The sequence below is a fragment of the Pinus tabuliformis genome, chromosome 3_1 (genome assembly GCF_031772625.1).
Source record: "Pinus tabuliformis cultivar Carrire ecotype Pingquan chromosome 3_1, CPIR1, whole genome shotgun sequence".
Lineage (NCBI taxonomy): Eukaryota > Viridiplantae > Streptophyta > Pinopsida > Pinales > Pinaceae > Pinus > Pinus tabuliformis.
This window is the reverse complement of record NC_142301.1, coordinates 319,993,439-320,065,527: the sequence shown is the minus strand read 5'-3', so window position 1 is coordinate 320,065,527 and position 72,089 is coordinate 319,993,439. Positions and strand designations below refer to the sequence as shown.

The following is a 72,089-nucleotide window of genomic DNA, read 5'->3' as shown; positions in this document are numbered from 1 at the left end:
CTTTGGTTTATGGTATCCTAGGGATACAGATCTTACACTTCATGCATATACAGATGCAGATTGGGCAGGAAGCGTGGATGACAGAAAAAGCACTAGTGGTGGTGCATTCTATATGGGTTCCAGATTAGTATCTTGGTTCAGCAAGAAACAAAGTTCAATTGCATTATCTACAGCTGAAGCAGAATATGTGGTTGTTGCATCTTGCTGCACACAACTCCTTTGGATGATGCAAACATTGCAAGACATTCAAATCACATGTACTCCACCCATCTCCATTCTATGTGATAATACAAGTGCAATCAGTATTTCAAAGAATCCAGTCATGCATTCCAAGACCAAGCACATACCTATCAAATATCATTTTCTCCATGAAAAAGTGCTTGAACAAAAGGTCAAATTGGAGTATGTTCCCTCCAAAGAACAGGTTGTTGATATATTCACTAAACCGCTGCCCAAAGAGACATTTGAATATCTCAAACAGAAGCTGGGAGTAGTTGATGCATCATCTTGCTGTTGAAACCTATTTGGTTCAAAGAAAAGTGGTTGTACATGAGTTTCATGAAGCATATCCACATGCATATGCTGGTTGCTGTGGATATAGTCACGTATATGCTGGTTTGAAGAAAAACAATGGGCCAAACTCAGGATGAAAAGAGTCTGATATGGGTCTGACGTAGACCATATGGCACAGGTTCAGGGGGAGCATATACTTCTAATAATGCATTGTTGGCATTATCTTAGAAGATCTTGGTACAATTTCATAGTTGTTTTTTATTCAGGTGGAACAGGTGCAGAGGGAGATCATGGTTGTTGATGGTGTTTGACAGATGTTGCTGATGATAGTTGCTGATAACTATCTTGTTTTAGATATTTTGTCTCTATGTCATGTATATCTTTTATTATCAAGGTCATGTAACGACCTATTTTGTTTCCCCACTATGCCTGGGATGGATGATGTAATGTTCTTGTTTTATCATGTATAAACTTTTGGTATATCCCCACTTGGTTGGGAGATGGATGTATGTATGAGTCTTTGGTGATAGGAAGGTCATTTATGATGTATAGAGTCATGTTCTTCTTGTAGAACATCATTTTGCAGACCTTGCTTACAGTCAAGGGGAGCATGAACAGCGCACTTTGACATATCAGAGAATTCAGCATGTACTCAGGGGGAGCATAACCCTTTGCCCTTGATGACAAAGGGGGAGAATGACTTGGGGTTTCCATCAAGTTCAAAGAGGGAGATTGTTGGCATTATGACACAGGTTTGGCGCTATGACACAGGTGTTGTCCTTGATGGCAACTCACTCAGATGACAGATCACAGTTCAGGATCACAGAATGAAGGAAAAAGAGGTATACGTAGTTTCCCCTTGACCAAACCGCGTATACACGCGGATTCGCAGACCAAAATGCGCGTATGTGTATACACGCACTTTCACACAAGAAAAAGTGTGTACATGTTGGAAAACTTGGTTTTGGTCTGTGGTATTTGGTCCTTGGTATTTTGATCCATGGTATTGGTCCAAGGTATCTTGTCTGAAGTGTTGACCCCAGGTATTTGGTCCAAGGTATTGATTCTAAGTAGTTTTGGACCATGGTATTGAGTAAGGCCTAAGACTATAAAAGGAGGAGGAGATCATTAGGCAAGAGCACTAAAGCATTGAATATCTAATGAAGAGCAAGATCTAGCATACTAGTCATTGGGTTATGGTGCATAGCTGGATCTGAATCAAGGAGGAACCTGAGCGCTTGAAGAAGGATAAGTTCTATTGATGGGTCAACATCTTTACGCTTGAAGAGAAGTATCTTTGTGTAGTTTTGATCTTTTGTAATTGGCGCATGTCGTAATCTGTAAATCTGATGATCTGGGTATAACTGATTTTTGAATAGTTGTAAAGGTTAAATCATCTTTTACAGATCTGTATGCAGGTTTAGTATAGGAAAGGCACATATGCACACTGGTTCGACATTTCAAAACAGCGTATACATAGTTTTGCCTTAATATAACAGCGTATGAATGCAGGTTCGACACATTTTAGTATTGTATGTCTCATAAAATATGTTTTAGCTACTTCTGTTTGTTGTTGCAGTGTTCTGGGTTTTGGCTTGGGTTCTGGTTACTATTACTGTGTTCTGGTTATAGCATTCAGAAAAGTGATTGTTTGATTCAGTTTTGGTTGGTGCAAAGGAGATTGGTTGATGCAGATATATTTGATGTTTGATTGATGTTATTGATGGATCCAGTCTGAAAATTTATGAAACATGGTCCCTGGAAGAAAAGAGAAGGTTGTAGCCTTCTGTAGGTCAGCACCTACATACTAGTAAACACATCAGCTAGTACAAGAGTTAGGAGGTTGTAGCTCCCTTCCAGGAGAAGCTGGAGAACGAGAGAAGGTTGTAGCCTTGTGCAAGTAGAAGCCTGCGTACTGGTATAAGATTGCACCAGTACAAAATTTGTAAAAAGAAGTTTCTTATTAAAGAAAGATAGAGACGATTGCAGTAGGTGGTTTTCACCCACATTGGGTTTCCACCTTATATCTTGTGTTCATGTGTGTGATTGTCTGTTCTGTTTACTACACCTAGTCACTGTTTATATGGTTCTGATACACAGATTAAAGATCAACTAACTAAATTATAAGTTTGCAAGGTATACGCTGGTTGCTCTAAACACAGTTGCGTATACACACAAGTTGCATTAACAGAAGTAGCATATATAAATCTATTTATGGAAATGAAATATTGTGAACTTGCCAATACTGATTCACCCCCCTCCCCCCTTCTCAGTATTATTTCCAACATGAAGTGTTGTTGATATGCTACTCATGTGAATCTCAGCAAGGGGGATCTTCTGATAGAGAGGTTAAGTAATGATTTCTTGATCTTGAGAGGCTCGAGTTTTGTTAAATAGTTTGTTTCAGAATAACAGTGCAGTGAGCATAATAAATCCCTGTGATAACACTTAAAGCTCTCCAATGCTTGTGATCTCGGCATCTCGGCAGTCCATGCAAATGTGAAAGGGTTTTGTTCAGATTTTGGCGAATTTGAAGGTCCAATGGTGATGAGGGGTGAAGTTTTGTTTTTCGTTTGACTAACACTCCCTTTAGCAGAGAGTGCCCAATGTTGAAAGAGGGCCAACGGCAATGTTGCCAAAGGGGAATTAAAGTTGCATTGCACTTTGATCCTGGAATTGAATTTGAATAGTCAAAGGGTAATGTTGGAATCAATTTTTTTAATGCAAAAAATGGGTCTTGTTTTATTTTGGGGCGCAAATGTGAAAAGGGGCTCCTACTTTAGAAAAGGTTTTTGATATATATTATTTCTACAAGGTTGAGCACTTATTTGCGAAAAGGGGCTTTATGCTTTTTTCAAGCCCTATTAAATGTTTTTAGCCTCCATTTAAATTTATTTGGAGCTGGTGAAAGTGCTCCTAAAAGGCATTGGGAGAAAATGACAAATCCACTTGCAGAGGCATCCTGAATGATGCAAATAAATTGGATGGAACAAACTATGTCAACTGGGAGTTCAAGCTGCAAACATTGTTAGAAGGTTATGGCGCTTGGACCATCACGAAGGGAGAAGAAGCGAAACCTGCTACAGGCTCAACAACTACATCAATTCAGGACTGGGAGAAGTGGGAGAATAAAGAAAAGGTATTATTAAGAATGTCTATGAAAGATAATGTAATTCCTTATATCCATGATTGTCAAACCTCCAATGTGAGTTGGAATGCATTGAAGGAGTTGTATAAAACTAAGAACACAAATCGAGTTTTGTTTTTGAAGAGTAAGCTCATGTCTATTAAGATGGAAGAGAATGAATTTATTAGTGCCTTTATTTCCAGAATTAAATATTTGAAAGATAGGCTAGGAGATAAAGGAGAAGCAGTACCCGCTATTGATCTTTTGACAATCACTTCAAATGGAATGTCAAAAGATTACCAAATGTCTGTTACAGGTCTTGTAGCAAGGAAGAAATTGCCAAACTTCGAGGAATTTACAGGTATCATGTTTCAAGAAGAAGAGAGGGGCAAGAACTTGAAGCCTTAGAATCCATATTTGGCACTTGTGGAAAAGAAGAAATTCTTCAAAGGGAAACAAGGAGCAGCAAACAAAGGATGAAGCTCATCTTAGAAAAGTCCATTTCTAAAATCAAATCAAGGTATGTCAACTAGAATAAAATGTTTTTACTATCGTAGAAGAGGGAATCTAGCAAGACTATTATAAGAAGAAAATTGAATAATCTATACGTAAACATGGAAGGCAGTCACGACACTTTGCAGGAAAAGCACTAAATTCTGATCTCAAAAATCACAAGCTATTTGTGTCTAATGTTATGTTGTCTACTTAAATGAATAAAGCTAATACGTGATCTGTGGACTCTGGAGATTTGATTCATATGATATGCAATAAGGACTGGTACGAAAACTTCACGAAAATTAACAATGGTAGAAACATCTACCTTGGATATGATCGTGCGTATAAGATCATGGGATATGGTGATATACCTGTGACTTTACCAAATGGCAGTATCAGGTGCATTGATAATGTTATGTGTGTTCCTGGGATCAAGAAACATTTCATCTTTGTGTCTACAATTACATATTAGAACCTAAAGGTTGAATTCTTCAAAACACATTGCATAGTGAAAGATTTGTTGGATCACTGTAAACTTGTTTCTTCAGGAGTCAAAGTTGGAGGCTTGTACAAGCTTGATGTTACCCATAAAATTCATCAAGCATTAACTTCTACAACTATGTCAACAAAAATTCTTTGGCATTAGAGGTATGGTCACATCAATTATCATGATTTATTGTTTCTACATAAACAAAGTATGGTCGAAGGTCTCCCTATGTTAAAGAATGAATATGTTGCTTGTGAAGGTTGTGCATTAGGTAAAATTCATGGAGATGAATTCCCCTCTAATTTTGATAGAAGAAGAAGAGACATTAGCAGAAATTTCAGCCTAAAAGTGGCCTCTTAAGGAAAAATAATAAAATATAGTTAAAATAATAAAATAAGAGTTATGAATTTTGGAGGAAAACTAAGAAAACTACTTTTTTTTTGGCTTATCTCATTATAGATTTATTCAAATTTCATGTATAGACACTTGTTGGATTCAGAACTAAGTTCTGCATCTAATGAGTACCCATTAGGCATACTTTTGAGAAGACCTGCATTGTTCAAAATTGAAGATACATTAAAAAAAGCGTGTTAAACACACTTTTTTAATGTATCTTCATTTTTTATCACATGTTTTTTTTAATGTATATTCATTTTGTATCGGTGTGGGTCTTCTCAAAAGTATCCATAATGGGTACTCGTTGGATGCATAATTTAATTCTTCATCCAACAAGTGTATACGTGTGAAATTTGAGTAAACCTATAAGGAGATAAGCCAAAAATACCATTAAAAAAGTAGTTTTTCTTATTTTCCCTCCAAAATATTTACATGTACCTCTTTTTAAATTTAAAGGATTTTGATTGGTTTACATATTATGACATGGAAATTACGTGAAATTTTCAGGGGCACTTTTAGGCTAAAATTTCATGTATGTGTATTAAAACTTGTGCATTCTGATGTTTGTGGACCCATGCAGACCAGATCCCTAGGAGGAGCTTATTATTTTATGTTGTTTATTGATGATTGCACAAGGTACACTTGGGTGTACTTCCTTAGGAAAAAGAGTGATGTTTTTGAGTATTTCAAAGAATTCAAAAAAATGGTAGAGAAGCAGACAGGGAAGTTTGTAAAGATCCTTTGTTCAAATAAAGGGGGAGAATATAGATTGGGGAATTTTGTCAAGTACTGGAAGGATCATGGAATAGTGCAGTAATTCACAATACCCTACACTCCACAACAAAACAATGTTGCAGAAAGGAAAAACAAGACATTGGTGGAGTGTGCATGGAGTATGATCAAAGGTAAGAATCTCTCAAATGATTTTTGGGCAAAAGCCATTAGTACTGTTATTTATTTAAAGAATAGAAGTCCAACAAGGTATCTTGATTTCAAGACCCCATTTGAAGCCTTGTATGGTTTTAAACCAGCAATTCATCATTTGAGGATATTTGGGTGTAAGGCATTTGCACATATTTCGAAGGAGAACAGAAAGAAACTTGATGTTAAAGGTATCAAATGTATTTTTGTAGGATATTGTTCAGAATTTAAAGCATATAAAATGTTTGATCCATCTACTCACAGAGTATTTGTGAGTAGAGATGTAATTTTCCATGAGCAGGCATATGCAGGCAACAAGCATAACAACTATGAAATATGACACATTCTTCCTGAAGTTGAAGACAATAAGGCAGAATCAAATACAAAAGACAGTGAGCAGCAAAATGTTGGGGAAGAATCCACCTATGTAGACATCACCAGCAGTCAAAACCTAATCAAAAGTGGAGAAGTACATTCAGAGAACAGAGGTGAAAATAGTGAAGCACAGAGGAGATCTACTCAACATATTCGACTACCTAAAAGGTACAAGGACTATGCTCTCCTGGCTAGTGTTTTGAACATCACAAAACCCATGATTTTAATGAAGCTATTAAATATGGAGAGTGGATAAAATCTATGGAGGAAGAATATGAATCTATAATTAAAAATAAAAAAGGAACCTAGGTCGTGGTATGAAAATATAGATTCTTTCTTTTTTAGCATGGTTTTATGAGAAGTCAAAGTGATTCAAATCTGTATACCAAACTTGATGCAAAGGGGTATGTGGCATTGATTTCATTGTATATTGATGACTTGATCATTACAGGAAATTCAGTCAAGTTAATTAATGAAATTAAGATGTAGATGTCACAAGTATTTGAGATGAAAGATCTTGGTGAGTTGCATTACTATTTAGGTCTTAAAGTTTGGTGATATGTTGGTCATAATTTTGTTTCACTGGGTAAGTATGTTAGAGAAGTGCTTAAAAAGTTTAAGATGGATCAGTGTAAAGTTTCTTTTGTTCCTATGCAATAGAATGTGAAGCTTCATTTTGATGATGGTTCAAAAGAGGTTGATGGTATATATACAGACAGCTAGTTGGAAGTCTAAATTATCTTACTACCACTAGACCTGACATTGCATATTCATTTAGTGTGTTGAGTCAATTTATGACCAGGCCTCTAGAAATCCATTGGAGATCAGCAAAAGAAGTAATCAAATATATTAAAGGTACAATTGATTTAGGTCTTAAATACACTGATTCATTTTATGTTACGCTAACACATTGCTTAGATTCAGATTGGGCCAGTAATCCAGATGATAGAATATCTACTAAAGGTTATGAATTCAATATTGGATTTAGGATTGTTTCATGGAGCAATAAGAAGCATCCTATTGTATCTTTGTCATCTACAAAGGTAGAGTATAAAGCTTGTGTGCAACGACTTGTGAAGCTTTTTGGTTGAGGTGAATTCTTCAAGATGTTGGACAAGAAAAAAAGAAGGCTACAGTGATCAAGTGTAACAACTAGAGCTCAATCAGGTTGGAAAATAATCCAATATTTCATGCAAGGACAAAGCATGTTGATGCCTAGTTTCATTTTATTAGAGAGAAGATACAGTCTAAGGAATTTTTTATTGAATATTGTAATACTTATGAAAACGTTGTTGAGATTTTCACAAAGCCCCTCGTGAAGAGAAAATTTGAATTATTTAGAGAGATGCTAGGTTTAGAAATCAATCCTTTCTCCATTAAGGGGGAAATTTGAAAATAATGGAGAAACAGATAGTTGTTTGGTTGTGTGTTATAATTATAAATTAGTTCCTGATTTTGGGGAATTAATTCTAACTATCCTAGTCCTATGCATCTTTATAAGGTTGTAATTGATTGTTGTTAATTCAACGAAGAATGCAACGTTATACACAGCCTCAGGGACTCCTCACTCGAGGACTGTCAATTTCATTCAATATATTTTCTTCCTATCTTTCTAGTAAAAAATGTCGTAAAAAGGGTTATTTCTTCTATAAGTTAGGCTACGCCTTATATATATATATATATATATATATATATATATATATATATATATATACATATACATATATATATTCTCCTATGAACACTATTGACAAAACTATGGACTATTAAAATCTAGAGCTCAAATAACGTCAAAGTAAATTAACTATTTTACTTCAATTTTGTTTTAATTATTAATTTTATTATTCTATTTTTACTTTTATATAATTTAAGCCAATCATAATGTTTATAAAGAAAGAAAGAAAGAAAATTATTTTAACATCCATAAGGCTAAAATTAGCCTATGGGACATATTGCTTTTTCATTTGGTTGATGTATTGGACCCTTTTCCTTGTGAAGTCTCACAATAAACACTTCTAGCTTCTCGAAAAACCCCTCGCTAAACAGATTATCCCAAGAGCTAGCTTCCAGAATATCTACACAACTTTCCCTGATGTCTTTGAAGGCCTCGCATTCTAAAATGAAATGCTTTTTTGTTTCCAATTTTTCGGAAGAACAAAAAATACATACTCTTTCCTCCCACACTTCTTTTGGCTTTTTCTAGTGCCCTGTTTCACAACGAAGTTGATGAGAATTAGTCCTTAACTGAGCAATAAAAGTTTTGGCTCTCTAAGAAATATTGGCCTCTATGTACGCTTTTTGTTGATGATTATGAGTGTGATTAAACACTTCAATATGATACTTTTTCTTTCTCCCTAGCTCTTTATCCCAAGTATGCTTGTGGAACATACCCATAATAAAGGCTTTTATCTCTTTACTATTTATGGGACACGCATTCAAGAAAATACCCAATTTACTAAACCATTTGTTATTTTGCTGCATCCAATTCTTTTTTCTTTTGCACAACATGTCATTAAAGACAACCCTAGGTCATCTTCCCTCTTCCATTTGCTCAATCTTTTTTAATACCTTAATAAGATTGTAATTTATTTTTATTATTTAATATAGTTTTAAATACATAAATAAATTAAATATTTTGAATTGTTTTTAGTTAAATTTATGATAAATTAATTAAAAAAATATTAAAAAAACTAAAATCCTACTCATCAAAACAATCTTATAGAAAAAAAAACAACTAAAAACCTATTGTTATTTTATTTTAACTTTTTCCTAATAGATTTATTTTTTATTACATTTTAAATTATTATACAAAATAACACATATAAAATTGGAGATAAATAAATCATATTACATTTTGTAATAAAATTATAAATAAGTAAAATGATAAAATAAACATATATTTCACTATAAATTAATAGATATTTATAAAAATAATTTAAAAAAAAATCTATTATAGTTTTATTTAGAAAATTGTTTTGTTTTTTTGTAATCTTATTTAATGCATTTACTACAATAGTTTATCAGCTAATAAGAGTGAGTTGACATAAGTGTACTCCAACAATTTCCTCACGCTGGGTTAATTTACTTCTTGAATGCTATCTCCAACTATGGTTAATGAAGAAATTATCTTCCTTGACGAAAAGCGATCACGAGGACGATGAATAGCAGAGGTGAGAGAGATTATTGGTATTTAAACTCACTCTTTCGGCATAACCTTGTAAATATTGTTTTTTTAAGTATTAGCTCAATGGCTTTTCATTATAAGTTAATCTCGAGATATACAAACACATGCATGGTATACTGGGTAAATGTGGATATGTTTTTTTATGAGTTAATATATACGTATTTTAAATATGGATCTAACATGAGCCGAGAGAGTTTCAATTTCTTCACGTGTAAATTTTTTTATGAGCCGACATTATTTAAATGTTTTGTATAGTTAATTTCTTTTAGATTTTTCATAATTTTTATTTTGGCGAACATGAGCAAAATTTCAATTCAATTTTGATGACGGAGAGTGTTACACATCATACTAGGTTGTAGAATAAGCCTCTCTACTCAATAATGTAATTTTTTTTAGTAGAAAATCCATAGATTTTTCCCTCTTAGAAAAGAAAAAACACGCTAATTTGGAGCTCCAATAGTGAACCAGTTCCAATGTAAACACAACGCCTCATTTAAATGGGATACTCAATACTTGATAGAAACCCTTGGGAAGCTAAAGCACTCAAACTCACATAGTATATCACCTTAGAGACACTTGATCCAGGCCTATTCGTTGTTATTGAGCCATGGGGTAGTTGTATTTCACTTTAGCAAGGTCACATCCTATTGGTTGTTATTGAGCCATGGGGTATTTGTATTAAAAGATATTCCATGTAACTTGTGCATTTAAATGGAAGTTTGTTCATGCTATTAACTAAATAGTCAATTTAAAGACTTTAATTACTAGGGTGTTAAGTAGCCATAAGGTAACATGATTATGCTACATTATTACCTGTTAGGGATGCTTTTGTGAATAGTCACATAAATATCATGTGTGGGTGCAAGCAATGCATACTAAAGAATTTATCATCAATAAAGAAGCTTTTTCTTCTCGATTTTGAAAAGTTATCAACTTAAAAGTTGAATAGGGCTTCCAACTTCTCCTTGGAATGATCCTTATGCCCATTGAAGGTCAAATCAAGAAGTTATGGTGTTATTAAGCCATGAAACCAATGGGTTTCATTGATCCTCAATTCGGTTCTTTTTTAATTTTTCAAGCATTCTTTTTAAATTATTTGAGCATAACCTTACAATTTTTATTTTTTGAGGATTAGCTCACCGCTTTCAATTATAGGCTAATTCAGAGTTCCAATAGTGAACAAGTTCCAATGTGAATTCTCCTTGTTCAAATGGTATCCTCAATGCTTGATAGAAACCCATGGGAAGGTAAAGCATTGAACATTCATGTGATGAGAGCTTGAACATTCATCTCAAACTCACATAGTGTACCACCCTAGAGACACTTGATCCAAGCCTAAATAGTCATCTCAAACTCACATGGTGTACCACCCTACAGACACTTGATCCAAGCCTAAATATTCATCTCAAACTCACATAGTGTACCAACCTAGAGACACTTGATCCAAGCCTATTGGTTGTTATTTAGTCCTGGCCTAGTAGTTGTGTTTCACTTTAGCAATATCATGTAGCTATCAAAGGATATTCCATGCGACTTGTGCATTTAAATGGAAGCTTGGTCATATTATTAACTAAATAGTCATTTTAAAGACTTTAATTACGAGGGTGTTAAGTAGCCATAAGGTACCATGATTATGCTACATTATTTCCAATTAGTGATGCTTTGTGGATATTCACCTAAATATCATGTGTGGATGCAAGTAGCGGCATAATAAAAAAAATCTCATCAATAAGGTAGTTTTGGCTTCTTAGCTTATGAAAACTTATCGACCTAAAAGTTGAATAGGGCTTCAACTTCTCCTTGAATGATCCTTGTGTCATGTATGCTCAACAATAGGCTAGTTTGCAATTCAAGGTCAAATCAAGTAGTTATGGTTTTATTAAGCCATGGAACGAATGGACTTCATTAATCCTCAATTCAATTCTCTTTAAATTATTCATGTATAGTTTGAGTTTTTGAGGGTTCCAAGCAAGTATGTAAGTATTTTTCATCATCAAAATACTTCAACAATTAAGTTTGATGCCTCATTTCAAATATTAAAAACCATGAAGTTGTATGATCTATAATGGATTCCCACAACTATTAACCATCCATAGAATCTTTACAATCATTAGAAAGAAAGAAAGATATTTTAACATCCACGAGGCTAAAATTAGCCAATGGGATAGATTTCTTCTTCATTTGCTTGATGTATTCGACCATTTTTCTTGTGAAGTCTCACAATAAATGCTTCTAGCTTCTCGACAAACCCCTCGCTAAATAGATTATCCCAAGAGGTAGCTGCCAAAATATCTACACGACTTTCCCTGTTGTCTTTGAAGGCCTCGCATTCTAAAATGAAATGATTTTTTGTTTCCACTTTTCCGGAAGAACAAAAAATACATACTCTTTCCTCCCACGCTTCTTTTGGATTTTTCCAGTGCCCTATTTCACAACGGAGTTGATGAGAATTAGTCCTTAACTGAGCAATAAAAATTTTAGCTCTCCAAGAAATATTGGCCTCTATGTATGCTTTTTGTTGATGATTATGAGTGGGATTAAACACTTCAATATAATACTTTTTCTTTCTCCCTAGCTCCTTATCCCAAGTACACTTGTGGAACTTATCCATAATAAAGGCTTTTATCTCTTTACTATTTATGGGACACGTGTTCAAGAAAATACCCCATTTACTAAACCATTTGTTATTTTGTTGCATCCAAGTCTTTTTTCTTTTGCACAATATGTCATTAAAGACAACCTTAGGCCATCTTCCCTCTTCCATTTGCTCAATTTTTTTTAAATACCTTATGAATCGTACCATAGCTATTGCTTCAATAGGAGCAGCGCCTGTTTCACTTAACAAGATAGCATAAGGAACTGCACTTTTAATTTTGAATTTGTTTGTAATCAAACACTTCTAATTTTTCTCATTTTGTTTCCACTGCATGTCAGATGTACTACTGGCCCACAATTCACAACCATAGAGAATCACCAGAATCACTAGAAGCCCAAAAAGAGTTTGAGTGGTTTTCAAGTCCCATAACTCTGCCTCTCTACATCTATTTTGAAAGGCATAAAATGCTTTCCAAGCCCCCAAAGTTCTTTTATTTCTACAACCATCCCATCTTAGATTTTTATTGAAGTCAATTCCAAGGTATTTGTAATCCGCAACTTCTTCTAGAATGTTGCCTTCAAAGAAGAACTTATTTTGGTTATGTTTTCTTTTTTGGAGAAAACCACGACTTTCATTTTTCTAATATTGACTTGCATCCCCACTCTTCTACAAAAATGCTCAAGGGATAGTAAGTGCTCTTGCAAACCAAGTGCAGATTTAGCAATCAAAATAAGGTCATCTACATACAAAAGAAGCCTTATAACAAACTTGCCCAAATAGATACGATCACCCCCTTGTGAATTTAACCAATCTTCAAGCTTGTCGATTTATAAACAAAAAATGGTAGGAGATAGTGGGCAACCTTGCTTGACCCCGATATCACTTCTAAAACTTTCAGAAATGTGTGTTGACATTCTAATTTTGACTTTGACCTCTTCATACAGCCTATGCACAACTACTCTCAAATGTTTAGGAACCCCAAGTTCCTCCATTCTGTTCCAAATCTTATCTCTAGGAGCCATGTCAAACACTTTTTTGAAATCAACAAAGCAGCAAAAGACTTCTTCCTTTATCTCCCAAAATTTTTCAATGATGTGCCTTAAAGTTATACAATAATCAACTGTGGAATGCTTAGGTCTAAAACTTGCTTGCCCTTTAGCACGCTTATCGTCTTCTTCTACCCACTTAGCATGATTCCAAATAACTTTACAAACAAAGGGTCTATCATTATGGTCTTATAATTGGAGAGATTATTGACGTCACCACTCTTGAAAAGAGGCATTGCCATACTCGTTGTCCAATCTATGGGGGAGCCATGTTGTATGATGTTGTTGAAAATTTTTGTAATGTGAGGTGCAAGCATCTTTTAGCCCCACTTTAGATACTCTGCTTGGAGTTCAACTAAGTATTTTTCTCTTCCAACACCCAAATTCTTGATACTCATCTCTACCTCTTGCACCATGAAGATTTCAATATTAGTGTTGACCAAGGGGGAAGGGTCAACCTTGGGATATTGCTCATAGAGTTTTCTTGCATAGTCAAACCATTTAGAAGCAGTAATACTATTTTCAGTTTGCATCTTTCTCAGTTGGAGCCCCTTCCAAAATAATTTGGGATTATTTTTCCCAAGGAAGATTAGTTCTTCACTCCTTGAAACCATGAAATCATCCTTTTTCTTTCTTAATATATGCTTGTAAGCTTTGAGCTTTATGTTATCCTTCTTTGACTCTTTCCACATTATCCTTGCCTTTTTGCATTCCTTGTCAAACCAAGCATTAACTGGAAAGAAATTTGTTTCGAAGTTCTTAATTTTTGATCTTTTGCACTCTACAAGTACGCTTTGAATTAAATGTGTTAATTCGTGACTATGAAGGCTGTGAATTGGGATTTTCTCCTCCTCGCAGAGCATATCTAGCGTCATTTTGAAGGTATTACAATTTTATGGAGTCAAAATAATTCTGCCCTTTGGGAAATTTTGTTGAACACGTTGAGTTTTTTACTCTAATTGATTTTTCCCATTCTAAGGGAAACTTAAATAAATTAGCTTGTGATCTTATTTTAAGTCCCAACGTCAATCCCCGATCAAAACCTCCTCCATTTTATCACACAAACCATGCAAGCAAATTACATAATCTACTACACTTGCTCCATTGTCAGTGATATTACTGGACTTTGCCCATCTATTCAAACCATTACAAATGACTAAATCGAAGGCCCCACATAAAGTAAGCAATTGTTCACCAAAGAAATTGTAGCCCTTTTCCTCTGAAATCATTTCCCGTTGATTATTACTCTCTTCTGTAAGTCAAATAGGGTTGCAGTCTTCTTTATAACAAAGAATGCTAGCTTGCTCACTTGCAGTCCTAGCATTGAAATCACCCACTATAAGGCTTCACCTAGCTGAGAATATGTTGCAATATCTGCCTTTAAGGCCGCAAAGAGATCTTTGTGGTCAAGCCCTCTACTTTTGCAGATTTTTGAAACTTGCGGCGCAAAATAGCATGCTGCAATTCTGATGTGATTTCCATTTTTTAACAGATTGAACATGATACTGTGGATAATCTGGATCATGCTACTCCAAGAAACAACCACAAAAACTTAAAATCTAACATATTTTAAACCAATTGAATTGTTTATTTGAGTCTTATTTTTCTAATTGAATGAGACAACCTTCTTTTTCCCTCACTAATACCATGATACGCCCGTGTCCTTTTCCATTCCCTGTTGTTTTGTTCCATGCTGCCATCTTCCAATATCCTTCAAAATGTGTTTTTATGAGGCAAATTATGTCTCTATCTTCCGCAATAGGCCCTAACTCAGGGTCTCGTCTCCATGGGTAACCTCTGCAGTTCCAACAAACTAATCTTAAGGAAACTTGGATATGACTTGATTCTTATTTATTTTTACATGAAAGACTCACAGTTGAGTCTTTCTCCCTGCTTTCCCATACTTACCTTGCTTCTTGATTTCCTGTTGAAGAGTTTGTTTCCTCTTCTTTATTACCATCTTGTTGCTCTGTTTTGAAAGGAGGTCCAAATCACGCTATCACATCTTTACCTTTATAAATCCATGCTCTCTTACCTTCGTCTCTTGCTTCCCTAACCTTTAACATTTCCTCCCTCCTTTCCTCTTGTTGTCGTATAGTTAAGTCTTCTTCTAGAAAAAAATGAGAACCCCTCAAGAGATGCTTCTTGATTAGAATGATATATTTATCACGCAAGCTAGGCATGATGAATTTTATGGGCCTCGTCCTCTCACCCTTAAACTTACCCACCCTCCATGCTTGGCATATTTGTCCTTTCCATATCAACTTGTCTTTCAAGAAATCCCTTGTAAGGTCAATAGTACATTCATTTTTTCTATAGGTTTTCACCCTTTTAATAATTATGTTTGCTTCTCTATTTTGTCTTTCCTTGCTTTCTCTATCTTGCATGTTGTCAACTTGAATGTTTATTTGTCCTTCCATATTAGCAGAATCGCTAATAACTTGAGCCCAAGTTTTGGAAACTTTTGTGGAATCTTTTTTCCTTTCGTCTCTTGTTTTCTCTTCATGGTTGTCTATTTGGGCAACCACTTTCCCTTTATCTTGGGATGGTTTCGCATTCACCACCTCTGTATTTTCCACTATAGATTTCTTTATGTTTTGCACATCCGCCTTCATGCGTTGCCATTTTTTCTTCCCTATGAGGAGAGCTCCCTGTAGGAATGCCACTTGTTCTTTCAAAACTTTATTTCTTTCTACGAAAGCCTTGTTCTCAACGGTTATTATATGAATTTTATGATCTCTTGCATGCTGTTTAGCGTTTAAAACCTCCAACCTCTATTTTGCATTTAACAAATTTTTTCAAATAAAGATCAGATGATCAGGTGAGAGGTGTGGATGTGGGACTATAGAAGGCAGAATCATCAATGACTTTTCCTCTGCACTTGTTGTTGCCACATACTTGCATAGGGGACTTGTTTAAGTGCTTTTTGTGAAGGGCCCGAGTACTTTCTTTTTTTTTGTAAGCTAGGATGGATCTCATTCTATTACTTGATCAACAGAACATTACATCGATACAAAAAACAGTTTCTGCCCGCCCTCTAGGGGAAACCGGGTCATAACACCACCTATAGTTTTTAAGAGCAGCCCAAAAATAGTAGGTCCACTGTCTGGTAGTCTTAGCTAGATAAACTATGCAATCTTGAAACTTACTAAAACTGTTACTAAAACTACTGTTCTGTACTACATACTTTTTCCTATTTTTAACATATACAAAGCTATAACCAAAAAAATTGTTACAGTTTCTAAACATATCTCAAATCAGTCATTGCCGCCATCGGGTTGCTGGTTCGCTGCTTCCGCTGGCCCTGGCTGGTCTCGATTCAGCATTTGCTGGATAGCATCCAACTTCTCATCCTGTTTTATCATTGCTATGCGAAGGAAGCGCAGTTCTCTGCGGATGTCTGGATCCCCCTTAGCCAGATTAACCATCTCTTTGGCCACTTGTTCCAACGCCTTGGCCATAAGCCCCTTCATCACCCAATAGATGTGAAGCGACTGCTTGAATAAAGATATACGCCCTCTGGTATGACCCGGGTCGTGGAGGAGAAAATCCCATTCTTCCATCTCCTCATCGGATTGCTCCTGAAGCGATTCCTCTTCAAGATGTTGCATGACCCTACGCACTGCCGGGTTAGAATTACGGAGGAAGGCCTGCTCAGCCCTCCGAACTCTGTGGTTAACCGTCTCCTTCTGCTTTCTGCTTTTCCCCTGGCCGCACCTGGAAGTCTCCCCTTCCTCCTTCCCTTTCCCCCTCTGACCTCTGGTTCTTTTTCCATCCCGGTCCTTTTCCTTATCAGGTGTTGAGCTACGCTTCCTCATCCCGTAGCGTCGGACCTTCGAATCCCGTAATTCAGACTGGTCCGCCTTCACCTGCTCTTTTCCTTCCTCAACCAAGTTCTTATGGTGGCGCCTACGTTCACTCACTGCGACCGGGATCGAGTCTTCATCCGAGTCCTCCTCAACCTCCCACACTTTGAAAGGGGGTTCCTCCTGCATAATGACTTTGCCTTTTCGGCTTCTGTTCTCCTCCCCTGCACTCTGTTGCTCCTCCACTTGTCTCAGTTTCTGTCTGGTTTCCATATTGTCCGAGGGTCTGACGCACCTCGTTCTCTGGTTGCCTGGGATTATCGTTGTTCTCTGATGCCGCTCGATGGGAACTTCCACACTTACCCAAATTAGGAGCGCACAAAATGCCTTCACTATCGGCCATCTTTGATTATATATCGAATTCCTTGCCTCGGAGAACCAATTTAGACCGGTTTTCGAATGCCGCCGGTAACTCTCCGGTGAACCCCTACTCTCTATCATCATATCGTTATTAATCCCCTCTGTTGTGAAGTCAGGCGAACCGCAACCATCACCTCTCATAGTTCGGACATTAATTATCTTGCCTTGTGTGTACTTTTGCCTCACCCCTCCTCCCGCCGCCGCTGTACTGTCACCGAAATCCTGATCCTTCATCCTGCAGCCTGAAATGATGATTTTATCAAATCTCAATTGAACCATGTTCTTGAGACGGGGTCTCCACTTCCCCCTGTTAGTCCAACTCACTGATCCGTGCATTGTCATTTGTGGCGTGATCATGATCAACCTTAATTAAGTCCGCCAACTCCTTCCATTCCCTGTTTCCCTCCACGGCTCTCCACTGACTATCTATTGTGTTACCACGTCCTCTGCAGCCCCAATTGGCTAGCCAATCCGCTGCCTGATTCCCTTTTCTACGAACATGACTGATGAGTCTGTAGTCGATGCGTTTGATCATGCCTGCAATTTCTTGAACAATGCCCGCAGTCCGCCAGCTTTTGGTGACTTTCTCCCATCCCTGCCCGTTATTGAGCCTCCTCAGCATGTCCACAGCAATCTTCGAGTCCCCTGTAATTTCCAGATTGGTATACCCATTCCTGATGGCAATTCGTAATCCTTGATGCAAGGCCCAAAACTCAGCCTCGTTATTGGTCATCTGTCCTCCCCAGTCTGCAAAAATCCACCTTACTTGGTTATTGTTGTCTCTGAAAATCCCCCCGAAGCCAGCTTCGCCCGGGTTTCCCTTCGAGGCCCCGTCGAAGTTTAGCTTAACAAAGTGATCTCTCGGGTATGTGAACTTATCTGGGCTTTGAATTCGCATATCATGGCTAGCCGAACATTTAAAGTGAACCATCTCCAATTTTAGATTTAGCTTGCTCAGAATATCTTGTTCTTCTGGGTTAGTCTTCCAGTCATCACTCTCCCATTTATCAACTAGGATAGTTTCCCGCATACTCTCGACCACCCGATCCCAAATTACCTCTGGATCTTTAGCAGAATTCTGAAAAACCCTTCTATTTCTCTCCTTCCAGACCATCCAGAGAATAAAGGGAGATATAAGATTCCATGCCCTCTGGACAACCTTACAGTGGAAGGTTTCCTTGTTCCACTGGAAAACCAATTCATTAAATTCTCTGATGTTGAATCCTGGTCTGTTGAACAGTCGTTTGGTAATCATCCAGAGCTTCTCTGTATAAGGACATCCGACCAACAAATGATCTCTGGTCTCGTCATCGTTGTTGCACAGGTAACATCGTGAAGGGCCCTTGAATCCCTTCTTCTGGATACGATCCCAGGTCAGAATTTTATTTTTTGAGGCTAACCAAACAAAAATGGACACCTTTGGCCACCAGTTATTTTCCCATATTGTTTTCCATTCCAAATTCCTGTCACCTCTGTTTTGCGAATCCATTAGATAATAAGCCTCTTTGGTTGTAAATGTCCCCTTCATAGAGTTCCCCCACCGGAGGATGTCTTTCCCATGTCGAACTCTGATTTTCCTTGATCCCATTTCTTTCCTGTAAAGTTCTTGGAGATCTGAGTTAAGCTCCCGATCCCATTCTGTCGGGTCCTCCCAGACTCTCCATCCCTCCGACAAGTCATTTACTTTCCAATAATCTTTTACACTAGTTCTGTTTCCTTCAATTCTGCCACGGACCTGGAGGAGGTTCTGAATACTGTTCAGTCTTTCTCGTTGTTGCCACCTATCTTCCCAGAAGTTGGCCTCTGTGCCCCCCCGGATTTCCCAGAAAGTATGTTTGTCAATCAGATCTCTGTTTTGAGAGGCTAATTCCCAAATAGTGGAGCCTTTGGGGATTTCCTGTTGCCTTAGGACATCGACCGGAGAGTTTGGCATTCTGTATTTAGTCCTCCATATGATTTTCCAGAGATCATTTCCGCCACTGAGCCATCTCCACCACAGCTTGGCTCCCAGGACCCTGTTAAGAACTTCCGGGTCCCTTAGACCCAATCCTCCTTTCTCTTTTCTTTCTGTTAGCTGACTCCACGAGACCAGGGCCCATTTTTTCTTTTGTTCAGATCCACTCCATATGAATTTCCTTATGATTTCCCTGATTTTAGCACAAACCCCTGCTGGGGCAGCCATAATCGATAATGGGTAGATAGGGATAGCCTGAAGGACCGATTTGGCAAGAACAACTCTGCCAGCAATATTTAGAACTCTGAAGGCCCAATTTGCAACCTTGTTGTTTAGTTTGTCCAGTACCCCTTGCCAGTTTTTCACCCTTTTAGAAGTGAAGTCTAGAATATTACCCAGATATTTAGTAGGTAATTCCCCCCTTTTGAATCCTAGTATTCTGATTAGATGGGACTTGACCTGATCCATTGTGTTGAAGATGAAGATACAAGATTTGTCCTTATTGATTTCTAACCCGGAGGCCTCTGTAAACAGATCCAGGATTCTCCTTAGATGTTGGACTTCTCTTACCGTTGGTTCTCCAAACAACATAATGTCGTCAACAAATTGTTGATGAGTCAGAGGCAGGTTGTTTCCCCAAATTTTCAATCCTTTGATTCTGTTTGCTGCTCTTTCTTGTTTGATGAATCGACCTAGTCCTTCAGCGGCTAGAATAAATAGAAATGGGGACAGGGGATCTCCCTGTCGAATCCCTCTAGAAGCATTGAAAGTTTTTGAGGGGCTTCCATTAACCAGGATAGAAAAGTGAGGAGAGGAGATCAGGTTGTGGATCCAGGCAATCCATCTTTGGTGAAAACCAAATCTCTCCAGGACAGTTTCCAGATACTTCCAGTTTAATCTATCATATGCTTTGGATAAATCTAATTTGATCATCATTCCTTTTTGCTTTTTAACTTTTAAGGAGTGGATGACCTCCTGAGTTACAACAAGACCATCAAGAATCTGCCTGCCTTCCACAAAACCTGTTTGTTCAGCCGAGATTAAAATGTCCAAAAGGGGTTTTAATCTCTTGGCAATCAGGGAAGTGATCATTTTGTAAATGACATTACAAAGTGCTATAGGTCTGAAGCCATTAGCCTCTTCTAGGTTGTCTCCCTTAGGAATGAGGGCATAAAAGGTAGAATTAAGAGCAGGCCATACCTTTTGATTTATCCTTGATTCTTCCACTAGATCCAGTATCTCTCGTCCCAAGAAATGCCAACTTGCCTGGTAGAAGTCCACTGTGAAGCCATCCGGCCCAGGAGCTGTCCCTTTCTTCATTGCCTTCACCACTTCCTCCAACTCTTCTAAGGTCACGGCCCTCATAAGCGCTTTGTTTTGGTCTTCAGTGACCAAGCTGGGAATAGCTGAGCAGATCTCCTGTATGGCTCTCGTTCTATCAATTTGAGGTTCTGTTAAAATCTCTTTGTGGTGATTCATCAGGTGTTGTGGGGAAAAGTATCCGATGCGGATGACACTAACCCTTCTAAAGGTGACAGTCTTTAGCAACAACTGAATGATAAAGTTTTCATGTTCCACTTTATGAAAGTACAGAGAGAATAGTAAGAAGGTCAACCAACCTGGTGTCTTGCGCTTAGTCGATCCTTGTCCTTCTCTCTTTGTATCCTGCTCCCAACTCTTTGCTCTCCTAGCCGATCCAGCTACATACAGATCCTGCACAAAACAAGAGAGCGAACTACAAGATACATGTACTCATAACTGAAGCATGGATTAGGGTGCATCAAATATACATGTAAACACAAAGCATCTATGTAAAACAAGTATATAGGAGAACATGCAAACTTTATTGATAGAAAGTAACAGGGTTCCAGAGGAAGTTACAACCAATGATGTTGGATCCAATCCAGCAGCACTTCCTCGGCAGCAAGAACTCTCCTCTTCACCTCTAGTAAAACAATCACCCAATAATCCTGGCGGTATACCAACAGCACCTCCTTGCTTATACAAAATTCCAGCCCTCTTTAGACCTCATAGAAGAGCTCTATATATAGGAGAGAAGAAGAGAGGATGAGTCAGCTTGAGACTGACATGAAGCTGCCTTGTGTCCTCTCCCTCTTCAGTTAATCTTCAGTTCTTGAATCCACTTGGAGATCCTTGCTTACACATGGTGATCAAGTACCTCTTACTCATCACAAGGCGAATCTGATGAACCAAGTGTTAGTTTGGAAGCTTCCTGGGCAGTTGACACCTTGCAGGATGACTGTGCCACTTGGCCAATCTCGCCCAGCGCAGATAGCCTTCATTACTTTTGACTTCCAGCGCAGGTACAGAGTGGGACAGTTGCATTACAGCGCAGAAGCTCAGTTAAGCAGCTGACATGATCCAAAATAAGCCTGTTTTGAAGTGTTTTCAGGTGGAGAACTGATTGGAAGTGCTGTTGTTTGATGACCTTGTTCTTTTAGGGGTAAGAACAACATGTTTAGGGACTGAGGATCCCTGTAATTATCGACATTTCATGCTCCATGCTGCGAGGCACAAAAATGTCTATAACAGTTGCCCCCTAAAGTATGAGGCCGTTTATCGGGTGAAATGCTTTATCTAGAGGGTCCGAAGTTCATTCCAGTGCTGAGGAGGCGCCCTGTAATACAATACAATACAATACATTATTTTTCATTCTATTTTCATGATCTAGCTGAGGCGGGCATTCCCATGCTCAGCTTTTATAAATACATTTTGGTACATATGACAGACGATCGTCTGAAGGTAGACTAATAATTTTCTGCTGAAATTATCATCCTTTGAATAGGATGATCATCTGCTGCAATGATGTACATGGCAAATGCTTTTATATTTCCTGAATATATATCGTAGCCCGGATGGATGAAACTAGATCCGGGGTCTTCAAACTCGTTCGATCTTCACTCTAAGTACAAGTCGATCCATGTGAGAATTGCGCTGAAGTCGAACATGGAAAGACATCGCTTGATTACCAGTCGATGATGAAAAACCGTTAACAAGCGCGAGAGGAATCACCGATAATGATAATGACCCTCAAGGTACTGCAGTACAATTCGCGTGGCGTGAATAAAGGACTTGGCGTCGAACGCCACGCAAAATCTTCTGGTCGAAGGTCATTGATGTATACCTGTCGCCGGAAGTGAGAAACTTGCCATTGAGGCATGCAAGCTTCAAAGTACTGATGGGGTTGTTCCTAGATCAACTTATTGGATAATGAGCTGAAGTCGACAAGAAGCGATCCGTCAAAGGAGGGCCTTAATGAATCCCACATCAATGACACGGAACGGAGCTAATGATTTTAGTGGAGGTGAAAACAAACTGTGACATATGATTCAGGGTGGCGATCATGAATGGATGAAGGATAATGTATGGCAGTGGATGGGACACGGTTGACACTTTCAGAATGACCCCTCTTGAACATATAACGACACTGATGCGATGGATCGGTAGCATTACCCCAAATGTGGATGGTTTGGCGAGGACCATGGCGATGAGACCGGTGAATGAAACAACCCAACCCGATGTGGTACGGAGGAAAAGTGTCATGTTCAAGAGTGACTTGCTACCTTTAAACTTTGATGTTCTCCCAATTTTTCCCCAGTCATTTCTGACCAGTACCTCTTTATTTTTGTCAAGCTTGAGGAGGATAACATATGCTTGTTCTATAACCTGCCCTTCGGGCAAGCCCATCGCTATGATTTAACGAGCCTAGCGATAGGGAAACTCGTTCTCGTCTAAAGACAAGTTTGTCGCTATTTAATCATTTTAACGAGTCTAACGACAAAGAAAACTCGGTCCTTTTCATTTTTAGAGAGTCTAAAAAGGTACAGAAAGTTAACTCCATAATTCCTTTTTCGTCAGCAAATCCCTTAAGTCCGAAAAAATATAAAACAATACAGAAGGGATGGCTGTTCGGTACTTTTAACGAGCCGAACAAGACAAGCGCTCGATCCTTTTGTGCAATAATCCCTCAGGTCCAAAAAGATTAAAATTTAGAGGAGGGATAGCGTTCCGGTCATTTAACGAGCTGGAAGGCCAAAACTCGGCAAACTTTTCATATTTTACGAGTCAGTGAAAAGAGCTGAAAGAAGACTCGTCTTTTGAGGAACGAGTGATAAACAGGGATAGCTACAGATTCCAGGTACAGGTTGGAATTTTCCAATCACGGCAGTGTCACAAGGATGGCTAGGTGAAATCACTCTTCGCAGCTGTTTCTCAAAAGAGGTAAACACACAAATGGAAGTGAATGATCGACCAAATGAACAGTGGAGGTGATGGATGAAAACACGATCAAGGTTCTTATGGCTGATGAATTTACGATCTCAAAAGGTCATTTACCGGTTCATTTTTTCCATGAGCTTGAACTCTGGGGGAAACTTTTGCTCACACTTTTCTATTTTTTAACGAGCTTAAATTCAGGCCTAAAACTGCTCGGATTTGCGTTTATTTTTTAACGAGCATGAACTATATGCTAAAACTGCTCGATATACCAGTCATTTGAAGAACGCCTCTCGTAAGGACCAATTTTTATAGAGCTTATGCCTTACCACAGCTGTGCTCACTTTTGGCAAATTTTACTTCTGCCCCACAGGCTTTCTTTCATGCAAGTTCGGAAACGGCTAATCTTAAAACCAGATAAATAACCGCCCCTAGCTTGCACTCCAGAAAGTTTGCATGCCCCTAGGTATAGGATAGAATTTCGAGGCTGCCCCTCCTCTCCCCTACTTCTGTTTTTCTTTGGGTGTTCTTACTTATTTGTCATCTTGCTAATCTAATGTTAACGATACTTGTCTTCTCGTTATTTTAAGGGGTCTTACGCAGTACTCAGACTTCCTGTCGGCCCACTTTGAACAAACAGCTATTTGTGACAATAGAAGAACACTACTCAAAGATAAAACATTGGTATTATTGAGGGAGGCTTGCCTCTTTCTTATTATCCGAAGAGTGGTTCTATTCGCTGCCGCAAATCCATCTCTTTCTTCGGCGGTGTCTATCATTGGGTTGTCCAAAGATGGTTACCCTCTGTTACAACAATACGGTCTCCTTCTTAGTTGACTGCCCCTGCTTATCCTTCAAAACATATGTTTCGATGGGCGAGGCTTGAATTTAAAGATGGTGACTACTTGTTACAATAAGGGAATTCCTACTTGGGCATTGCCCACTTTTTTAGACAAAGGTGAATGATTCCCAAACACATAACTTTAACAAAAGATCATTATTCCAGAACAACCCCACTTCCTTCGGACGGGGTACGGACTAGTCATGTTCTTCTGCGGAAATTCTTCCTTATACCCGGAGTTTCTTCTGCCCGAAGCAGACCAGGGTGCATGCCCCCTGGGTCCTAGTCTTTCTTTCCGAATTACTCGCGCTCATCGGGAAGGAGGACTAGGGGCGGAGGCGAATCTTGAGTGAACAGACCATTTAGGATTGGTATTTGACTATTTGCGATGCGAGATCCCGGAAATGAAAGTTGGTCTACGAGCTTGACCACCCTTCCTTCGTGCGGAAAACACATTACTCTAAAGAGTGAGGAGACTATCGCTCCCATGCAATAAATATAGTCGCGTCCAAGGAGTAGGTTATAATCCAAGGGTCCTTGAACTACCAACACGTTCATCCTGACGGTCTTCCCTTTCAATGTAACAGGTACATCGGGGAGGATCCCTAATGGTCGACTGGTTCCTTTATCAAAACCTGAGAGATTTCTCAACTCAGGTAAAAGCGCTGGGGAACCCAGTGCTTTCCAAGCAACAGAGGAAAGGATACTCACAGACGCTCCTTCATCAATGATAGTACCAGCCATAATCATTCTATAGATCTGGACAATGATTCTGAATGGAACACTGGCTGGTAACCGGGGTCTGCCTAGTTGATTCCAATCAAAGGATACAACCAGGTTGCTTGGTGGTGGGACCGAATATACGGCCGGATACGACTCTGATGATGTTCCTTCCTGCGATAAAGGAATGGGCGCATTGCCCTGATGCTCATCTGAGTCGGTGCTGATGAAAAGAACCTGGATGGTGTCATCCTTGTTCTCATCAGTGAGGGTGTCGCATGAAGATGACTCTTCGGCGACGGTGTCATTTGAAGACGGGTCTTCAATGACGGGGTCATTGGACGATAGAACCTCTGAAGGAAGAACCGGGCCGACTGCCGTATCGGCCTTTAGATTTTCGTCTGGTCTAGATTCGGTAGGTTCATTCTCAATGACCGACACTTCAGCTGACCACCTGAGTGGTTCAACTGGATTTTCAACTATCGAGGGATTAGGCGCGAGTTTTCGGCATCCAGGAGGAAGTTGCACCGGTGACACCGGGCGATCTTCCAAAACTCTCTTGGCCTCATCTAAGAATGGACATTTGTGGATGGCATGATGACCTTCACACAATAGACAGGGTGATCTTGGTCCCCTTCTTCGTCCTTCACTCTCGCTAGTTGACGGAATGCAATCAACTTGACAACCAGAGGTTGATGCTACCGGATTGTGCAACCTTGGGGACCAGTCCCTTAGTATCCGGGGAATACAAGGACAATCACGATGGAAGTGGATCCCTTTGCAAATGACACATGGCGTTTTAGGCCCGGTCGGTGCAGTGTGTGGGTTTTTGTCAGCTTTCTTCTGCTTGCCCCCAGTCGCCTTCGCCAGAGGCTCCTTCTGCTTCTTTTCTCTCTTCTTCTTTTCCTTCTTCTCCTTGGGAGGCTGACTTTTGCCAGCTCTACCTTGCGAAGATGAAGGATCAGAGGAAGTATCACAAGAAGTGGAAGGCTGGTGGGTAGTTCTAGATTGTTCTGACTGTTGATTCGAATGCTCAGGATTAGTGGCGATCTGGACTACATTAGTTGAAAAGAGCCATACAGGGAGGCCGATTGTCAATCCTGGAAGCGACAATGTAGCCATATGAGGCGCACCAACATCTCCCCAAGAGGAGAAGGGATTTGGATTTCCGCCAAGGTTACTTCCTTGGTTGGTAGGCTCCATACTTTTCAACTGAAAGATCAACGTGGGAATAACAGGTGATTATGTTCCGCTTTAAAATAAATTTTATTTACGACGCTTTTAGACACAAACTTGCTTTTTCATGTTTTAAGAGTCGAGAAAAAGCTAAAGATGACTCTAGTCGCCTTCGATGTATTAACGAGCCCGAAGTGACAAATGCTCGGTTGGACCTTTTCAGTTATAGAGTTTGAAAAGGGCCAAAAGAAACTGCTCTGGAGATCTAGGCAGAGGGTGTGCCAAACCTTTCGCGAAACCACAGAATACGTTTTACGGTACGGGTGGTCGATCTTCGTGAATGCTGTGTTCACTGCATCGCGATCAGTAGGGCGGCCGACATGGTTTCCTAAGGATAAAGGATAAAAGCCTATAGGGGTCTCCCAATATACGCAACGGTACGCGGGAGCTCAAGTCCGTGTTAGTGCCACCGACTCTCAGGAGGAATCACCCACCTTCGTAGAGATCGACAGTCACTATGTTTAACGACGCCGGAACACGTCTCTACCTAGACCTCTAGATGTTTGCGTTAAATTCCAAAGCGTTGTTATGTAAATTGAGTTTATTTTAATGTTGATCTTTCTTAACAGTTTGCCTTTCAGGTTCGCCACGAGATGTATATATACAACTTCCTATATGCAATCTAAGAATGAGAAGCAAATCTTTTCAATCTTTCAACTTTTGAAAACCTTAATCTACTTGAGGGAAAAGAAAGACACAACTTTTTCCACAGATCAAAGAACACACACTAAAATGCACATTTTCCTAAATCGTCAAGCACACAGTCAAATGCAAAATGCACAATGCATGTATTTCTTTTCGTTATCCTTAATGTTGATGCTAACAAAAGGAAACTGTTGTATGATTTTTGAATCAACTTTCAAGTAGAAATAAACAAGTTTGTCCACAATCAAAAAGACACCTTATGATAGACTTGTTTAAACACAGGAAAAGTATAGATTCAAACCATAAAAGTGAAAAGCAAACAAACTCAAACAGCCATGAACAGTAATAAAACTAGCTCATAAGATCACAAAGACACTTTTACAGTTCAGGATCTAAGAGGTCACAGCTATACTGGTTCGCTTTTCACAATGGGAAACTGTAACTGAAGTAAGAAATACTGAAAGAACATTCACAGTTTCATCACACAACTGAGGCGGAATAAAGTCAAGGAGAAGTGGTCTACAGCAAATACAATGACCAGCAAGCAATCAGCCAAAAACAAGTGCAAACAGGGCCAAGACACAATAGGAAGACTGAGCAAGACAAGGGCTAACTGGACCAGCGCAGGTTCTAGTCTGCCAATCTCACTCTCAGCGCAGTTCCCGAAGGGAGCACCTGCGCTGTAATGCAGACTGCCTGTGGATAGCCTGCACTGACTTACGAGAGTTACGTCTGCTAAGAATTCCGGGTCATAAAAAGCTCAAAAATGCACTGTATTTGCTGAAATAAAAAGCTATAGGTCAAGTACAGGCTAAGGGATGATCAAGAGGATAAAGATCTATCACAAAGAGTAAAGATTCATCTGTAGATTAGCTCTTTAAATCTTGAATTTGCTCAGCAAAGGAGCAAGAGTAGCAGTCCCTCTACTTCGCTTTTGATATAGTCAAAAGCTTTTCGATTTGGTACTCTTTTCTTCAAGAAATGAATAGCAAAATACTACAAACAACAACAAGATACTAGGCTCCCCAGTGGAGTCGCCAGTTTGTTGTGGGGAAAAGTATCCGATGCGGATGACACTAACCCTTCTAAAGGTGACAGTCTTTAGCAACAACTGAATGATAAAGTTTTCATGTTCCACTTTATGAAAGTACAGAGAGAATAGTAAGAAGGTCAACCAACCTGGTGTCTTGCGCTTAGTCGATCCTTGTCCTTCTCTCTTTGTATCCTGCTCCCAGCTCTTTGCTCTCCTAGCCGATCCAGCTACATACAGATCCTGCACAAAACAAGAGAGCGAACTACAAGATACATGTACTCATAACTGAAGCATGGATTAGGGTGCATCAAATATACATGTAAACACAAAGCATCTATGTAAAACAAGTATATAGGAGAACATGCAAACTTTATTGATAGAAAGTAACAGGGTTCCAGAGGAAGTTACAACCAATGATGTTGGATCCAATCCAGCAACACTTCCTCGGCAGCAAGAACTCTCCTCTTCACCTCTAGTAAAACAATCACCCAATAATCCTGGCGGTATACCAACAGCACCTCCTTGCTTATACAAAATTCCAGCCCTCTTTAGACCTCATAGAAGAGCTCTATATATAGGAGAGAAGAAGAGAGGATGAGTCAGCTTGAGACTGACATGACGCTGCCTTGTGTCCTCTCCCTCTTCAGTTAATCTTCAGTTCTTGAGTCCACTTGGAGATCCTTGCTTACACATGGTGATCAAGTACCTCTTACTCATCACAAGGCAAATCTGATGAACCAAGTGTCAGTTTGGAAGCTTCCTGGGCAGTTGACACCTTGCAGGATGACTGTGCCACTTGGCCAATCTCGCCCAGCGCAGATAGCCTTCATTACTTTTGACTTCCAGCGCAGGTACAGAGTGGGACAGTTGCATTACAGCGCAGAAGCTCAGTTAAGCAGCTGACATGATCCAAAATAAGCCTGTTTTGAAGTGTTTTCAGGTGGAGAACTGATTGGAAGTGCTGTTGTTTGATCACCTTGTTCTTTTAGGGGTAAGAACAACATGTTTAGGGACTGAGGATCCCTGTAATTATCGACATTTCATGCTCCATGCTGCGAGGCACAAAAATGTCTATAACATCAGGACTTGTTCAATCTCGTTCTGCTCTACCACTCTTTCCCCGTTCTTGTCTTTTATCGATAGGATCCTGTTTCCCTGCCTGTGCTTGATCATAGCCTGGTGGAAGAATTTAGTGTTTCTTTCCCCCTCCCTTAGCCACTTTATCCTAGATTTTTGGCGCCATAGGATCTCCTCTTGCTTTCGTCTCTCTTCCAATCTGCCAAGGATTACCCCCTCCCTGTTTATGCTTTCCTCTGTTCTTCCTTCCAAAATTATCTTCTGCTGGAGATCTGCCATTTCCCCTTCTAGTTTTTGTTTATCTTCCAGAATGTTGCCAAATTCCTCCTTGTTCCATTTTTTTATTTTGCCTTTCAGCTCTTTCAACTTTAGCTGGAATGTGTGCATTCTACATCTGCCCTGACTAGTACATTGTTTCCACCAGTCCTCTACTTTCTTGATGAACTCAGGGTCCCTTAACCAAAAAGCTTCAAATCTGAAAGGCCTTTTCCCCTGAATCCTCTTTATATCAACCTCTAATCGGATCGGCCAGTGGTCAGATCCCAGAGATGGAATGATCTTGGCCTCCACAAAAACATCTTTGTTCATGATGGCTTCAGAAACTAAGAATCTATCCAATCTAGATGCAATTTGGTTTTTTCCTCCCCTTCTGTTATTCCAAGTGTATGTCCCATTAATGGTCTGGATATCAACAAGCCTAAGTTCCTCTATCATATCGTTGAAGCTGTCCATGAAGTGATCCCTCCTCCTAATCCCTCCTTTTTTCTCTTCCAAGGATCTGATCAAGTTAAAGTCTCCACCAATGATCCAAGCAGCTTCAGGGTAAAGTCTACGGACTGATTTGAGACTGTTTATGAACTGCTCCTTTTTCCCAGGGGAAGGGGGGCCGTAGACCCCTGAAATAACCACCTGTTGTTTGGTTCCTACTATCCTACCCAGCCCAGTAAGGGTTCCGCTCATGCTGGACCAGTTATCTATGATGATTTCATTGGGGTTCCACAGGACTGCAATACCTCCTGCAGAACCGATTGCATCTTGCCCAATCACTTGATATTGTAATCTGCTTTTTTCTATTATTTGTTCAAGCTGTTGAACCGAAATCTTTGTTTCCTGTAAGATCATAATACTAGGTTTCTCTTTTTTCAACTTATCCTTCATATACCTTTGTTTACCTCTACTATTCAAACCCCTAATATTCCAACTGATAACTATCATTTAAAACTTTTTGTATGAGGGGAAGAATACCTCCGACAGAGGTATCACCTTACCTGAGTTTATCAATATTTCTCCCACCGTCTGGATAGTTTCACTCATTGTTTTCCGGCCTCTTTTTCTGCTGTTTTTGCCAGAGCTGCCCATTCCTTTATCTTCATTCCCCTGCTCACTTTCTATCATAGCTGGTTTATCCGGGGGCTCTCCTTTTTTCTCCTTGTATTTCTGAAATACTTCCTTATACAGTTGTTTTTGTTTTTCAGGTATGAACCTGCTATCCAGATACTTCCATTCCTGGAGTAACCTTCTCATGATTTTCTCCTCTTCTGCTTCATTTTCAGGCGGGTTTTCCACTTCCATCTGAGATTCCAGTTCTGTTTCTATTGACTTCTCCTCCGGTTTTTCTCTACTTGTTTTGCTTATATTTGTTTCTTTTTCTTTCTCCTCTCCAGCTATTTCCATGGGGGTGTTTTCCGGGTCCTCATCATCTTCCAGGTTTATTTCATATTCTTCATTTTCGCTCTGCAGTACCTTAAATTTGTTTTGATTTCTTGTTTGGCTGGGTTGCTTCTGAGGTTGGGTCTTTGGTCCCACTTTATTCTGCCTCTTTTTCCTTACTACCTGCTGAAAGCCTCTCTCCGGATCCTCCATTCTCTCAGTGGTTCTCTGTTGATCCGCTTGACTTTTCTTGGACTCTTCCTCTTTATTCAGAGGGCATTGCCTGTATAAGTGGCCATATTCATGGCATATGCGGCATCGGAAAGGGATATGTTCGTAATCAATTGGCTGCTTCCAGATTTCATCATGATACTCTACTTCGACATTTTCCGGGAGGGGGTCTGCCAGATTTATGTATACACAGATTCTCGCATAAGCATTATATTTACCTCGTTTCGTAGCCTCTGCAATTTTGACAAAGCTCCCAATCGTGTTGCCTATTCCCTCCAGAATTTCAGGGTCCCAGAACTCATCAGGAAGCCCAAACAGTCTGACCCAGACTGGTGCATCAAGCATTTTCTCCTTTTCAGGGTTGTATCTCTCTTCCCAATATTTCATGAACAGGCCTGCATTGTTCAAGAAATATGGTCCCTCCTCAAAGATCCTGTTCTTATCTTCCAGATTGGAGAAGATTGCTGTGAAAAAACCTTGGGCTCCAAGCTTGAGATCTACCTGTCCCCTAGGTCTCCATCTCTGATCAATCCATCTGTAGAGTTCCCGCTCAGAAGGCCAATACCCAACAAATCTACATATTAAGGCATGGTCTCGCATGTAACAGTTATAATCCTCCAATTTGTTGTTGGGAACAACATACCTTGGCTGTTTTTGAGCCCTAGGTAGACATTTTCCTCTCATTCTTTTCTGCCACAGGTTGCCCATTACTGGGGCATGACTTTCCTTCTCAGTGTGCTGCTCTCCTCCTGTGCTCGTCTCACCTATTACCACATTTTTGAAGGAGGGGATCTCTCCCCCCCCCCCTTGGCTCTCCCATGTCGCTCAGGGCGTTTTCAGGGGTTTAGAATCCCGTTTGCCGTTGATATCTCTTAAACCAACCCGTGCCTGCAATCTGGGGTTCACTGTCCCAGCGGATCTGAGAGCTCTTACCACCGTCTAAACCCTTCTGCAACCACTGTCAGCGTTGTCCGTTTGCGCCGAAGGGCCCGAGTACTTTCTCTTTGAGACCGTTTTTTCTTTGTTTACTCTCATTTTAGACTAGCTAGTCTTCTGGGACATTGTTTGGCATTGACTCAAACCCACTTCCCAGCTTTGGCGGATGAGACAATTTTCACTTTCCCTAGATCATTTGTTTGCAGAAGTTCTTAAATTTCTAGTCACATTATCACGTTTAAATGCATTTCTGGCTGATTCGATTTTCCCCGGATTGAAACAACGAATTTTAAAATTTTCCCTCATAATTGTAGTTACATGTAGTCTGAGATGCACCTTTTATTTCAAGCCATGTTGCCTCTCGTTGACATATATTGTTGTTTGCAAAAAACCAAAAGAAATTATTCAAGAAAATATGGATTTAAAAAACTTTCATAGTATTTCTTTAATCGACTTGAATGGTCAAATCTTGAATCTGCATCCTTTACATGTGGGCCTGTGTCCGTTACACAAAAATCGAAATGTCAGCAAGTCTTCGTCGAGTATCATCTGGTCACCACTGTTTTCATTCCACTAACAACAGCGGCCTTCAATGATGCTGAGAAAAATCTAAGCCTTGCACGTGGTTGAGAGCGTATGCTATCTACCACTCATTCCGGTTGGAGAGGAAGATTTCCTTCAAAATAATTCTGACAAACCAAGACCGGCGCAATGCCCTGTCGGCGGTGGCATTCACCGTCTGAATCAGTGAATGACGGAGAAGAAAAAAAGGAAGAGAATTAGAGTTGGAAATGGCGGTTTTTCAAATCCTCACGCCACAACAACCAGCTATAAAAGCCCTGACCCAGGGGTCCATCAGTTTCAGGACATTATACGCTTCTCTTACTCTTACTGCACCTGTTCTTTCTGTTCCTCCTGCCACTATATTCAGATCAGATGGTCGACGCAGCTCGTGTCGTGAGAAAGCTTCGGGATACCTTTTCCTCCGGCCGGACAAGAACTGGAAAGGGCCTCTCAACCCGCATATTTAATGACAATCAACTATTCGTTTAAGTTTTGAAAAATTACCATTAAGGACAAGAACTGGAAAGGGCCTCTCAACCAGCATATTTAATGACAATCAACTATTCGTTTAAGTGTTGAAAAATTACCATTAAAAATTAAAACATCCAAATCCTAAGATCTTTAAAATACACGGAAAGAAAATCACAGAACCGTTCTTTTAAAATTTGTAACAAATAATTACCACCTAAAAATAAAATATCGAAATCCTAAAATCTTTAAAATACGCGGAAAGAAAATCACACACGTGTTCAAACATTGTGTTCTATGTTTTTCTATATGTTTTTGTAGAAACAGTGACTGCCTACAAAGAGTCAAACAGATTCGGTATCAGGGAAAGCCGCCTAGGACCGGAGCATGTCCTGAACTTCGTCGAAATATCCTGGAATTTTACAGTGAGGAAAAAGGTTCTCTTTTCTGAATCTGTAATCGATAGAAAAATGTTATATATCATTAAATGAATATTAAAATTGAAATTTCATATAAGAATGGTTGGAGATAAATTAGCAATAAAAAATGACCTGATTAAAATTGGAATGTTGAAGACGATTCAATTACAAGTTCAATCAATGTCTTATGATTAGACCCACAGACGACCCGACTCTACAATTGGGTTAAGGATTGGGCGGAGTGAGTGATGAGCCTCTATTTATATGTCGCCCCCAAGCGCCATATATCCTCACAAAAGAAAAGGTCATGTGTGCCTCCACTGCCTTAAGCTTTTGTGTTTTCTTTCTTTTGGTTTGTTTTCTCCGTTGTGCTATACTATAATTATTAGCGGAAGGAACCAGAATATCTGATAGCTTCAGGTGCAGGTGAGCCTCTGTCGCTGTCATACGCTGGACTTCTAAACACAACCATCTCGCAGTAGGTGTGGACAAGAGTGATTTTCTTCTTATGGTTGTAAACTCCGGTGCTGGGATAATTATCTTGAAGGTCGCGAGATCGATTCCTCTTGGATTAATTATCTTGAAGGTCGCGAGATCGAATCCTCTTGGGCGGGAAGAAAACAAATATGGCAAACACAACCGCGCACAACTGTGTCAAATTGATGAAGACAACATCCAACGGAGTATGGCAGGGCGACAATCCCATGCATTTTGCGTTACCGTTGCTCATTGTTCAGATTTGTGTTGTGCTTTTCGTCACCAGAACGCTGGCTTTTCTCTTCAAGCCCCTGAGGCAGCCTCGCGTCATAGCTGAAATCATTGTAAGTTCTCTCCCAGCTAATGTTTTCAATTTTCCAATGTCTTTTGCTGAATTTTCTTTTCCCGAAATGGCATGAATTTTCTACAAGCTTAAACACTGTTAATTTTCAGTTTCGATTCAAACACTTGCGTTTAATCCTGTTATTTAACTTCGATGAGACATGGGTTTCTCCTTTTTACCTGGTGCGTTAAAAGGAATTTCTTCGTCAAAGAGATTTGAGAACAATGAAATCAGGGAGATCATGTGTTATGTGTTAATTAGCAATATAAACTATATACTACGGCCTCTCACATTTTTTAAGAGAATGTGGTCTAATTGTTAAAAGTTAGGGGGAGAGGTTTGATTCTCAATTAGAGGTTTGATTCTCAAAAGTATAGTGGTCCAATCCAGGGCGATTTCTTCCGTTAAAAAAATTACCTCTTCACAGGTTCTTAACAAGACTTTATAAAACCCATTAGCCAAAATCCTCGACTTGAAGTGATCTACATCTTGTTCTCTATAGCTACATTTCTAGCTTTAGCTTACAGTAAAATTACTATCACTTGTTTTCAATTTGTTCTGATAACCTGAAAGAGATCTTCCCTTCAATATCGCTCGGAGCGTCCTGGTTTTCTCTTATTTTTCTATTCAAATTTAGACTATTCTTTAATTTACTATTCCAAAGTCTTTCTATTCAAATTTAGATTACTCTTTAATTTACTATTCCAATGGCGGCTGAATGATTGGTTTCGTCAAAGGAATGCGTTAAATTTCTCGCCACTCATTTGGCCCGATGCACTTTAATTAGTCAGCCGTCCTAAATTTCTCCCCAAAATGGCATCACACGAGAAACTAGTTCGAAAACACGATCCGGAGCAATTGAGCGGCCAGTCAATGGTTTTAACTTTTGAAAATTCCGATTCTTTCGGCAAATAACTAAGGTACACCATTTTACTGGAACTTCAGTGTCATAGGCAAACAAGGAGAATTAACCGTTGCATAACAAAATATTGTAGATAGAATTACTCTTAAATTCCGAAGCTTTTCATTTGTTACTATATATCGGATTAACATCACCGATTCTGATTCCTGAATGTTTTTCCTCCATGCCGCTACAAGTTTGATTGACTTGAGAATTTCAAGTGTAAATTTTATGACTTCTCTGTCTTGGCTGTCCATACAGGGTGGAGTTCTTCTTGGGCCTTCTCTTCTAGGGCGCAGTGATGCCTACATGGATACGATTTTCCCAAAAAGTAGCACCCCTGTACTTGAAACTGTAGCAAATATTGGTCTTCTATTCTTTCTCTTTTTGGTTGGGCTGGAAATGGATTTCCAAGCGATTAAACGAACTGGAAGGAAGGCCTTAACAATTGCAGTGGCTGGAATTACTTTACCGTTTTTGGCCGGGATCGGGGTTGCTTATGTTCTCAGGGCATCAATTTCTAAGGATGTGGGCTATGGACAGTTCCTTGTTTTTATGGGTGTATCGTTGTCTATCACTGCATTCCCAGTGCTTGCTAGGATGCTTGCAGAGCTCAAGCTTCTAACCACCGATGTGGGGCAGATTGCCATGGCCGCAGCTGCTGTCAACGACGTGGTTGCTTGGGTTCTTCTGGCCCTTGCTGTAGCTCTTTCCGGGGCAAACAAAAGCCCTCTAGTATCAGTCTATGTTTTGCTATGTGGCTTAACATTTGTGGTATTCATGATGGTGGTGGTAAAGCCGGTAATGAGCTGGATTGCCCAGCGTTCACCTGAAAACGAACCAGTGAACGAAACATTCGTTTGCATTACTCTGGCGGGAGTCTTAGCAGCTGGATTCGCCACAGATGTAATTGGCATTCACTCAATCTTCGGAGCTTTTGTGTTTGGTTTGACGATTCCCAGAGACGGCCCATTAGCAGGAATTCTTACTGAAAAGATTGAGGACTTTGTATCGAGCTTGCTGCTCCCACTGTATTTTGCGTCCAGTGGTTTGAAGACTAATGTAACAGCGATCCATGGAAGCACGAGTTGGGGTCTGCTAATTTTGGTTATCGTGACTGCTTGTGCTGGCAAGATTCTGGGCACGTTTTTTGTTGCGATTGCCCACAAAGTGCCTTGTCGAGAAGCTATGACCCTGGGATTCTTGATGAATACCAAAGGATTGGTGGAGTTGATAGTCCTCAACATTGGGAAGGATCTGAAGGTAAAACCCAAATTACATACAAATCTTAAATTCATTTTGAAAGAATTGATTTGGATAGCCTGTTTAACTTGATTGGGATGTTCGGCTTTCTTTTTCAGGTTCTGAATGACCAAGTTTTTGCTATCTTGGTTCTGATGGCTCTGTTCACAACATTCATTACAACCCCTTTGGTAATGGCCATATACAAACCAGCAAGGAAGGCGACCCCATACAAGCACAGAAAGATACAGAGAGAGGGGCCAGAGGACGAGCTCAGAATCATGGCCTGTCTGCACGGTACGAGGACCATACCGGCGATGATAAACTTGATAGAGGCCTCCAGAGGGATTCAAAAGTCTGCGCTGCGCCTTTACATCATGCACCTAGTGGAGCTGTCGGAGAGGCCTTCTGCCATCATGATGGTTTACAAGGCCATGAAAAACGGGCTCCCCTTCTGGAACCGCAACCGTTCTCAACAAGACCAGATAGTGGTTGCGTTCAAGGCGTATCGGCAATTGAGCAAGGTAACGGTCAAGCCCATGGTTGCCATCTCTCCGATCCAGGACATGCACGAGGACATCTGCAACATTGCGGATCAGAAGCGGATTGCCATGATCATACTCCCCTTCCACAAATACCAGCGAGTCGACGGCGTCCTGGAATCTGTGAGCCCGGGATTCGGGAATGTGAACCAGAGGGTATTGAAGCACGCACCATGCTCGGTGGGCATCCTGGTGGACAGGGGCCGACTGGGGTGTCAGTCCCAGCTTGGGCCTGCGGACATAGATCACCACGTTGCGGTGCTCTTCTTTGGAGGCCCTGATGATCGAGAGGCTCTGGTGTTAGGAAGAAGAATGGCGGAGCACCCTGGCATTAAGCTGACGGTAATAAGGTTCGTGAGACCCACCGAATTCGAACACAGCGCCATTAACCTCACTCCGCTGCCGCCCAACGAGAACGAGAGGCACCCACGAGTGTACAAGTTTTCGACTGCAGAAATGAATAGAGAGCAGGAAAAGAGACTGGACGAGGAAGCCTTGAAATTGAGATTAAATAACAACGTGTCGAATACCATGGAATCCCCTGGGCGCAATGGCGTGGACGGCAATGCAATTAGCAAGTTGATCGGGTATGAAGAGCGGGAGACTAGTAACGCGGTGGAGTCGGTGTTGGCAATCGCGAAGAGCAAAAGATATCACATGTTTATGGTGGGGAGGGGTCGTTTTCCACCCCCTCTGGTGGCAGACTTGGCGGATCGTCCTGCGGAGTGTCCGGAATTGGGTCCCATTGGGGATCTCCTTGCGTCTTCCGCCGTCCCAGTCTCCGCATCAGTGTTGGTGATTCAGCAACACGATGTGATTCATAAGAATGAGGTGCCCTTCACCAAAACAGGGGAGTCAACTTCCTTGAGCATATCATTGGCCCCGTCTATCGACCTCGGTAGCAGCCACTCCACGACAGCTTGAACGAGAAGTTGTGATGATAGTTGAGACGGTTAGTTTAAGGGATTTATGCCCGGTCCGTAAGTATCACGGTGGCAGATCTGGCCTAGACAGGAGGGCTGTAGGGGTTTCGCTTTTACTAGCTCCCTCTCTCTCTCCATGTCTACATATTTTCATCATACCCTGCTTGGTGCCCCATGGGGTAGCCTGAAAGACTACCTCTATATTTTTATCCTTTATTTACCCCTTGTGGAGGTCTCAGGGCTTGTAAGCAAAGGTCCGGGTTGGGCTGGCCCTTTTGGAAGGCCTTTATTTAGGGAAGATTTATATTTTTCAGAACCTTACTTATCATCCGGGTAAGATGGCCTTCATTTAGGAAGAGTTCTCTTATCAGAACCTGACTTATGATCCGGGTGAGATGACCTTCCTTGAGTAAGAGTTATTTTGTTCTTTTAGAAGAGTTCATATTTTACCTAAGATCCGGTAAGAAGGCCATAATTAAGGAAGAGTTTTTAATGTGGGGAAAATTAATATCCGGGTGACTTTTGATCATAGTGCTTTTTTCTCATATATATATATATATATATCAGTGTATATCAACACCATGATATAAATTAAATTTTTGATAAATAGGTGTAACTAATTGTTTAGATTTATTTTAATTCAGGATATATATATATATATATATATATATATATATATATATATATATATATATATATATATATATATAGTGATATAAATTAAATTTTTGATAAATATGTGTAACTAATTGTTTAGATTTATTTTAATTCAGGATTTATATATATATATATATATATCAGTGTATATCAACACAGTGATATAAATTAAATTTTTGATAAATATTTGTAACTAATTGTTTAGATTTATTTTAATTCAGGATTTATCAAGTCTCCGAGGGATCAATTTTCTGGAGATGCAATTTTTTTTTTTAAGTGTAAAATTTGAGCAAAAATTTGCACTTGAAAAGATTTGATCTTTTTATAGGGTGATCTATCCACAATTAAGATGGATGTAAACTCGTTTAATTATTAATAATTAATAATATAATAATTATTTTTATCATTTTATTATATATTATTTTTATTTTTAATTTAAATTTTATTGGTATGTAATTTCACTAAATCGAAATGTTTTAATTAATAATTAAAATTGATAATTTTATTTTTATTTTTTTAATTATGTGATTTGATCAAAATAAATTGTTTAAATAACATAACATAATAGGACATTATAACATCTCTTTCATACTTGGCTGGAGAATGTCTCTCAACGATTAAAAACGAATATATATATATATATATATATATATATATATATATATTGAAATGAGAGATGGTTTTTGCACTTGTTGTGTTGATGAGTCATGGTATGGTACATGGTATTGTAAAAAGGTTTATTGACAAGTTAATAATATCCACTATAAAGTGAGGTTGGTTACTCATGATTAAAAATCTTTTTATGTTGTAAGTATTTAGTTTTTATGTATTTATTAATAAAATTTAAATATGGTTATAAAAATATAATTATAATTTATATGGTTAAATAGATCTTAATTTATATCTTATATATTTCAATATGAAAGAGGGTTTAGATATATCTCAAAATAATTATAATCTTTTTGTTTTATATTTGATTAAAAATATATATTAAATTAAATTCAAATAAAATATTTATAAAATATTTTGATTGTGAAATGAGAGATGGGTTTTTGGCATGTGGTATTGATGAGCCATGATATTGGCTTATGGTATTATAACAAATCCAAGTTAATAATATCTATGATAAAATGGACGTAAATGCCCATGGTTAACAATATTGTTATATTGTAAATTATAGTAAGTATTAAAGTTTTTATGTTTTTATCAATAAAATTTAAATATAGTTACATAATCATTATTTTAATCTATAATGTAAAATGGATCATAACTTATATCTACTACTTATATGTTTTAATGTGATATGTATATTATGATTTTTTTTATTTAAAAAATTGTTGGTAAATTTATTAATAAAAACAAAATTACAATATAACATATTGAATTTTATTATTTTTATTATTTTTATATTTTTACCAATGCTACATCTCTATATTATATTTAAATTTTTCACTGTTATTTAATTAAGCTGATAGTTTACAAATGTTTTATGTCTTATAAAATGCACATATTAATATAAATTCAACATATTAAGCTTACATATAAAAATGTTCACAATATTTCTTACATTACACCTACACATCTCCTATATACTATGTTGGCATTGTGGCTAATGTGTTGTCCTTGATGACAAACTAATTGATAAAGATGTACTTGAGGTCAGCATTGCGATAATATGATCTCATGCAGTTTCGTACAGATACTACAGAGCACATGGACAGAGGAATGACAACTCAATGCCAGTTGGATGATAAAAGTAAAAGTTTAAGAAAGTATATGTGGTTCGTGTGAAGAAGGCTTGGGTACATACACAAGTCCTATGAATGAAAGTCGTGTACACAATCCGAACCATGGAATTCTGGATACCGGGGGTCATTACCATGGTATTGGTCCATAATAATTGTAGTGAAAATGGTTATTTGATCTTATCAAAGAATACTAATGACATCACCAAGGGATTTACCTAAGGTACTTGTTGGAAATGTGTTGTCATTGATGGCAAACGAAAAGCCGATTGATGGCGAAGGTAATGACAAAGACTGGTAAAGGCAACTGCATTGGTTGTCATTCGTGGCCAAGGTAAATATTAAAAGAGGTAGTATAGACAAAAGCAAAAGGTAATGGTAAAGGTGGCATAAGAAAAATCAAAGACAATGTCAAAGGTGGCAAATGCAAAGCATGGCAAGCATTGGTGGCAAAGGTATGGTGTAGAGTCTTCGGAGCCAGTTTTGGACTAGCAGACCATCTTAGGTGCAAGTGGAACCCACAGAGATGGAAAGAGCTCGAAAAAATATTTTTCGGTGATATGCAGAAGTCTGAAAATGGCCTCTTGGATCATGCAATAGATTTGGTCAAAGATCTATGGCCGCAAGTCAAACATTGCAGAGTTTAGAAGTGTTTGGGTGAGCACTTGGCGTGTAGCCAAGTTTGGCACTTTACTAAAATCCAGCGCCAAGACTAGCGGAGACTTTAAGCGAGAGCTCTGAGCTTAAGTGGAGACCACAACAACAATGGAGAAGTTTTTTATTGGCCAGAGGTGGAGCTCGCTTGACACGTTGTGTAACACCCCGAGGTTGTGGAAAAGTTTGGCAAGAGCGCACGACGGGAGGAGCACGGGCGAGCTGAACAAAACGGACAACCGAATGAAGAAAATGTGAGGTCGATGTGAAAATGCGACTAAGTGTTGAGGAGCGGTTGGTTTATAGTGTGAGGCGGTCCCGGGTGGGGGCGCCCAAGCCAACGGGCTGACAGTTGAAATAGTGAAACAACAAGCCGAATGGAGGGTCAGCTGGGCGAGCCGACATGGTGGCAAACATGGTGGTGAAGTGTATAAGTGGATGGAATTGGAGAGCCATTCCATCATCGAAGTTCGAAGAAGCAATACAACCACAGAAGTGAAGTACGAGTTGAGAAGGTATTTTGAAGGTTAAGGTGAAGGTGAAGGCAGGCACGGGCCGAAGTACCCAGCTTGAATGGATAAGTGTGGGAACCGAAGTGCAGGTTAAGGGCGTGGTTGGGCGAGCCAAGGCGCAGGTCAGGCAGCACGGGCGGGCGCACAAGGAATGACGAGTTTTGTTGAACGGATAATTTGGTGGAACGACGATTCAGTCGAATGGTGGACGGGCGGTGCGGTGCACGGCGGTTGGGCAAGTCGACGAGACGAGTTCATGTGTGGGTGCCCAATGGAAGGAACATCGGGTAAGGCGAATGGTGGACGGTGAATGGTGTAACCGGCGAGGGTGAGTTGGGCGTGCGAAGGCGTGTCGACGAACGAGTCGAGTGCGCCTGGCACGACGACACGGTCGACTCGTGGGCAGTTAGCGGTGAACGAGGGTGAGTTGGTGAATGCACCCGGTGAATGGTGAACGAAGGGCGAGTTGGTGAACGCACCCAGGTGAATGAAGGGCGAGTTGGTGAAATGCACCCGGGTCAAAACGATGAGTTATGAATGGTTGGTGGTTGCGACACGAGACGAGAAATCATGCGACAGGTGAAGGCGTGAGCAAACGGACGAGCCGTGCACAAGGTGAATGAGCTGAACGACAGTTCAGGCGACTTTGCCCGGTGGTTGGGCAAGGCTGCACGATAGGTGCAAGAAGGTTGAATTTGTATAAGTGTAAAGGTGAAATTTGGGGTTTCCCTTGAATGTAAGCTTATATGTAAATTCTGATTATTAACATTATTGATATGGGCAAACTCATATTGTAGGGAGTTGCCCCTCCCTTGATAATCCTCCGTGCACTTGACTGATAATGATGTTAATATGATTAATAGTATGATGAAAGTTTTCGTTGTGTTAATGAAAGATATGCTTAGTTGTTGAAAAATAAACAAGTATTGAAAGTAGGCATAGTCCACGATCGTTAGTATTGTTAAAAAGAAAAGGGTCAGTGGTGCCGCACCTCCTATAGTGAGGTTGGAAGAGTACCGCCAGTGTAGGAGCGTGACACGTTGGCTCGATTGTCATACCCTAGGGGATTCGCCCTGAAAGATTTATGGTGTGCCCAAGTCTCAGTGATCGTGTAGACGTGGCAAGCAACGCACAGGTCTTAGCGACTTGGCATATGCGGAAGGCACAACAACAATGGATGAGCACAATGATTGGCCCAGAGGAACCTAGCATTACAGCTTAGCCCAATAGGAGTTCACTCCAAAATTGTTCACACCTACAGTTCCGGGGTGTGCTGCATCAGACCCCATTATTAATGGAAAATGGGCTAGCCACGTGTTTGTGATGTAAAAGACTCTAGAACAATCTATATTGTAACTCTAGTTAAGAGTTGATGTAGTCAAAATTCACCACTAATAGGCTATCAGGTTGTGTTATAATCAAACACCTAAGAGGAAGAGACATTCCATTCTTTCGAGAGCATTTTGTTCCATGATGAGCAAAGATAGTAAGGAGAGATAAGAGGTAGAGCACACAAAGAGGATATATGCACTATAGTAGTCCACTGACCACAAACATTACTTCTTTGTAACTACAACCATATATCTAGAGAGAGAAAGAGAGCAAAGCGGCCTCACCTTCCAGTTGTGTTTTCTCCCGAAACGGTTTCGTAGGGCATATTTTGTGTTTTATGTGTCTGAGATCTTATTTTGTCATTCTCTATTTTTTTGCATAATTTCCATTCGCATGCATGGGCTAATCAGTAAAATCTACAAATCTAGAAATTAAATAAAATTGTAATAGCGTCGGATTTTTAATATAATATTGCCAGATGAAATTATCCAATAGAATATCCACCAAAATTTACTGATCACTTTTTTAACTTTTAACTCTTGGACGCATCCCTATCCTAAGTTCTAGTGTTACTTTTCCTTATTTCATAATTATTTGTTTAAGATTGATAAATCTTATTATTACTATTATTTAAACAGGTGAAAATCCTATAACAACTATCATTAATTATTATGTGTGAATGCATATTAAAGCATCATTATTAATCGAAAAAAATTAAGCCCCCTGAAATTACTAATTAATGATCATAACGACTTAGAATTTCAATTTCCTAGTATTTTTATCAATTTATTTTCAATTTTTTAAATTTCTCTTTGACATTAAAAAATTATTTCACCATATCAATTACTTTAATTATATGAAAAATTAAGTTATTAATTTTTTAACAACTTTTAATTAATTTATCTTTAATTATATGACAAATTAAGTTATTAATTTTTTCCCAACTTTTAATTAATTTATCTTAGTTAAACAACGATGAATAATTTTCCCCTTCATTTCTTTACACTTTGTTAAAATTATGAGACACTTTTCATTCCATTCTTTCTTATTTATATTTCTACTTAATTTAATTAAAAAATAGTTTAATTCAGTTTGTCTCAAATATTATTTTAACTTCCTTCCATTCCACTTTTACAATTACTTTAATTTTAAGTCTTTTAATTAAAATTATAAAATGTTTCTAAGGAGTTGTCTAAAAGTATCTAACTATTTTAATAATCAATTTAGATCTATTTTAACTCAAAATCTACTAACAGTGGAGAGAGATCAAATCTTTTTTATTGTTAAAGAGGTTTATTTAATCACTTTGGGTTCTTCGTAGATAGGAAATTAAGATAGATCTAGGCTAGTTTAATTTCCCCGCTATATTCCACATGAATACCATAGATTCTCATATGATGAGACAATACCATTAAAATATTTTTATTTTAATGTTATTTTTTATTAATTTTATTTTATATTGACTTAGTAAAAATGTTTTCACATTGAATTTTTTATTTTATTTTATTTTAATGAATAAGTTTATTTAAAAAAAAAAGTATATTAAAGAATATTATATTAATTTTAAAATAAAAATATTACAGTTTAAAATATTATATTCAAAATCTAGAGTCCAAAAATTTTCGATGGTAAATTGACTATTTTATTTTAATCTTATATTAATTTATAATTTAATTTAATTTAATTTTATATATATATATATATATATATATATATATATATATATATAAAATTAATGTGACTAAATCAAAATGTTAAATATGATAGGACAAGACATTACAACATCTTTAATATATTCCGCTAAAAAATTATAAATTTCAATATATTTAAATAAAACATTTTATAATGAGGAATGTTACGACTTAAGGGATTAAAGAAATTACTTGCAAGACATAGGTCCACTAAAATTCTAACCATCATGTAGCGTATGTTTTAAAAGGAAAAGCTTAAATGTTTTACTGATTATATATTTTTTAGTCTTATTATTTAAATTTGATTATTTAAATTACATATTTAATTAATATCAATTATTTTTCCATTTAATAAATAAATTAATTTCAATTTAAAATCAATTTAGATTCATTTTAATCTCATATATGTATATATAGGTTAAACTTTCAAACATTTTAACCCAGATCTTAAAATAGATATAACTATATAGATATTCTCTTATAAATACTATTGACAAAACTAGAAATTATCAAAATCTAGAGTTCAAATGTTATTAAAATAAATTAACTATTTTATTTCAATTATATTTTAATTTTTTTTCCATACTAAACTAAAAAGTGTCTCTCAACCAACATATTTAATAACAAATCAACCATTCGTTTTACCACCAAAAATTACAATACCCAAATCCTAAGATCTTTAGAATATACGGAAGAAAATGACACAACTATTCTTTTGAATTTTGTAACAAATAGCTACCACCGAAAAATAAAATATCGAAATCCTAAAATCTTTAAAATACGCGGAAAGAAAACCACACACGTGTTCAAATAATGTGTTCCATGTTTTTGCAGAAACAGCGTCTTTTTACAAAGAGTCAACCAGATTCGGGTTCAAGGAAAGCCGCCTGGGGCCGGATCATGTCCTGAACTTCCGTCGAAATATCCTGGAATTTTACGGTGAGGAAAAAGATTCTCTTTTCCGAATTTCAAATTTCATAATATTTTTGGAAAGGTTATGTAGTTTTGATATAAATTAGCAGTCAAAGATGACCCGATTAAGATTGGAATGTTCAGACGATTCACTTGCAAATTTAATCATTGTCTTATGGTTAGACCCACAGACGAACCGAATCTACAATTGGGTTAAGGATTAGCGGGAGTGAGTGATCAGCCTAGATTTATATCTCGCCCTGAGCGCCATATACCTCACAAAAGAAAAGGTATGTGTTGCCTCCACTGCCTTAAGCTTTTGCGTTTTCTTTCTTTTTGGTTTGTTTTTTCCGTTGAGCTGTACTATAATTATTACCCGAAGGAGCCAGAGCATCGGACAATTTCAGGTGCAGGTAATCCTCTGTCGTCGTCAAACGCTAGCCTTCTAAACAGAACCATCTAGTAGTAGCCCAGTAGGTGTGGATGAGAGTGATTTTCTTTCTTATGGTTGTAAACTCCGTGCTGGGATAAGTCGAGAGATCGAATCCTCTTGGGATAATTATCTTGAAGGTCGCGAGATAGAATTCTCGGTGGGAACAGAAAACAATTATGGAAGGTGCAGTGATCAGAATGGCAAGCACAACCGCTCACAACTGTGTCAAATTGATGAAGGCAACATCAACGGGAGTATGGCAGGGGACAATCTCATGAATTTTGTGTTAGAATAATAATCACTCTTACGGTTTTTTAGTCATCAGGGAGTTAATAGTCTGCGATAGTGGGTAAATTTAAGTAAAATGTAAATGGAAGTTGGTGGAATCTCTGTTGACTCTCTCGCTGGGTTTCTAGTCTGCGATAGTGGGTAAATTTAAGTAAAATGTAAATGGAAGTTGGTAGAATCTTTGTACACTCTCTCGCTGGGTTTTTATATAAATTAGCTTAGAATGAAATAAGCAAGCTCTCTAGAGTCTTCATTTCTATCATGGTATAGAGCTCAATTGAGCTGTGAGAAGAGGCCGAGTAGTGTCTGAGTGAGGCCCTGTCATACGCCCATCTACAAGTTGGTAAATATTTTTTTTACTTAATGTTAACCTTTGTATTAAATCTAAGGTGCGTGAATAGGATCACTGGTTATTCATATTAATTTTGGAGTTGTCTATAATGCGACTTTTTGGAGATTCCGGTGACGGAATCCGGCGGAAAAAATTGAGGTTAAATCTTGATTTGTTGCAGTTAAAATGGTTTTTTAACTGCATATTTGGATTCAGCACCCTGGAAAACCCTGGGACACTTTGATTGTGCAGAAACTAGCTATCAAACTTGCGATTCCAATAAATTGCTGCCGGATTTTGACCGGAAAAACCCACCGGAAAGGCTTCCAAAAAGTCGCATTATAGACAACTGCATTAATTTTCCTGGGTCTCATTATTTCAACCTGAAAAGTCGACGGTAACGTATTCTCCTTTTACGTTATTGGGAAAGATTTTCGGGGGCTTACTGCTGGCACTACCAGCCCTTAACACTTGGCTTCGGAATTTAATTCGGCTGGCTCTATCACGTGAAGGGGTGAGGTCCGGGTATCCCTGGAATTCGCGCCCTTGATCCTACCACCCTCATTGATGGCTTGGATGATCCGCTACCCATCCAAGGGCTGTGCTGTAACAAATGGCTTCTCCTTGGTTTATTCGGGGGCGCGAGGTAACCAAAACAATTTCCTAGTATCCTGCAGCAGCTCCGACTTGCCTGCGATGAACCCATCCATACTCCTTTGCTCTATGTGGATGCCGCGGGTCCTTCATCCTGCCGAGCACCAACCTGGAACCTGCCTTGGTTATTGTAGCCTGGTCTTCTGGTAAGTGTTGCGCCATGTAGTAATTTTTTTTTTAAAAATGGTTCGTTTTCTTATCTTGCCTCTTACAGGGTTTCATTTGAATTATTGCTTAATCATCTAATGGGTTTTCTTATTTGGCTTGTTCCATGGTCGAGAATGGTGCTGTCAACCTCCAGCATCTGCTCATTGGGTCTGGTCGATGCTATTTGGCCTCTCGAGTTCCTCCGGCTCCTAAATCCCCTAACAGGTATGTTCCTATCAGCGACACTCTTGTTATGGTCAATTGCAACCCTGGTTGCTAGTACTCTTTCCTCGAATGGTAAACAAAAGGGTTTCTCTTTTGATTTTTTTGGAAAAGGCCAAGCGGCCCAAGACCTTACGTCTACTCTTCGATGTTTGATACAGAGAGATGGCGAATTCTTATGCCATACCAGAGTGCCCTGCACCCTCTTGGCTCCAGGAAAACTTGTCCTCGGTGTAGCCATGCCAAACCGAGGCCCTGGATATTTTGGTGTTTATAAACATTGATGTGCCTTCGGGCTACTCTTGAATTGTTATGTAATTAATTTTTATTTATGGACACAACACAGGGTATAACCCTGGTGGATACCTCTCATTGGGTTATAGTTTGTTATTACAGTGCACCGTTGTTTATTTCCATTTGCCGAGTTTAAGTTATAGCCTTCGCGGCCATTCTGTATGCTATTTCCAAATGTGTTGGCTTATCCTCTTCTGTGCAGTGCGTCATCTGTTGTAACGTTTTCTTTAGCTTTGCTCTCTAGGGTTTTCGGAATTATGGTGGTTTATCTGTGGATATCTCATTATAGTTTTTTGTTAATGCATAGTTTTGTACATTGAAGCACCATTGTAATATTTTCACATGTTAAATTTTTCCTTGTCGCATTATGTATAAGCCACCCCCCCTGCATGGAAGTTGGATGTCTGTTTCGCTAACCTGTGATGCATGAGGGCATTCACCTTTGGAACTAGTCCTAGCATTTGGCTGGCCTACCATGTGAATAGTTTTACGATTTTGTATTATTATTTTTTCCTAAACCTAATATCACTTCTCAGAGATCTAGTTAATGGTTATTGTAGCGGCAGCTTGAATATCTACCGTCGTATGGTTGGTTAAATGCAAGTTCATTCTTTTGTTATATATATACATGGATATATCTTTACTTTTCTTTCAATTACAGTTATGGATACCTGCGAATGGAAAGAAAGACAAGGGTTCTGTATTTATTTTAAAATAAATGAAACACTTACGAATACTAACTCTGCCACTTCAATTGTTTTCCTGAGACTCTTGTAGATAGTGGTCCTACCAACCGCACATTAAGTCCCTATACTCTGTTCCTTAAAGCTTACTACGTTCTCATGCATCTAAACGTGCTTAGGAGGTAGTCTTTAAAACATCCAACAACTGCCTACTATGTAAGTTTTCTTTTTTGCCCATTTTCAGGGTCGGCCTCTTTCCTTTCAGATTCTGCTGTAAGTTCTTGAATTTCCCACTTTATATTTATGTATATTTTATTGTCAGTCCCTATAGACTTTGCCCACAGTTATCACTTAATTTTATTATAAGAGAAAACAAAACTCTTCACATCCACTATCTCGTGCCACAGTGAGAATAATTCTTGAGGAAGAAAATTATATCACCTTACGGTTACTGTAAGAGGAAACCCTCCATACCCTCCTACAATAAAAATGTATTTCAAAAATAGAAATTTACCAGCTATTCTATTCCAAGGGATTCTTTTACATACCTGGAATTGCTGACTGTTAGGATCTTTCTGATAGTCACCCAAACCTAGGTTTGCTTCACTTCAACGGTCCGTCCATGAGATTCGTCTTTCGAGACCAAAATCTCCCCCCTTGCTTCTTGCTAGACCGCAATCTTCTGCAAGTTTCTCGTATAGCGAGCAGGGCTATCTGGTTATCACCAGACTTAGCCACTTTTCTTTCCTTATTGGATTCTTTTCTTTTTCTCTGCCCGTCCCTACAGCGCAGATTTTTCCTCCTTCCTCCCTTCTTTTCTCTGGAAACATTTCCAGTTAGGGGAGGTAGTTAGGGTTGTTTGCACAACGACCATCTATCCACCTCAAGAGGACAACTTCCTCCTTGAAAATTACCTCCTTTAAAGAAACAAGCCTTACCTCTCATAATGAAAACAAATTATATTTAAATTTTAAACAGATAATAATAACAGGTTCAGTTTATTTTTACTACAGTAAATCAAATATTTACATTTTATCTTGAGGCATTACATCTTCCACCCCTGAGATTGGACATCGTCCCGATGTCTTTCAGCTATGAACAACCCTGGATAAGTCCTTTTCATAAGTTCTTCATCTTCCCAAGTGGCCTCATCAGGCCCAAAGTGCTGCCACTGCACTTTAACTTGGGTAATATCCCGCTTCCGCAGCGTTACTTCTCTCCGGTCGAGGATGCTCAGCGGTTTGACCCGGATTTCTCCTTCCGGTTCTACCTACAACATGTAACATCCTAAGTCAGTTTTCTTTTACGAAATTCATTTAATTCTATCTACTGGGCTATTCCTTACCAGTATATCTTGCCAGCTGATTACATGTTTAGGATCGTAAACATATTTTTTTAATACGGAAACATGAAAAACGTTGTGGACCCGTATATGACTTGGCAAGGCGAGCTGGTATGCTACCGGCCCGATTCTAGCCAAGATCTGAAAAGGTCCACAGAATCGGGGTGCTAGCTTAGCGCACCCACTCCATTGTAATGTGCTCTTTTTTGCTCGGATTCTCACGTACACATGATCACCGACTTGATACTCTTTAAACCCCTTCTTCCGATCAGCGAAGTTCTTATGCTTGTCCTGAGCTGCCTTTAGATTAGCATGTATCTTTTTAACTAGTTCCTCCATTTCCTTAAGCATTTCAGGTCCTAGCATCAGCCTGTCTTCTGGTCCACCCCAACTTGAGAGGGTGCGGCACTTCCGCCTGTATAATACTTCAAATGGGCTCATCTGCCACGATGTATGATAGCCATTATTGTACGCAAAATCAACCAATTGTAGATAATCCTCCCACTTATGTGGTTGTTGCATCACATAAGCTCTTAAAATGTCTTCCAACCCCTGGTTCACTCGTTCAGTTTTCCTGTCAGTTTGATGGTGGTAAGCTGTGATAAAGTTCAACTGAGTCCCCAACTCTTCGAACAATGTTTTCCAAAAGACCGATGTAAATTTTACATCATGGTCTGAGATTATTGTCTTTGGTAGCCCATGCAATCTGAATATATTTTGCATGAAAATATGGGCGACCTACATAGCATTGTAAGTAGATTGTACCGGTATAAAATGTGCTGACTTACTTAACTTGTCCACCACCACCATGATGGAGTCATTATTCTTCCTTGACTTAGGCAAACCTGTTATGAAGTCCATAGAAATGGTTTTCCACTTCCATTCCGAGATGGGTAATGGTTGTAATAAACCCATAGGATGTTGGTATTCTGTTTTGATTTGCTGACATTCTAGACATCGTGCCAAATAACCAGCCACATCTTTCTTCATACCCTGCCAATAATATTCTTTTCGAAGTGTAGTGATCATCTTTTGATATCCTGGGTGTCCAGCGTAATGACTCTTATGATACTCATCCAATATCAGATTTTTAATGTTGTTCTAATTGGGCACGTTTAGCGTTCCTTTATAATACAGCATTCTAGCAGCATCCAAAGCATAATCCGGTTGTTTTTCTTTGTTGGTTGGTTGCTGCACTTGTTGTTTTATTTGCTGATAAACAACATCTTGTTCGATTGCCTTTTTAATCATTTCCCCGAAGGGGCTTTTCCCTTCACTGCAAGAAATCTCATATAAGCATTGCAATTTCCGACTCAAAGTGTCTGCCACCCGATTCTCCTTTCCTTTTAAATGCTTGATCTCAAAATAAAAACCACTTAGAAAACCACCCACTGTGCTTGCCTTGCATTTAGAGTGGGCTGGCTGAAGTAATCTGTCAAACTGTGGTGATCTGTCAATAACAGAAATTTTCTTCCCATAAGGTAATGTTGCCACATTTTCAGGGTGTGAATCACAGCTGCCAACTCTAGATCGTAAACAGAATATTTCTGCTCATGCTCCTTTAATTTTCTTGATTCGTAAGCTATTACCTTCCCTTCTTGCATCAACACACCTCCTACTCCTTCTTTACTTGCATCCGTTCACACCACATAATCTTTGTTGGGATCAGCTATGCTTAAAATAAGTGCGGTGGTGAGCAAGTATTTAAGTTGCTCGAAACTTCTTTGACACTCGGGGTCCACTTAAAGGCTCTTCCCCTTTTCAGTAAGGAAGTGATGGGATAAGCGACTTTCGAAAATCCTTCCACAAACCGTCTATAATAGCTTGCTAACCCCATGAAGGATCGAATGTCTACCACATCTTTGGGCACCGGTCGTTCCATTATGGTCCTTATTTTTTCGAGATCCACGGCAATTCCTTCCTTAGTGATTATATGCCCCAAATATTGTATTTGATCCTTGAAGAAATCGCATTTGCTGAACTTGGCATATAGTTTGTGCTCCCGAAGGGTTTGCAATACTAACCTGAGGTGTTCCCGATGCTCCTCCATAGTTCAAGAATAAACCAGTATATCATCAATAAATATCAGCACAAACTTATCGAAATATTGATGGAATACGCTATTCATCAAACACTTAAAAGTTGCGGGGGCATTGGTCAATCCAAAGGGTAACACCACAAACTCATAATGGTCGTATCTTGTTCTAAAAGCTGTCTTAGCTATGTCTTCCTCCTTAATTCTGATCTGGTGATACCTTGATCGCAGGTTGATCTTTGAGAAAACCGTTGCCCCTTTTACTTGGTCAAATAGTTCATCAATGCGGGGTAGAGGATACTTATTTTTGACCGTCAGTTTTGTTGTTGGGAAAAGTATCTATTCAGAACGCCCCTATCCCACTCTAAGGTGTGACAGTGCCTTAGCAACAAACAAGGAAAACTACTTGAGTATTCTTCTTTATGAGATGTAAACGAAGAGGAAGGATAAACTAACCTGTGTCTTGCGCTAGTTTGTTGATCCAACCGCTCCTCTCTTCAATAGCTCCCAACTTTCTGCTCCCTTACCGGCCCAGCTTCACCAAATTCCTGCAAGATCACAGAAGAGAGAAACTACACGAAGATATAGATTCACATTCATAAAAAGCTTAGGATCAGATTAAGCTAAACATGCAAATATAACAAAACATCATTGATACACAGCATGTAGGAGAAACTCAAATAATTTTATTGATATGATAAGAAAGTCCAAGAGGAGATACAACCAAGTGAGTCCCGATCCAGCATCTACCTCCCAGCAAAGGAATCCCTTCCTCACCTCCAACAAAGCATAAATCACCCAATGTACTAATCTCAATCTCAAACCAACAGCAATTCTCTGCAAAGTACCAAATTCCAGCCTCTGGATCTCTGGGATGAGGGATCCATATATAGATGTAAGCAGAGAGGATGAGTCAGCTTATGTTTTGACTTGTGGCTTCTCTCTGTCAATTCTTGCTTCCACTTGGAGACTGAGAGCCTCTTACTCATCACTGGTCGAATTCAGTGAGGCAAGTGTCATTGGAGAAGATTCTGGAAGCTTCCATTGTCTCTCCACCTCGTTGAATGACTCTGCCACTTGTCATTTCCCGCTCAACGCACCTGGGTAGTGCATTCAAGTGCGTTGCAATGCACCTAGCCAGTGCATTTGGGTGCTTTGCAACACAGACAGCTCGTGGAGCTTCTGAATTGATCTTGATTTGACTAGTTCTGAGTAGTTTCTGGTGGAGAACTTCTGGGAGAAGCTGTCATTGGTTGACCTTGTTCCTTTAGGGGTAGGAACAACACTTTTAGGGACTTTGGATCCCTTGGATTATGGACATTTCATGCTTATAGCTGTAAGGCACAAAAATGTCTATAACAGTTGCCCCTAAAGTATGAGGCCGTTTATCCGGTGAAATGATTTATTAGGAGGATCCGAAGTTCTTTCAATGCTGGGAGGAGACCTGTAATAAGATACAATACAATACATTATTTTCATACTATTTTCATGATCTAGCTGAGGCGGGCATTCCCATGCTCAGCTTTATAAATTCATTTTTATGTACATAGGACAAACAATCGTCTGATGGTAGACTGATGATTCTGATGAAATCATCATCCTTTTGGTAGGATGATTATTTGTTCTGCAATGCTGTACATGTCAATGTATTTATTTTTCCTGAATATATATCGCAGCCCGGATGGATGAAACTAGATCCGGGGTCTTCAATCTCGTCCGATCTTCACTCTGAGTACAAGTCGATCCATGTGAGAAATGTTTTGAAGTCGAACATGGAAAGACATCGCTTGATTACCAGTCAATGATGTAAACTGTTAACAAGCGCGAGAGGAATCACCGATAATGATAATGACCCTCAAGGTACTGCAGTACAATTCACGTGGTGTGAATAAAGGACTTGGCGTCGAACACCACGCAAAATCTTTCGGTCGAAGGTCATTGATGTATACCTGTCGCCGGAAGTGAGAAACTTGCCATTGAGGCATGCAAGCTTCAAAGTACTGAAGGGGGTGTTCCTATATCAACTTCTTAGATAATGAGCTGATGTCGACAAGAAGCGATCCGTCAAAGGAGGGCCTTAATGAATCCCACATCAATGACACGGAACGGAGAAAATGATTTTGATGGAGGTGAAAACGATCTGATGATATATGGTTCAGGATGGCAGTCATGAAAGAATGAAGTATAATGTATGGCAGTGGATGGGACACGGGTGACTTCTCTGGATGACTTCTCTTGAACATATCGGCGACACTTATATGATGGATTGGTAGCATTTACCCCAAAGGTGGATGGTATGGCGAGACCATGGTGATGTGACCGGTGAATGAAACAACCCAACCAGACTCTGACACGGAGTGGAAGTGTCATGTTCAAGAGCGACTTGCTACCAGTAAAGGTTCTTTGAGTTTCTTCCCAATTTTCCCCAGTCATTGCTGACCAGTACCTCTTTATTTTTGTCAAGCTTGAGGAGGATAACATATGCTTGTTCTATAATTTGCCCTTCGGGCAAACCCATCGCTATGTTTTAATGAGCCTAGCGATAGTGAAACTCGTTCTCGTCTAAAGACAAGTTTGTCGCTATTAATGTTTTTAACGAGTTTAACGACAAAGATAACTCGGCCCTTTTCCTTTTTAGGGAGTCTGAAAAGGAACGTAAAGGTAACTCCGGAAGTCCTTTTTCGTCATCTAATCCCTTAAATCCGAAAAAGTATAAAACAATACAGAAGGGATGAAATTTCGATAGTTTTAACGAGCCGAACAAAACAAGCGCTCGATCTTTTTGTGCAATAATCCCTCAGGTCCAAAAAGATTAAAATCTAGAGGAGGGATAGCACTTCCGGTCGCTTTAACGAGCTGGAAGGCCAAAACTCGGCAATCTTTTCCTATTTTACGAGTCAGATGAAAAGAGCTTAAAGAAGACTCGTCTTTTGAGGAACGAGTGATAAAATGGGTAGCAGCTGATTCCAGGTAAGGGTTGGAATTTTCCAATCACGGCAGTGTCACAAGGATGGCTAGTGAAATCACTCTTCGCAGCTGTTCCTCAAAATGGGTAAACAATCAAATGGAGGTGAATGATCGGCCAATGAAAAAGTGGAGGTGACGGTGCAAACACGACCAAGGCTTTAATGGCTGATAATGTTACATTCACGGTGGTTCTTTACTGGAGGATAGTTCATTTTTTAACGAGCTTAAACGCGGGTTGAAACACTTGCTCGATCTTATGTTTATTTTTTAACGAGCATGAACTATGTGCTAAAACTGCTCGATGCGGGTTTATTTTTTAACGAGCTTGAACCCTGCAGTAATACTGCTCGTGATAAGTTTGCATGCCCCCAGCATAATAACGCAAATCGAGGTGCATGCCCCCCAAGCTTCATTGCATTCAACTCGGTGGTTGGAATGAAGGTTTACCTTTGAGATTTGGAAAGGGGATTTGTTTCATTTTTTAATGAGGTTGACATAGTAAAAGAACCATCCTCAAGACTCCTTGTTTCATTTTTTAACGAGGTCGACACGAGATAAGAACCGTCCTCGGAGTCCAAATCCATTAGATATAGAAGGTTTCATATTCCACTGTGGCCACTTCCGCCAGATTACTCGGAGGCGGTAGGGCAAAAGTACCCATTAAGGCAGGGTCTTTTAGGAGTTACTCCGATATTTTGGAGCGAATGATTGCTTCCATGGATCATTGGAATGCTTCCAGTAACTTGAGAACCATTGGGGAGGAAGTTTTGCTGATCGACGATTGTAATCCCTCCTTGAAAGGGAAATGCAATCTTTCTAAAATAGGTCGACACAACAGCTGCCATGGCATAAATCCATGGTCTTCCTAGTAGGATGTTGTAATCAAGATTCCCATCGATGACTTCAACATCTATTTCTACTGTTTTCCCTCCTAGTTCAACTTTCAAGTTATTTAGGATACCATATGGGGTATATGTCCTTCCGTCGAATGCTTTTAATGTCGTCGAAGATTGCGACAAGGTTGGAGATCCTAAAGTTTTCCAGCAACTCATCGACATAATGCATGTAGATGCCCCCTCATCAATAATTGTTCGATGAACAGTTTTGTTGAGGGCTTTCACTTGAACAAGGAAAGCTAGTTGAGCTGGTAACTGAGGATCGTATCCTTTGTGGTCGAAGGATACAAGATTGGAATCCTTTGGATCAATCCCACCAATGGTCGATAATAAAGCCTGCCTTTGGGATGGGCAATTTTGTAGTACTTCAAGAGTCGACATAGCGGATGGCGATTGGGCCAAATCTTCCACTATGTTATAATGCTGCGCCGCTCTAGCGCGGGGATAAAATGTCGACTTGTGTACTACTCCTTTCGGCGGTTTTATTTTCAATTCAGGAATGGTGGGTGGTACAACTTTTGTCGAACTACTTGGTTGATCTTTATCCTTGTTGTTCGACAGCTGCGGATTCCCGTAATCTTTGTTCCTTGTCAAAATCAAAGCATAATTTTGCTGTTTCGAAATCGACAACATTAGCACTTGAGACGGGGAAGCATTTCCACTATCAACCAGATTTGTTCCTGGATTTGGAAACGGATCAGTTAACACAGCTGAGGTTTTCGAACTCTTAAAGAATTTCTTAAGTTCAGCTTTGTATGGACATTCCCTTGTCCAATGATCCTCATCACATATCTGACACCCTGAAGGGGGTTTCCTATTTCCAGGAGGGTTTGAAGAAGGTTTTTCAGGAGATGACTCATCCTGTTTCTTCTTCTTCCCTTTGCCTTGTTTCTTCTTGCTTCCTGGTTGTTTGGTTTCTTTGCCCTTATCTGTTGATACGGCATTTACTTCCGAAGCAAGAATTTCGTCTTTTGCATTTTGATCTGAAATCTTACGGGTTTTCTTGGACGTAGCCTTTGTCGATTTCGCGTTTGTCGTGCCAATCATGCCATCGCCGGTGTGAGAGTCATTGTTTGATTTAGGAGGAGGAGGAATTGAGAATTCCGGTCTAGGGGCGTCAGGTATTTTGTCGTAGAGCGTGCCAGACTGAGTATAGACCAAGTCCAGATATTGCGCATGAGCGATGACTCGCTCTTCTGTTACGACTCCCCCTTTGCCACATCTTCCGTGATTGTGGGAAGTAAGGATTTGATAAACCATTCAGCTAATAGCTGATCGGGAACGTACGTTTTTACCATCCTACGACGACGTCGCCACTCATGTATCAGATATGTGAGTGGCAGTTGTCTGTTTGAAGTTGGTTAGGAGTTCCGTTCCCATTTCATACCTTATCGATAATTGAAAATGGGTTAAGAAAGTTGTGGCTAAGGTACTGAAGTTGTCGAACAAAGCTCTAGGCAATTCAATATACCATTTTTCCGCTGGACCCGTTAACGTCCTCTGAAAAAGGTGAAGCCTTATCGAATCATCGTTTATGGTGTTTGATGAACACCATAGATGAAATGTCATCACGTGATTCGATGGATCTTCACCTGGATTTCCATTAAATTTAGGAATATATGATGGAAGTTTATGAGGGATCGCTGGCCACCAAGGGGCGTAAGCAATTGGATCGTTTGTTAACCGGTGTAAATCAGGTAACTCTAAAGTTGCCACGAATGGTAACTGTTGATTCAGGTTAGGTGAAGCATACCCAGGATATGATGGAATTGCCTGAGCAGTTGGCCTTTGCATACCAGCATAATGTAGTTGATGCTGGTACGACTGATACGGTTGGTGGACATGACCATTGTAAAGTGGTTGATTTTGACCATTTTGAATGTACGGTTGTCCACTGTTCGCAAAGAGCTGCTGCTCAGAACCTTGGTATACTTGTTGGAATTGTGGTTGCTGGTATTGCACCAGCCATGGTTGTGAAGCCATGTTCTGTTGCGCTATACTAACCGTTGGACCAAGGTTTGGGGTAATTGTACCCGTTTGGACCTGTGTCGCCCCGCCAGTCGGCGATTATGGTTGAGTCACAGGGTCAAGGGGCTGTTGCATTACAACCTGAGAAATCTGAGGTTGACATACAACAGGCAACGTTTGAACTTGTGACACTGTCACAATAGCTGGTGTAGTCGGGATGTTCGACATAGGTACACATTGTTGCATAGAATACACAACTCTTGGTTGTTGGGGTAGTATAGGTACCCAACCACTTGACGTAACTCCAGTATAACCTGAATACTGTTGTGAACTCCCGTATGGATATCCTCCCGGAGGGGGTAATGAAAGGGCATACTGCCCCCCATACGGTGGTAATCCGGAACTCAAGGGGATTGTCTGCCCTTGGGGACTGGATTGCCCAAATTGACCTCCAAATGGATCAATTTGGCGAGTCTCAACATAAGAGTTGCCGGATATTATTCCGGAGGAACAAACAGGAACGGACCATACTGTCGAAATAGCCCCTGGATGGACTCCTTCTAGCGGTTGTGAGCTAGTCGGGACAGATGGTACGCCGGCAAACATTGTCGGAGTGACGGCAGGGAGTTCTGTTGTCACTGTGTCAGTCGAGACAGTCCTAGATGTTGACGGTTGTTCAGACATTTTGTGTCTATCCAAAAGATTACCTAGCGATTCTACAGGAACTTCCACTGGTGGTAGACTAACTTCTGATGTCGAAGGAAATAGAGTGACCCCGACTCCAAAATGTGTTGGAGTACTTGCTTGCGGATCTTCTACAATTTCCTCTATCGCAATCAAACCAGGTGGAAGGGGAAGACCGTCAGGTTCGTAAAATATTTATGGTGCCGAAGAAGGGGTTGAATCGATATCGACAGATGTTTGAGGAGCAAGACTCTCCGAACCGGTTGCAGATGGAACTGGTTCAATAACACAAGTGTTTGCTCTCAGACTAGGATCAGTATCACTGTCCCTCTGTGGCTGTTGAACTTCTTCTGTAGAGGCAGGGTTTCCATAAATTTTTGGAGTAACCAGAATCTCGGATGTTGTTGGAACACTTGTTCTAACTTTAATAGGAGATTTCGAACCGGTTAAACGAGTTCGCTTTGTCTGTACTGTTTTCGATTCCGGAGACAAAGACGGTTGACTCGTAAGCCTCCGCGAACGACGGGGTTTCAATTGACTTTCTTCCATGATTGCGGATTAATCGATCAACTAAAATACAAAAGGGGAAATATGTTTCCGAATTAAATGAATTTTAGACGCTTTGGACACAACTTGTTTTTTTAGTTTCTAAGAGTCGAGAAAAAACAAAAGATGACTCTAGTCTCCTTCGATTTTTAATGAGCCTGAAGTGACAAGTGCTCAGATGGACCTTTTCCGTTAAGGAGTCTGAAAAGGAACGAAAGGGACTGCTCTTGAGATCTAGGTAGAGGGTGTGCCAAACCAATCGCAAAACCGCAGAATACTTTTTAGGGTACGGGCAGTCAATCTTCCCGAATGCTGTGTTCAGTGCATTGCGATCAGTAGGGCGGCCGACACGGCTTCCTATGGATAAAGGTTTTATGCCTATAGGGGTCTCCCAATATATACTTGACGATACGTGGGAGCACAATCCGTACTGGAACTTATCGTCTCACAATGGAGGAATCACCCAACCAACAGTGAGGACAACAGTTACCAGGCTTTACGACGCCGGAACACGTCTCTAGCCTAGACCTCTATGTTGTGCGTTAAGTTACAAAGCGTTGTTAAGTTCATTCAATTTATTTTAGGTTGATCTTTCTTAGAAGTTTGCCTTTTTGGATCACCACGAGATGTAGATATAATTCCTAAATGCAGTCTAAAGATGATAAGCAAGCTTTTATCTCTTTTCAACAATGAAAATCCTAGCTACAAGGGAAAAAGAAAGACACAATCTTTTCTCAAAGAGCATAGAGCACACTATAAATGCACTTTTCCTAAATCAAACCATACAAACTGTCAAAATGCAAATGCACTTGTGCATGTATTTGTTTTCACTTTCTTAATATTGATGCCTAAAAAGAAAGTTGTTGTACAAATTTGAATTCGATTTCAAGTGAAAAACACAAACAAGCTTCTTTTCGAAATCAAAAAGACGATTACGACACTTTATGATTTTGAAGTAAACACTTATTTCGACACTTATTTCGACACTAGAAATTCACAAATTCAAACCAAAAGACAAAAGTAAAAGCGCAATCAACTGTCAGCAGCAAACAAACTTTCTCCTAAGATCAAAACGACACTTACGACAAGTCTAGATCTAAGGGCGACAATATGGCTAGTTTACTTTTGTAATGGGAAACTGCAAATGATGTAACAAATACAAAAAAACAAATACAGTTTCTTTTATACAACTGAGGCGGAATTAGGGCAAAGAAAAGGGGTTTTCAGATAGGTACACACACTGATAACAGGCTGCAAAAATCAGAGATAAAACTGAACAAAATGAAGCAAAGAACCACAGCTACACAGGGCAAAGGCTGATCAGCGCACCTGTTGCACAGAGAAACTGAATTGCAGTGCAGGTAGCCCTCTCGGGACCTGCGTTGAAATGCAGAACCTCTTCACAGAGCCTGCGCTAAAGCAGAAACGAGAATTTTCTCTGGGTTCTGGGTCACGGTTTGCAGTTTAATCTATGGTTTTTGGCCGGATAAAAGCTATCAGTAAGGTACAATTAGAGGGATGATTTAAAGGAGGACTAAGAGCTATCACAAAGGGCAATTAGAGCATTTGTGGATCAGCTGTTCAGATCATAAACAGGCCCAGTGAATGGACTAGAGTAGCAGATCTCTACTTTGCATTTGTAAATGGCAAATGCAGTTCGATTCGCCACTCCTAAGTTTATGAGAAGAACAACAATAGAAACACAAATAAACTAACTAGATACGCTCCCCAGCGGAGTCGCCATTTTGTTGTTGGGAAAAGTATCTATTCAGAACGCCCCTATCCCACTCTAAGGTGTGACAGTGCCTTAGCAACAAACAAGGAAAAATACTTGAGTATTCTTCTTTATGAGATGTAAACGAAGAGGAAGGATAAACTAACCTGTGTCTTGCGCTAGTTTGTTGATCCAACCGCTCCTCTCTTCAATAGCTCCCAGCTTTTTGCTCCCTTACCGGGCCAGCTTCACCAAATTCCTGCAAGATCATAGAAGAGAGAAACTACATGAAGATATAGATTCACATTCATAAAAAGCTTAGGATCAGATTAAGCTAAACATGCAAATATAACAAAACATCATTGATACACAGCATGTAGGAGAAACTCAAATAATTTTATTGATATGATAAGAAAGTCCAAGAGGAGATACAACCAAGTGAGTCCCGATCCAGCATCTACCTCCCAGCAAAGGAATCCCTTCCTCACCTCCAACAAAGCATAAATCATCCAATGTACTAATCTCAATCTCAAACCAACAACAATTCTCTGCAAAGTACCAAATTCCAGCCTCTGGATCTCTGGGATGAGGGATCCATATATAGATGTAAGCAGAGAGGATGAGTCAGCTTATGTTTTGACTTGTGGCTTCTCTCTGTCAGTTCTTGCTTCCACTTGGAGACTGAGAGCCTCTTACTCATCACTGGTCGAATTCAGTGAGGCAAGTGTCATTGGAGAAGATTCTGGAAGCTTCCATTGTCTCTCCACCTCGTTAAATGACTCTGCCACTTGTCATTTCCCGCTCAACGCACCTGGGTAGTGCATTCAAGTGCGTTGCAACGCACCTAGCCAGTGCATTTGGGTGATTTGCAACGCAGGCAGCTAGTGGAGCTTCTGAATTGATCCTGATTTGACTAGTTCTGAGTAGTTTCTGGTGGAGAACTTCTGGGAGAAGCTGTCATTGGTTGACCTTGTTCCTTTAGGGGCAGGAACAACACTTTTAGGGACTTTGGATCCCTTGGATTATGGACATTTCATGCTTATAGCTGTAAGGCACAAAAATGTCTATAACAAGTTTGTTCAGCTGGTGATAATCCATACACATGCGAAGAGTCCCGAATTTCTTCTTAACGAACAACACTTTGGCTCCCCAGGGTGACACACTGGGGCGAATGTAGTTTTTGTCCAACAGCTCCTACAATTGCATTTTTAACTCTGTTAATTCTGGTATGCTCATTCTGTAGGGTGCTTGGGACACCGGGGCTGCTCCTGGCACCAATTCGATGGTAAAATCTATGTCTCTTTTGGGCGGTAGGCCGGGGATCTCTTTTGGAAACACGTCAGCAAAATCTTGAACTATAGGAATACTTTCCAATGCGGCTGTTTTATCTTTTGAGTTGGCATAACCCACTTGGATGGCATAAATTTGACATCCTTTCCTAATGCATTTTGCTAACTGGGAGGCTGTTATGGGCCGAATTTGCATTGGCCACTTAATTCCCTGCATCTCTTGCTTTATTCCAAGCTCATCCTTATAACTGATAGTCTTGGTTTTACAATTAATTATGGACCAGTGTTTTTCTAACCAGTCCATACCAATCAATATATCGTACGAGCCAAGGGAAGCACATTTAAATCTGTTGTAATTGACTGTCCTGCTATTTTTAAAGGGCAGTTTTTGACCTTAGCATTCACCCGTCTTTTTGCCCCTGTTGCCAACTGAACTAGCCAAGGGTCCTTAAACTTAACAGGTTGCAACTTACAATGCTCCACAATTCTAGGACTAATATAACTTAGTGTTGCACTATGGTCAATTAAAACAGTTACAACAAGGTCTAAGAGTTTACCTTCAAATTCCACCATGGTCGGCTGGTACTCCGCCCGACGATCCTCCAAAGCAGCATTAATCCTTGGTAGGCTCCGTCCTATATCACCAACTGTAGATGCTTCGTAGACTTGGGAAACCTGTTCGGTTCCTTTTCGTTGAGGACAATTTTTCACGTAATGGGGTCCACCACAGCCCCAACATTGCACTAGAGGCCTTGTTGTCCCTTCGTTGTCTATTTTCCCAGGTTGTTCAGTGGTTCTGGACTCATTGGGGGGTTTTAATCGGAGCGGATTCTTCTGCATATTTCTGTTGTTTTGTCCCTTGGCATATCCTTTGTTACCTCCACCACGATTTCCTTTAGTATTACCAGCCAGCTTGCTGCTTTTCTTATCGACCCATTTCTTACCCAGAATTTCTCCCTTCTGCTTGTTTTGCTGGTAGCAGATTCGAGCTTTACGTATAGCCTCATCCATTGTCTTTGGGTTGTCAAATTCGATTCTTTCCCTCATGCTCAAAGGTAGACTACTGACAAACCTCTGTACTTTAGCCTTTTCCTCCCGAATATAAGGCACATAACGGAGCAATGAAGTAAAACGAGTGATAAATTCATCCATAGTTTGTTGTCCCAATCGCAGGTCATGGAATTCCCTAGCCTTCTCATCATAGAAGTGCTCAGTCAGGTACCTTTCCTTGAAGTATCTTTGAAATTTCTCCCAAGTGATGTTCTGTTCACTTACTCCTCTTACCATCTTAACTTCTTCCCACCACAGGGTAGCCTTTCCCTGTAATTGGAAGATGGCCAACTGTGCCTTGAGGTTGGAATCGTACTCATATAGCTGGAAATATTTGTTCATATTAATCAACCACGCCTCAGCTGCTTCCTCCTGTTCTCTGTCAAAGTGTGGCGGTTTGATCTTATGGAATTCCCCTTGCAACTCTACTCGTTGCCTTTTTGATGTCTGTTGTTCGAAAGCATTGTCAGATCGTTCCTCTTCCCGTCCTTCTGACTCTTCGTGTTCTGTGTGGTGATTCTGCTCTTCTGATGTTCTTTGCTGTTCGGCACTGGGATTCGGTGCATGCTAATTCTGTTTGTCAAACAGGATTTTTATAATCCTCTCCTGTTCCATAGTTAACCTTGCATTGTCTTTCCGTAATCGGGCCATTTCATTTTTTAACTCTTGTACCATCTCCAAAATTTCTAGATTTGTGTTGTGAGCCTCCTCTCCAAGCTGTACCCATATTTCGGGGTTATTTTCAGGACCAGCTGCAGGGCCCTGTCCCACCACATACCTGCGTGACGCACTATCTGCTCTTCTCATATCATCAATTTTTTGTTTTTCCTGTACTTAACCTAAAAAAAAATAACAGAAGAAGGGTCAAGCATTAACTGTTTTTTTTGTTACCTGTAACTGCTCAATAGAGTCGAAAATAAATTGTATGTACTTTATCCGTTTATCAGTTTTCCAGTTCTAATTCCCAGAGACCGCAGTTTTTTGTAACTAGGCTCTGATACCACTTGTAATACGCCCATCTATAGGTTAGTAATTTTTTTTTTACTTAATGTTAACCTTTGTATTAAACCTAATGTGCATGAATAGGATTACTGGATATTGATATTAATATTCCCGGGTCTCATTATTTCAACCTGAAAATTCGAGGGTAACATATTCTCCTTTTACGTTATCGGGAAAGATTTTCGGTGGTTAGTGGATATGACGGGGGTTTACTGCTGGCACTGCCAGCCCTTAACACTTGGCTCCGGAATTTAATTCCGCCGGCTCTATCACGTGAAGGGGTGAGGTCCGGGTACCCCTGGAATTCACGCCCTCGATCCTACCACTCTCATCGACGACTTGGATGATCCGCTGCCCATCCAAGGGTTGTGCTGTAACAAATGGCTTCTCCTTGGTTTATTCGGGGGCACGAGGTAACCAAAACAATTTCCTAGTATCTTGCAGCAGCTCCGACTTGCCTGCGATGAACCCATCCATACTCCTTTTCTCTATGTGGATGCCACGGGTCCTTCATCCTGCCGAGCACCAAACTGGAACCTGCCTTGGTTATTGTAGCCTGGTCTTCTCGTAAGTGTTGCGCCATGTAGTAATTTTTTTAAAAAAAATGGTTCATTTCCTTATCTTGCCCCTTACAGGGTTTCGTTTGAATTATTGCTCAATCATCTAATGGGTTTTCTTATTTGGCTTGTTCCATGGTTGAGAATGGTGTTGTTAACCTCCAGCATCTGCGCATTGGGTCTGGTCGATTCTATTTGGCCTCTCGAGTTCCTCTAGCTCCTAAATCGCCTAACAGGTATGTTCCTATCAGCAACACTCTTGTTATGGTCAATTGCAATCCTGGTTGCTAGTACTCTTTCCTCGAATGGTAAACAGAGGGGTTTCTCATTTGATTTTTTTGGAAAAGGCCAAGTGGCCCAAGACCTTACGTCTACTCTTCATTGTTTGACATAGAGAGATGGCGAATTCTTACACCATACCAGAGTGCCGTGCACCCTCCCGGCTCCAAGAAAATTTGTCCTCGGTGTAGCCATGCCGAACTGAGGCCCTAGATATTTTGGTGTTTATAAACATTGATGTGCCTTCGGGCTACTCTTGAATTGTTATGTAATTAATTTTTATTTATGGACACAACACAGGGTATAACCCTGGTGGATACCTCTCGTTTGGTTACAATTTGTTATTACAGTGCACCGTTGTTGTTTATTTCCATTTGCCAAGTTTAAGTTATAGCCTTCGCGGCCATTCTGTATGCTATTTCCAAATGTGTTGGCTTATCCTCTTCTGTGCGGTGCATCATCTCTTGTAACGTTTTCTTTAGCTTTTCTCTCCAGGGTTTTCAGAATTATGGCGGTTTATCTGTGGATATCTCATTGTAATATTTTGTTAATGCACCGTTTTGTACATTGAAGCACCACTGTAATATTTTCGCATGTTAAATTTTTCCTTGTCGCATTATGTATAAGCCGCTCCCCCCCCGCATGGGAGCTGAATGTCTGTTTGGCTAACCTGTGATGCATGAGGGCATTCACCTTTGGAACTAGTGCTAACATTCGGCTGGCCTACCCTGTGAATAGTTTTTACGATTTTGTATTCTTTTTTTTCCTAAACCTAATATCACTTCTCAAAGGTCTAGTTAATGGTTATTGTAGCGGTAGCGTGAATATCTACCATCGTATGGTTGGTTAAATGCAATTTCATTCTTCTGTTATATATATACATGGATATATCTTTGCTTTCAATTACAGTTATGGATACCTGCGAATGGAAAGAAAGACAAGGGTTCTGTATATTTTTTTAAAGAATAATTGAAACCCTTACGAATACTAACTCTGCCACTTCAATTGTTTTCCTCAGACTCTTGTAGATAGTGGTCCTACCAACCACACATTAAGTCCCTATACTCTGTTCCTTAAGCTTACTACGTTCTCATGCATATAAACGTGCTTAGGAGTTGGTCTTTAAAACAACCAACAACTGCCTACTGTGTAAGTTTTATTTTTTGCCCATTTTCAGGGTCGGCCTCTTGCCTTTCAGATTCTGCTGTAAGTTCTTGAATTTCCCACTTTATATTTATGTATATTTTATTATCAGTCCCTGTAGACTTTGCCCACAGTTATCACTTAATTTTATTATAAGAGAAAACAAAACTCTTCACATCCACTATCTCGTGCCATAGTGAGAATAATTCTTGAGGAAGACAACTATATCACCCTACGGTTACTGTAAGAGCAAACCCTCCATACCCTCCTACAATAGAAATGTATTTCAAAAATAGAAATTTACCAGCTATTCTATTCCAAGGGATTATTTTACATACCTAGAATTGCTGACTGTTAGGATCTTTCTGATAGTCACCCAAACCTGGGTTTGCTTCACTTCCACCGCTAGTCCATGAGATTCGTCTTTCGAGACCAGAATCTCCCCCCTTGCTTCTTGCTAGACCGCAGTCTTCCGCAAGTTGCTTGTACAACGAGTAGGGCTATCTGGTCATCACCAGACTTAGCCACTTTTCTTTCCTTATTGGATTCTTTTCTTTTTCTCTGCCTGTCCCTACAACGCAAGTTTTTCCTCCTTCCCCCCTCCTTTTCTCTGGAAACTTTTCCAGTTAGGGGAGGTAGTTAGGGTTTCTTGCATAGCAACCATCTATCCACCTCAAGAGGACAACTTCGTCCTTGAGAATTACCTCCTTTAAGGAAACATGCCTTACCTCTAATAATGAAAACAAATTATATTTAAATTTTAAACAGATAATAATAACAGGTTTAGTTTATTTTTACCACAGTAAATCAAATATTTACATTTTATCCCGGGGCATTACAAGCTTGATTTGAGTTGGAGGAACGTTGTTTATCTAGAGCAGCTGCTACGGTGGAGAGTGTAGTCCTGGAGAGCACAGTTCCGGAGGCCTATTAGTGTTGGAACGACGAGCTTGTACGCTACCAGCTTATGGTGCAGGTCATAGGGAGGAGCCTGTGTTTGCTGCATCGTGAAGCTAGTTGCTAGTCAACCCTTGTGACCCATCTCAGTGTGTAGCGTAAGTGCTATTGGAGTCAGCGATTAGCATATCATTGCCTTGTTAGACCATGTGAGCTGTTGCAGAATTGTAAGCCCAAGTGGACCTGGCCATATTGCCACGCTGCTTGTGAATTTTACTGTGCATTTAATCACTGCTCGAAGAGCGCTACCGCTATTCGGTCATAGTGGTGTTGCTGCTGGCATCCTTGATGACCAGTGTGAAAAGGAGCCTCATGCTGAGTTTGTGATTAAGGCTAAAGTGAGCGTGGAGCTGTCAAAGTATATTGTATGAGTGTTGAGCTCTGTGGAGGCGTCCAACTGAAGGTGAAGCTGCTGAAGACCATCGCCATTTAGAGTAGACTCTAGTGTTGATTGGAGAAGCGCATTTGATCTTTGTGAAGGTATTGCGTTTGCTTCATAATCGACTTGTAGCCATAATTTGTGAAGTCACTTTCTCTGCTGCCTTATGGGCAGATACCTGGTTTGTGTTATGTGAAGTAGTGTTAATGTCTTGGTGTGTTGAAGTCGATATGTCGTAAAATTTTGTGAGTGAGCAGTGATTTGAATGCATTGGGGAGCCGGTGTGAGTGAGCCGTGATTTGAATGGTTTGTTATTGTGATGAAAAGAAGTGGCCAAAACGAGGAGCACTAGAGTTGTGCAGCGATTCTCATGACGAGTGTCTAGTCAATTTAACATCCTAAATTTCTCTACATAAATTATCAATCTGGGTATCGTAAACTGATGAAGTGTGGTGCACCATATGTGCTTAGTTAACCTTTTTTCTTACTTCGTTGTTTTATAGTTTTTATCTTGTTTTGGGATTTTGTTCCTGTTGATCTCCTAAAGTGTCTAATGAAAATGGAAATCCTATTCTAAGGTCTTAAGAATACTTTTAAAGGTCAAGTATGGATAGAGATTTCAAGACAAGGTTTATGTCCCTTATGGTAACTTCCAAAACTTAGCGCTTCAAAAGATCTCAAAACGTGTTATTGATCAAATCAGTACTTGAACAAAAGTGTAAATATGCAACTACTTAAATCAAACAAAAGATGAAATATTGATCATGAAATCATTGTCTCTGTTGTTTATCTAAATACATAAATAAAAGTTAAGCTATTGCACTCAAACAAATCAAAAACTGCAAACTAATAAAAGTAAAATCAATTTACTTCATTCATAGTCCGATAGCTCGCCAAGTAGTCTAAGCTATGGCTTTAGGAGATAACGTCAATGATATGAAGAATTTGATATCTAATTGCAGAAAAATAAAGCTAAAATCAAATCACATCATTCATAGTCTGATAGCTCGCCAAGTAGTCTAAGCTATGGCTTTAGGAGATAACATCAATGATATGAGCAGTTTGATATCTAATTGCAGAAAAGTAAAACTAAAATCAAATCACATCATTCATAGTCCGATAGCTCTCCAAGTAGTCTAAGCTATGGCTTTAGGAGATAACGTCAATGATATGAAGAATTTGATATCTAATTGCATAAAAATAAAGCTAAAATCAAATCACATCATTCATAGTCCGATAGCTCGCCAAGTAGTCTAAGCTATGGCTTTAGAAGATAACGTCAATGATATGAGCAGTTTGATATCTAATTGTAGAAAAATAAAACTAAAATCAAATCACATCATTCATAGTCCGATAGCTCGCCAAGTAGTCTAAGCTATGGCTTTAGGAGATAACGTCAATGATATGAGAAATTTGATATCTAAACTAACCGACAAAGCAAATGAATAACACTAAAATCAAAGCATAACTGAAATTGAAAAGCTAAAAAAAGTCAGCAGAGAGGCAAATCTCATGTCACTATTTGATGCAAAAACATGTAAAGAAAAACTAATCTACAATGAACTGGTTGAACACACTTGCATAAATTAAAATTGCATGAATGGAAAATCTAATCTACCAAGCTTAAAAGCAATAAAATGACATAATGAAATCAAAGTAAAATTACAAAATAAAATCTACTCTACCTTACATTCTAATGTGCTCCATGACATCTACTTCACATCTCCTTCCATGTTGAGGACATCAAAGCTTTATTCAAATTCTTCAAAATTTTAAAGTACAACAAAGCTCCCCAAAGCTTTCAAAAGCCATCAAGGAAGAACTACAAACTCCAAGCTAAGCTAAGACTCACAAGATAACAAGCTAAGCTCTAACAAGCTCACCAAACTCTAAGCTAACAAATGAAGGAGAGAGATCTCCTATTTATACAAAAAGATGAGAAGCCATCTCATTAATGAGAGTCCATGAATCTCTCCCTCTACCTCTAGAGTCCTAATCAAAATAGGAGCTGATAAGACACATGTCTTCTTAGAGTTTCAATACAATTAGGAGATGTGACACATATCTTCATGATCCCATGATTCTTTCCACTCAAATTCGAATTTGGCCTTAGAGTGCCACATAAGGGTCTTCTAGAAGCCTCCTTTTGACCTACACATGTCAACAATCTCAACCCACTTGTTAGGTATAAGCATATGCACATTATTTTCTAATCTTTAACCACAAATTCACTTAAAAAGGCTAAGAATTAATAAAGTTTGGAAAAACATAAATGTGGCCCAATGATAATGAAAGTGGGATGAATGTAGTGACATAGTAGTGAAATGGAGGTGAAATGGAGGTGATATAATGGACATAATAGTGAAAGTGTAATGGAAATGAATGAAATTTTCAAGACCCAACAACGAGAGGACAAGAGATTGCGAGTGTCATTGTGAGTGGCAGGAAACTTGAAGATCCATTTGCAAGGAGAAGGAAGTAGACCAAGGACGAGAAATAAAGCTGCAACTTTCATTGTAGACGTTGACCCATATGCATACGTCTAAGAAGCAGAATCTGTCGTGAACCCATAAACACATGCATAAGGAGTAAAGCTGTTAGAAAAACTGGAATTTACGTAGAGAGGCAGAGGGTAGAGGTTCCGGGAAGGTGATTTCCCGCAGCTAGATTTTGGGCAGTTATAGAGAGGCTTAATAAAACATAGAATTCACTTACCGCAAAAATACAGAGAAACATAGTAAATCTTGGAGCAACATAATAAAACTTAGGATTAAATTTTAATTCATAAAAATACATTCATATGAGACTGCGGCTGATTCACCAAGTAAAAACAAAGTTTACAGTGATTTACACTTCACTAGGGGTTGCAGAGTAACAAGAAGTAAAACACAGTAACTGTTGTTTTCACACGCCCACCAAAATTTGCTCCATCATTTTCTCCTCACAGACTCTAGTTGTCTAACTTACCCAACCTCTCTTGCTCTCTAACACAAAATTATTTTTACATCCATATTTATCTCAACATACAATTTTTACATTAATACATGACAGAGCAAATAATTAACACATTGTTGTTGTTGAGTGTGGACACTAATCGCGCAATACGTTGTTGTTGTTGAGTGTGGACACTAATCGCCCAGGTATTTGTGGAGTATGGGAAATGATCGCGTAGTAAATGATTGCTCGTATTTACTAAACATCATTAAATTCTTTAACTTCTGTGATGTGCTTCGGAATGGTTCGTGCGTTACTTTTGTTCTAGCTTCAGTCCTTCCATCTTCAAATAAAGATGCAACCTACAAAAATACTTCTGACAAGTATGGCTGCTGTCAGGGTGTTTAACGTGGTGGTTGGGATTAATATTTTCAACACTCTCCCTTAATCAAAATTACCACCATTGACAATTCCCAAACAGTTTCTGAGATAAACAAAACTTTCACTTGCCAATATCTTTGTGAAGATATCAGCGAATTGTTCCTATGACTTGTAGTGCTGCAACACAATTTCATCATTGTTAATCAACTCTCTAATAAAATGATATTTAGCATCAATATGCTTGGTCCTCTTGTGAAAGACATAATTCTTTGACAATGCAATTGCTGAGGTGTTGTCGCAGAAAATAGTTGTCGTTCCCTCTTGGTCATGACGAAGATCCCTCAACATCCTTCTCATCCAAACTGCTTGACACATTGTTGTTGTTGCTATGACATATTCAGCTTCTATAGTTGACAGTGACACTATTGGCTGCTTTTTGAAGGCCCATGAAATGGATCCGGAACCCAAATGGAAAACATATCCTGACGTGCTCTTTCTGTCATCGACACTTCCTACCTAATCACTGTCAATGTAACCAACTAGCCTAAAATCACTTGTTGTTGTGTACAAAACGTCATACTATTTTGTCCCATTGACATACCTTAGATTCCTTTTCACTACTTGCCAATGTGTCTCCTTGGGTGTCTCCATGAACCTTGACACCAAACTTACTGCATACATTATATCTAGACTAGCGACAGTGAAATACATCAAGCTGCCTATCATGTTTTTGTATAATGTCGGATTGACATTGTTGCTATAATCTTCTTTGCTCAACTTCAACCCCACGATAGTTGGAGGTGGTGCGGGCTTGCTATTATGCATTTTAAACCTCTCCAAAATCTCCGCCACATACTGTGCTTGAGAGATAAAAAATTCATTTTCTGTTTGCTTCACTTCTATGCCCAAAAAATATCTCAACATTCCCAAGTCAGTCATTTAGAATTCACTCTTCATGACTTGTTTGAAATTAGCAATGAGGAAATCATCACTGCCTGTAAAAATGAAATCATCTACATATAAGACAACAATAAGAATCTTACTATCACTCTCTTTGATGTAGAGCGTAGGCTCATCGTCACATTTGTCAAAACCATTGTCCAACAAATAGGCATCTATCCTGCTATACCATGGGTGTGGTTCTTGCTTCAACCCATAAAGAGCTTTCCTCAACCGATACACTTTGTCTTCTTGGCCTTCTACCTCATAACCAGGTGGTTGCGCAACACACTTCTTCTTTCAGCACTCCATTTAAGAATGCCGACTTTACGTCCATTTGATACACTCTCCATTTATGATGCGCGGCAATCGCCACAACTACACGCATTGTCTCCATCCTCGTGACTAGTGCAAACATCTCCGTGTAGTCTCTTCCATGCTATTGCTTGTATCTTTTGACAACTAGTCTTTCTTTGTGCCTTTCAATCTTTCCCTCAATGTTGCTTTTGGTCTTATAGACCCACTTCACTCCAATGAAATGTTTTCCTTTCGAAAGTTTCACTAACTTCCATGCGTCATTCCTTTCTAATGCTTCTATTTCTTCCTCCATTGCCGCAACCCATTTTTCTTCTTTGACTACATCTTCAAAATGGATTGGGTCATCTACA

The 72,089-nt window shown here is 39.5% G+C and overlaps 2 protein-coding genes across 2 annotated transcripts; one reads left to right on the top strand and one right to left on the bottom strand.

Annotated features, from left to right (window-relative positions):
- Positions 1-29,102: 29,102 nt before the first annotated feature.
- On the bottom strand, positions 29,103-31,697 carry LOC149187069 (uncharacterized). The gene is made up of 2 exons (XM_089409543.1): positions 30,354-31,697; positions 29,103-30,218 (listed from the first exon to the last, which is right to left on the bottom strand). Exons 1-2 carry the CDS (start codon positions 31,695-31,697, stop codon positions 29,103-29,105), a joined length of 2,460 nt encoding a protein of 819 aa, XP_089265669.1.
- Positions 31,698-33,681: 1,984 nt separating this feature from the next.
- Positions 33,682-38,303, top strand: LOC149187068 (cation/H(+) antiporter 19-like). Its single transcript, XM_089411277.1, has 3 exons — positions 33,682-34,197; positions 35,359-36,360; positions 36,459-38,303. Exons 1-3 carry the CDS (start codon positions 34,003-34,005, stop codon positions 37,803-37,805), a joined length of 2,544 nt encoding a protein of 847 aa, XP_089267403.1. The 5' UTR covers positions 33,682-34,002; the 3' UTR covers positions 37,806-38,303.
- Positions 38,304-72,089: the final 33,786 nt, after the last annotated feature.

Excerpts from the sequence above, each read along its gene's own strand:
- LOC149187069 (XM_089409543.1), bottom strand. The coding sequence starts at position 31,697 with ATGGGCAACCTGTGGCAGAAAAGAATGAGAGGAAAATGTCTACCTAGG. Across the intron at positions 30,219-30,353 it reads AGGTGATACCTCTGTCGGAG|GAAACAAAGATTTCGGTTCA; the intron begins GTATTCTTCCCC and ends ATGATCTTACAG.
- LOC149187068 (XM_089411277.1), top strand. The coding sequence starts at position 34,003 with ATGGCAAACACAACCGCGCACAACTGTGTCAAATTGATGAAGACAACA. Across the intron at positions 34,198-35,358 it reads GCGTCATAGCTGAAATCATT|GGTGGAGTTCTTCTTGGGCC; the intron begins GTAAGTTCTCTC and ends CTGTCCATACAG. Across the intron at positions 36,361-36,458 it reads ACATTGGGAAGGATCTGAAG|GTTCTGAATGACCAAGTTTT; the intron begins GTAAAACCCAAA and ends TTTCTTTTTCAG.